This window comes from Salvia splendens, chromosome 21 (assembly GCF_004379255.2).
Source record: "Salvia splendens isolate huo1 chromosome 21, SspV2, whole genome shotgun sequence".
Lineage (NCBI taxonomy): Eukaryota > Viridiplantae > Streptophyta > Magnoliopsida > Lamiales > Lamiaceae > Salvia > Salvia splendens.
The window spans coordinates 12292995-12365083 of record NC_056052.1 but is presented as its reverse complement, the minus strand read 5'-3'; the positions used below and the strand labels follow the sequence as shown (position 1 = coordinate 12365083).

Below are 72089 nucleotides of genomic sequence, written 5' to 3'. Positions count from 1 at the left end.
AACCCCGTTTGATCCGATGGGTCCTCTAGTTACAAGAATTTGATTGGGCGGTGGAAGATTAGAGAGGATTCGAGAAAAAGGTGGCGGACCATTTGAGTAGAATAGTGCAAGATGGAAACAGCGAAGAGGTGCACGACAAGTTTCCAGAGAAGCATTTATGCGAGGTAATTTTTGAGGTCAGGAAAATTGACTGGGAATGAGTGATGAAGCTTACTGGCCAGTATGATACAGGAAAAGGAAAGGAGAAGGTAGGGCAAGAACCATGGTATGCAGACTTAGCCAACTACCTGGTGACTGGAGAACTTCCAGAAATGCCGAGTATTACTAGGGCCCAAAGAATGAAGATCAAGAGTGAGGCAAAATACTACTTTTGGGATGACCCCTATCTGTGGAGAGTGGGATCCGATCGAGTGATAAGAAGGTGCGTTCCTGACTGGGAGCAAAGAGACGTTCTGATCCATTGCCACTCGTTAGCATGTGGAGGACATTTCAGATCCAAGAAGACGGCAAGGAAGATTTTGGATAGCGGCTTCTATTGGCCAACCCTCAACAAGGATGCGTACGAGTTCTGCAGAAGTTGTGAGCGCTGTCAACTGACCGGTGGGATATCTGCGAAAGACGAGATGTCCCAGGTTCCGGTAATTGTATGTGAACTGTTCGACATTAGGGGAATGGACTTCATGGGTCCGTTTCCTTCATCCTATGGCAATTTGTATATCTTAGTCGCGGTGGATTACGTCTCCTAATGGATAGAAACCAAGGCCACGAGCACTTGTGAAGCAAAGGAGGTGGCCAAGTTCTTAAAGAGTCATATCTTCAGCCGGTTCGGAGTTCCAAGGGCGATCATATCTGATCAAGGTACACACTTCTGTAATCGCACGATTGAGGCCATAATGAAAAAATACGGTGTGCACCACAGACTTTCGAGTCCCTACCATCCGCAAGCTAACGGTCAGGCGGAGATTTCTAACAGCGAGATCAAGAAGATTCTGGAGAAGACTGTAAATCCTTCTAGGAAGGATTGAAGTGTGAGGTTAGAAGATGCTCTCTGGGCATACCGAACAGCCTACAAGACCCCCATAGGGATGTCCCCGTATCGGATCGTTTTTGGGAAGATGTGCCATTTACCGGTTGGAATTGAACACCGGGCATACTGGGCAGTACAGGAAGTGAATATGGATGCTACAGCCTGTGAAGAGGAAAGGAAGCTGCAGCTGCAGGAGCTTGAGGAACTTAGACTGGAGTCGTTCGATTCCGCTATGTGGTACAAGGAGCGAACTAAATTGTGGCATGATAGAAATCTGAGAACCAAGGAGCTCCATGTTGGCCAGAAAATACTACTCTTTCAGTCAAGGTTGAAGCTCATGCCTTGGAAACTCAAATCGAAATGGACAAGGCCTTATGTCATCAACTCACTCCGCTCCAATGGAGCAGTAGAAATTTCAGGGAGTTTTCCTAACTCTGAACCTTTTATTGTGAATGGGCATAGGCTCAAGGTATTTAGAGACAACAGTGATGTGGCTGTAGTGGATGAAATTCCACTACAACCACGTACCTTGGCCACATACTGACCAGTAGGATAGGAATTTAGAATTCCACTGGGCCAATTCTTTTGAAAGTCTACACTTACTGGCCAAGTAGAATTCTAAATTGCCTAGAAAAAGATGTAAATATTGTGAATATGTGGTTGTTAATTGATTTAAACCTTTGCATATTAATGTTTAGAAAACCCAAAAATATTTTCGGGCCTTAATTATTATTTTGAAGTATGCATTGACCACGAGATTGCTTATTTGGTGCTATTTCAATTTTTATTTAAGTGTCCATTTGAATTATTTTCCTTATTAGGCAAGTATAGGGGGAATTATGGAGAGGACGAAAATTTGAATTTAGGTTTGTGCAGCTTTTGCAGGGTGGCAGCGACTGGAAGAGGCGCGTGAGCAGAGAGAGGAGACACGCCAGCCAATCAGGAGCCGGCATTCTCAACCGTCTCTCCTTTGAAACGACGCGACCGGATACCTCCCATAGCCGGTTACAACTACCCACAACTGCTCTCTCTCTCTCTCCCTCATTTAATCATACCGTCTTCACCTTTCTCCTTCACAAACCCTCATTTTCATTTTCACTTTTAAAAATTTTCTACCATCTCGCCCAGAAATTAAACTCCAAAACTCCACAAACACCAACCCCCACATTATACCCGAAATCTCACAGATCTAAGACATGGGAAAGAAAGCACGGGCAGCAAAAATCAAACCCACTTCAACCCGCAGGGAAGAACAGCCACCGAGCCCACAACCACCGCCGCGGGAAGAACGGCCACCGAGCCCACAACCACAACCGCAAACTTCAGAGTCGACTCCTCAAGCGCCAACAATGGTCTCCTTGGAAGCAATGGCGGCGTTTCTTCGACAGCAGGACCCTAATAGGGATTGGTCGGCGGCGCTGGCCGGTTTTGGTCAAATCGGGGGACAAGAGAGAGTAATCGGAGAAAATCCTTCGGAACCGATTGTACCAGCTACAGCAACACTTCCCACCTCCATTGCGACTTCCTCCGAAATTCCACCAGAAAGAGATGCTCCATCGACTGCCGCACCACCTGAGTCCTCGAAACCCTCAGAAACTCCACAACACAGTGATTCAATGGAGATTGACCCCATTTCCGCTCATTACGATTCCGACTCAAAAGAACGTGAAGCGAGGAAAGGTCAGGAACAGAGGAACTTACAGGGGGAAGTCGGATTGGAGAAAACCCTGACGGCGGAAGTCATTCCCCAAAAGTGGCGAGAGAGGAGATAGATCTGAACGAATCAACCAAGAAGCAAGGCCTAATGACCGATGAGGAATTTCAGGCTATTTTAGATGATGTCAATCGGATGGGGATGACACTGCCGTGGTGGCTGAGGGGCTAGACCTCGCATCACGAGCAGTAGGAGAGAGCGAAGAAGCCGAAGAAGGAAACCGCTCGGAAAACCAAGCTAGGGAAGAAGAGATTATGCCGGAATCACCCCAGCCAGAAGCAGAGAGGGGTGATACATCTATTGAAGCACATGAAACGAAAGCAAAAGAAACAGAAGCAAGACCAGAAGTACCCAACCCAGTGGCACCTCCGGTGACAAGGCCATCAAGAGGAAGTTGGTGTTGAAGGGCGAACCTAAGGCTAGACAGCCAAAGCCGCAAAGGGTATCTCAACGATGCTTAGGGAAGTGGGCAGCTAGTAAGGCGAAGCCGAACACAGAGGCAGATCCCGTGGAGATCTTGAGTGAAGAAGAGAGGACCACTCCCACAAAACCTGGGGAGGAGTCTTTACCTGTTACTAACCTAGAGGATACTGCAATGGAAACCGAAGCGGTCTCTCCAACACTGAGTGGCCAAGGTGAAGAGGCTGAAGAGAGAAAACGAAAGGGGAAGACCCCTATGAAGAAGAAGCCCAGCAACAAGAAGCCACGTACAGTGAACACTGGCATAGTCATTACTGAGTCAGTTCAGCGAGTCCAGGAACACCAGAGGGAGCAAAGTGATAGCGAATACGCTGCCAGCGAGGAATCAGCCTCCGACAGCGATATCTGTTTCGAGGATGAGGAGTACGCCGAACAACAGCTTCTGGATGATCATCGGGAGTTAGTTCTCCCACCGGTAGAGAGACTGAGGTACCGGCGCTGGACAGTGGACCTTACTGATGATCTGGTGGAGGAGATGAAGCTTTTCGACTCGAAGGAGCTACAAAAAGTTTTCGATAGCAAGGATGAAGGGAGTAAGCAGGTGAAGAGCGGAAAGGTACTTCATATTCCTTCTTTAGATGAGTTGGGTGCCCGCGAGCAGTTTCTCTCTTATTTGCACGCGTTAGGTAATGAGTGGTTGTTGGAGAATGGGGATCCGAGTGTCCCGGTTAGATTAGCGAATGAGTTTTTCACGACCTTTAGGTTTAAGGTCACCACTGATCTAGATGAGGAATATATCAGTTTTAGGCTGTTTGGCGGAGAGATACGGATGAGCTTGATTGAGTGGACCGTGCATCTGGGAATGTGCAGTTTAGAGGAGGCCATAGGGCCTCAGTGGAGAAGTAGGGAGCGGGGAATTCCCAGCAGACATGTGGAATTTGATCCCCAGGAAGCCTGGGAGGAACTTACTCACCCTGATGCAGGGCAATTCCAGTCCACTATTTCCCGCTCCGTTCATTTCAACAACCCAATCCTACGCCTAGTCCAGCTTTACCTGGATTTCAATTTGTTGGGGCAATCGAACTACGCTGTTAGGACATCGATGACGAAGTTATATCTTCTCTGGTGCACCAAGCATGGAAGGAAGTTGCATCTGGGTTTTTGGACCGCCTACCAATGCCATCTAATTACCACCCACCCAGCGAGGAACCTCACTCTCTGCCATATCTTGGGAGTGTTCGTCAGAAACAACATCATCATCATGGAGGCCGAAGACTTTTCCGACCAGATCATGGTGGATCCTCCTGGTCTTTTTGATACACCTTTGTTCGTCCGAACGAACACCGTTTACATGAGGCAGGGCGTACCACATTTCTACACAATGAGAGAAGAAGCTATACCGACTGGGAGATTTGCAGCACATCCGGGAACACAAGATCAGGGGCAGAGACAGGAAAGGCTAGAGAAGGCTGTGGACGAGATAGCGGAGGAAAACAGACAGATGAGATCAGAAATGACACGATTAGCATCAGTAATGGAAGGGATCCTGAGGGAGTCTCCAGGACAGACGAGGCAGAGTCAAAAGCAAAAGGCTTTGGAGACGATTGTTACCAGGCTAGGAGAGGAAAACCACCAGATGATAGCAGAAATGACCAGGATGTCGTCCGTGATGGACGAGATATTGATAGAGTTAACACAACGAGGCCAAGAGGAAGCTGTTGAACCAAGTGGCCATGGTGGCCAGAGTGATGAACCGCAAGTACCTGAGACAGAAGATAGGGAGACCGATGTGCCGGCGCATGCTGAGGAGCCGGCGGAATTTGACGAGAACCAAGCTGGAACTGAAAAGGAACCACCTGCACCGCCTGCGCCGCGAAGGAGCAGGCGTCACCGATAGACCACCCCCCCTGACCAGTTAGTTTTCTTTTTATTTTCAGTTTTTAGTTTTTCGTACTTTAATTGTTTTTTTAGGTAGTATAATTTGTGTTTGTGCGCAAACCCCATTTCTAACACTTAGCCTATTTAATAGTCTAAGTGTGATAAGTAAAGGGTTTGTCTCTTTGGCGCATGTTTTCTGTGTTTACTTGTTTATTGTTTTTCGTAAGCATGTTGGCCCACACTTAGCCCATTACATGGTCTAAGTGTGAGGAGTTGTGTATATAGTTGTTTTGTTTTTGTTGGTTTCTGTTGATTTGTAACTCCTCCCACTTAGCCTATTGTATAGTCTAAGTGTGAGAAGTTTTTAGTATAAGTATGTTCTGTTGTGTTTTGGTATGTCTGTGTGTTGGCCATACTGGCCATTACCTTTTTCCACTTTACAGCCTCATCTGGGGCAGACACGTGTGAAGTGGGAGGGGGATTGCACTGGCCAGTATGACATGTGTATATGTGAAGTTTTTGTTTGTGTTAATGTCTTGTTAGGTCTAGTTTTATTTTTCTTTTGTGTGTTGATTGGGCTTAAAACTCAACTGTCCTGAGCTGACGGTGAGGGGAATTGAGGGAGATACGACATGCTGGAAAACATAAACTACCCCCCTTAGTACCTCTTAGCTAGGATAGATGACGCAAGTATGAGGGAAAAGCCCATCCTTAGAGCCAAACACGAAAGCCTCTTAAAATGTGAGTTATAAGCTTAAAGTGGAACCACTTTCCACATATTTAGAAAAAAAAAGAGAGCGGCTACCACGAACTACCTAAGATGAAGTGACCACGAGTAGCGAACACTGAAGGCAGTAGCAACCCCCCCTCCCCCCTTAAAAAAAAACCACCTTTAGAACCCATTTTCTTAACTCTTTGTACCCAGATATACACCCCTAGCCACTGGGATTGTGTGTGCAAGGCACGAGATGATTGGAGCTTACTGGCCAGAAGGTGTACAAGAAAGCAGAATCCAGCTGGGCAAGAAAGTTTGGAAGAAAATCGACCAGGGAGTTATCCCGGGTCCACAAAAAAAAAAGAAGGTATAAGGGTGGCGAAGCCACAAAGGAAAAAGAAAAAAAGAGAAGAACATGAAGAAAAATGGTCAGAAAACTTGACCACAAAAAAGAAAGAGAAGGAATAAGGGTGGCGAAGCCACAAGAAGCTACTGACCAGTTGGAGATCATAGCCGAAAGCGCCAGCCAAGAGAAGCAACAACCAAGAGCCCAAGTGCACACAGTTCCCCCACCTCAATAAAGCAGAAATTTTGAACCTAGAGCCTTAGGAACATCCACCCCAAAACATTACAAACCAATAGCCCCATTACAAACCTTTAAGCCCTTCAGTAGCTACCCGTGAGATCTAAGTCCGAAGCAATCGTGGTTGAGCACATTGAGAGAAACGCAGTCCTAACATTCCTGGTGAGGTATGAGTGACTAAGTGAACCTAGTGTTTGGCCGAGAGGTGTGGGCGATCCTGACAAGCGGATATACTGACTGGGAGAGAAAAGGGGGGCGGCAAAAGTTCAAGGCTGTCTAAGGCCGGATTGCACCTGATCCCGAGGGGAGGGATGGTTGAAAATATAGCCCAATTACTGTGTTAATGTGTTTTAAGTGTTTTAGTTTTCTTTTATGTGTTTGTCTTTGTTATGTGTTTTTCTTTGCGTCGTAGTTAGAGTCTAGGGTAGGATAGAGTCGGTCAGGGGAGTAACCAGGCTAGAATTCGACTTACTTCTTTTTTTTTGTTCTTCACACTTGAGGACAAGCATGTGGTAAGTGTGAGCAGATTGATAAGTCGTATTCTAGGCCTTGGTTACTGGTCAGTATGATGTGCGTAATTGATTATATCTGCAAAACAGTTGCTCAAAGTGTGCAGGTTGAGTGTTCTAGCCAGTAGGCAAAGCTTCAAATACTTCAGGTGAAAAGGGCGTCAGGACGATTACGTAGTTAGAGTCTAGGGTAGGATAGAGTCTGTCAGGGGAGTAACCAGGCTAGAATTCGACTTACTTCTTTTTGTTTGTTCTTCACACTTGAGGACAAGCATGTGGTAAGTGTGAGCAGTTTGATAAGTCGTATTCTAGGCCTTGGTTACTGGTCAGTATGATGTGCATAATTGATTATATCTACAAAACAGTTGCTCAAAGTGTGCAGGTTGAGTGTTCTAGCCAGTAGGCAAAGCTTCAAATACTTCAGGTGAAAAGGGTGTCAGGACGATTACGTACTGACCAGTGTACATGCAAAAATGGCTCGAGATGGAGAAGAAGGATAGCTGGGACTGATCAACCACAATTAAGGGCAAAGAAGTCATCTCACCACAAGGTTTTACCCTAAAATCAAGGGTAAGCCTCCCTATAAAAGGAAGCCACATGGAGAGAGAAAAACAGATATTCATCATCATCACTCTTAGGTAAAATTCTCTCGGTAGTTCAGTCCTTCAGCCCAGTCCAGAGTCTCGTTCCTCGCCACAGCCATGGTCACTTGAAGATCAAGAAGTTCCCGGAGTTCCAGACGTTCTCATCTAGTCAGCAAGATCGTAGTTAGAAGTTCCATCGCCCGGTGTAGCAAAACACTTTTATTTCGCTTTCGTAGTTAAATTGCTTGTTTTTCCTTACGCTGGATCTTTGTTTGCTTTTGAATTTCACTGCCTAGAAGTACTTTGTTTGAAGATCCGAACATGTTTTATGCTATGAAGTTGTTTTCTGTTCAGTTTATTTCGCCGATTTCCTTTCCTTCTGCCTAGTTAGCTTAGATCTAGAGTTTCTGGTCGTTTTGAGTATCGAATCGTGTGTTTCCAGTTCGTAGTTTATTTCTTCGAGTTAGCATAATCTGTTTACTTTTATTTCATAGAGGTTTGTTTCATGCAAGGTGCAGTCATGTGTTTCATGTTTTCTTCCATGCTGGTCAGTAGGCGGAATTTCAGTTTCGATGTTTGATTTTCGATTTGGAATCTTTGATTGTAGATTTGTGTTCATGAGTTATTAATCTGTGTTTTAATGGTGCTGAATCTGGTTTGTTGTCTGATTTTAGTTTGTGTTTGTTGAAGAAGATGATGTCCATATCCAATGTTGGGGACCACTTTGCTTTTTAGATGCTGTTTACTTTTTGTCCTTCACTTTTAGTTATACCCTGCAGACCTGTCAGCCTAGTCACCACAACTACCACTACCTTATGATATTCTGTTTAGCCCAAAATAGAAACCCAGTACCTTTCGAATATTTTCTGTTTCACCATGTCCACGTACACAGCTGCATATCAGAATCCTCTCACACCTCCTAGCCAGTAGGATACCACCTTCAATTTCTTGCCTAGGTAGAGACTCAACCCAAGCGTGGTAGCTAACCAAACCCTCAAGAATATCACCACAATCACTCCAACCATCACCATCTCTGTGGGATTCGACCCCTACCTTCACTATACTACCCAGTAGAAGAGGGTTGAGGAATTATTGATACCAGGTATTAGGCTTAGCAGGGGATTGTTTCATCCTGATCAGTAGGATACACCCTTTGCCTGAACAACACCTACGCAAACCTGCTCTTTCAGTCTATATCCAGATCAGTGATGGGCTACAGGCGGAAAATGGAGAAAAACTCCCGGGCCAACGAAGTTTGCACCTCCGTGTCACTATGCTTTAAAAGCCAATCAAACCCGATTGCACCGATGTACTGACGAAACTCCTCATTGGAGTCTATCTCCCGTCACTCTTCCCGATCATACCGTTTCCCGGATTTTTCTAGCTTGCCAGAACCACACCGTTCCTTGTACGTTGCCGCTCTCTTAGGATCCTCAAACTTTCCCATAGCTTCCAACAATCCCTTCGTCAACCAGACTTCTGCTGGTTCAAAATTCAACACCTCCTCTGGTTCATCCATCTCTTCCTCTTCGGACTCCCTATCCGACGGAGGGGCAGCTCGTTCCTTGGCGAAGGGAACTTTAGTAGGGGCCGGGAGTGGAGCTTCCTCAGATCTGCCCGCCGCAGTCTTCTTAGCTTTCTTGGTCTTGGAGGTGGCAGCGTTCTTGCCCTTCTTTTTTCGTTCTGCCGCCAGGCGGCGCTCCTCTGCATCATCTTCCTCCCTGCTAGACCTAGGGGTTTCTTCCTCCAACTCTCCCTCTGTTCCCAGGGCTAGGCTTTCCTCTTCCGCGGATAAGGATGGATCCTTGATCTCGTCCCGCAAACTTCATCGGGCCCTACGCCTGGCCTCTCTTTTATCCACCGGTGAGTCTGCGCCCTCCGGATTCATGTCCAGATCTATCACTAAATTCAGCCCACTCTCATTGGACTCCGAAACATCATCAGTAATGGGGGCCTCTCCCCCCTCAAACAAACTAGGGGTCCCCCCCTCAAAGTAAACAGGGGTTTCCCCCTCCGCAACCAACTGATCAATAACAAGGGCTCCACTGCCCACAAACTTTTCAGGGGTCTCCCCTCACCAACTTTCTCAGAAACAGGAGTTTCCCCCTCCGAAACACCTTCAGTAACAGCAGGGGTTTCCCCCTCAATCACACCGTCAATAGAAACAGGGGTTTCCCCCTCACCAGTATGTGCTAACCTTTGGTCACCAACCGCCAATTGCTCCAACCCCGCAGCCAGAACCGCCTCTTGTCCCTGTTCTTCGCCTACTGCGGCGTCTTTCTCTGATGCAGTGGTGGACCGTTCGGCTCCCGTGTTAGGGTTTTGTATACTAAAAATCACCTTTCGAGTTATTGCATACTGTAAAACTCTAATGGTTATTTTCCAATAAATGCAACAGATTATTTTTGTCATAATGTTGTTATGTTTTACATTTAATGGTTGTTTATTGCATATTTAAATGTAAAAGCAAACGTAACAAAGTCTAAGTCTTTGTTTTAGTAGACCGGTTGTGGGCGTCGTCCAATTTAAGGTAACACGGTCAGTTGTAAACAAAGAAAAATAAGAATTTCACAACCTAGATAGGGCTAGACTACCTATCGCGAAAGGTTGCATTGTCAGTCCGATTATTTCTAAGCCTTATCGAAATAAGATGACGTTGGTGTGGTATAGCACTGAATGGATCTAACAGCAAGACGAGTCTTTATACTATCTACTGAAAGACGATGTCTTGATAATTAATTTCTTAATCAATGTACGTTAGCATTGAGCACACGAGATTGAGTATCCACTACTTTGACTTACCAAAGGTGCGGGTTTTTCATAACCCAACGATCCAGGTATATTAGGTAGTGGTGATCATTATCTAGCGGTGCTAGGATTGCTATTATGTTGAAACGTGCGCGAGGAGAGTCTCGTTTGATAACATCCACAAGAGGAGCTCGAAACAAGGTTTTATTATTCAGAACCTAGCTAGTTGGAGTTTGATTACTCTATGAATAATAAATAAGAGTTTCTTGCTAAGTCCACTCTTGGAATTCGAAATATGTAAATTAATTAAGTCTATAGCAGACATTAATTAATTAATGGATGTTTCTATCTTAAGCACGGAAAATAAATCAAATGCAATTAAAGAAAACCCGGAATACTTGTAATTTTGGATTTGGAAGGCAGAGCAATATTACTTCTGTAGTGGCTGCTCGTAATATTCCAATATAAGCTTATATTAAATTGTGGGTTTAATTTAATTAGTAAAAAGCTATTTGGGTGAGGCATGTTCCAAATTCTTCCTTAGATCCCTGACTGGGCCCAATATGTGATTATATAAATAGGAGAATAAAGAAGACAGAAGATACACTTTTTAATATACAAAATTTTCGTCCCCCTCTAGAATGAGAGAGCTCGAAATTTGTGCTCCCTCCGTGAGCAGTTTCTGTCTTCCATTATTTGAGTCCTTGTACGTTGGTGAGATTTGCCCACATAAATATTAGCGTATAGTCCGGGACACCAGTCAGAAGATCCGAGGTCTTGTATTGAAGATCTTCACGTGGAGACGGAGCAAGCCATCATCGATTCTTGATTGAATCTACGAGGTAAATTGGCTAATTCCGTAGTAAGCATGCTTTAGGGATTTTATATGCTAAAGCATGTTTTTAATTCAAGTTATGAGCATGATACATGTGATAATTACACGAATAGAATTTGTCTAAATAATCTGCTAAATAGATCAAGTTTATATGATCGGTAAATAACGCGCGCTTCCGCTGCCAACCCCTTCAATTGGTATCAGAGCCGGTCTTTGGCTCTGATTATATGGATTTAAATTTCGCGAAATTCATGTATGCATGTATTATTTGGTTGCGAAGCACGTTCTTGGTGTTTTGTTCAATAAATTATGCATGATGAACTCAAAAACTATCGAATCAAAGAACTTGAATTACTCGATCATACGAGACGTGCGAACCGTCGGCGCTTGCGCCGAGACAGATTGCACCACACGCGATCGTGAAATAGGGTTGTCGATTGAGTGGGAGCCGAGGGATCGCGATCACGGGGCGATGCGCAGTCGAGCGTGGGCTCGAGCGCGACGCTGGCCGAGACCGCAAAACCCCAGGCGTTCCCAGCACCAAGGCCGATGTGAAGGCTGGCATGGAGTGGTGGTTCGTCCGAGAACCACCGAGACACCAGGCACCGAGAGCTGGAACCCTAGGCGGAAGGAAGGGTGGTCGGAGCTGGCCGAGAGCGGGCATGCCACCGTGCGCGCCGCTGGCCGAGAGCTCGCGCCACCCACGGACTCGAACGTCCGAGACGGGCGCAGAGACGCTGGCCGAGAGGTGCGTGCCGCCGCGTGGGCGCCTGGCCGAGAAGTGTCGGCAACCGACGGTCGCCATTGGCCGAGACAGACGCGCCGAATTGCGCACCGTGTGCCACTGCGATGGGAGCATCGTCGCTCGGATAGGCCAAGACGGGCAACAGCAACTGGCCGAGAGCAGTGCCACCGTCGTGCGCGCCGCTGGCCGAGGACCGCGTCACCCGACGTGCTCAGCTGGTCGAGACGCGTCGGCACCCGACGGTCGAGACGACCGAGACGGGCGCTCGCTAGTGTCCGAGACGCTGCGTGTGTCGTGATTGGATGAAGAAATCGTCGGATCTTCGTCGTTCATCGTTCGTTCGAACCTCGTACGATGAGATAACGATGAAGGATTATTTTAATGATTATTTAATTATTTTATTAAAAGATATCATTAAAATATTATTATTTAATGGAAATAAAATCTTTTTGGAAGATTTGTCTAGATTTTAGGAATATTTTTATTATTATCTATATCTATGGAAATAAATAATATTATTTTATTCCTAGATGATATAGATGAGAATAATTTAATAGTTTCCTAATATTTGTCTAGATTTAAGGAATATTTTTATTATTTTCTATATCTATGGAAATAAATAATATTATTTTGATTCCTAGATGATATGGATAAGAATAATTTAATAGTTTCCTAATATTTATATATCTAAGATCCTAAAAAGGATAGATATGTATGAATATATTAAATAATGAAATATCTCTTCCTAATCTTGAACACGGAATTAATTTGAATTTAATTTTTCATGTCTTATTAAGAATTAAATAATTTATTTATTTTAGACATATCTTATAGTAGACATGGATAAGAATTATATTCTAGAACAATAATTTCCTAAAGGAAGATACCAATTAATAAAAGATTTAATTATCCAGCAAATTAAATACCAACAGAATTTAATGAAAGCCTTTCTCTGCCCTAAGGCTAAGGATAATTAAAGAAAAACCATAACCCAAAATATCTAAGCTATAATTATGAACTCAACGTTTGTATATGGTCTCCATCAATTGGTCTGCAATTTATGAAGTATTTTTCTAATATCATCGCCACCTGCTCTATGGGGATAATAATCCTAAGAAAATAGCAAGTTCATGAGGGCGGACTTCTCAAATATAAATAGTATGAACTAGAATGTAGTTTCCAATATTATCGCCGCCTGCTCTGTGGGGACAATAATCCTAAGAAACTGCGAGATTCAGAAGTTCACACAGGATTTATGAGATAGCTTGATCTTGTTAGCAGCACATGAGCATTTTTATGGGAGTGTGTTGTAGAAATGAGACTCTGTAATGCTAAAGAGATGGTCTTGCTTAGGCAACATTAGGCGGCCATGCCACTCTGTGGTCTCTGGACTATTCGTCGGTGTTGTGACCAGTAAAATTGTAAGATTTTAATGCGTATAGACTTCCTCTGGAGGGTACAAAATTTTATGTAACATCCCAAAATTTCTTGACTTTTATTTAATAAGTTGATTTGGAATTTCAATTATGAAACTTTCGTTTCTATGTGATTAAGTGTTTTGTGTGAAATAAATTTTCGTGGTTAATGTGCAATGATGAGCTTGATGTTTTATATTTTCCAATGTGGGCAAATAATTAATAGGATCATGCATTTATATTTTTTTTCGAGCCAATTCATTGGAATTTTCGGCCCTTCCTAATTATTGAAATAGTATTTCATTTCTTGGATTTAATTAATTGTTTTGGGATACTTATCCAAATTAAATCCAAACCAAATGACCCCTAAATGGTACTACATGGAATTCGAACTCCATTTTTATTTTCCTTGGGAGTTTTTGAAAATCTCCTATAGGAGAAAGAATTATTTTCATTTGATTTAATTGGTGCTTTATTGACTCTCTTCCTTTGAATTTAATCCAATTAAATCATGTTATAATTTATTTCTTCACCTAAAATAAATAGAGAGTTGGGACATTCCTTGGTTAGCAATTTTCGGCCCCTCCACTAAATTTTGGAGGATATTTTATTTGTTTCCTAATTTGTGGAATCCCTTTTTATTCAAATAAATTCCTATGTCTAATTAATTGGGAATGTGAATATTTTTCTCCTACTTTTCTTCCATATCACACCCCCCCTATGCAATATTTTCCTTGTGGAAATTTAATTAATTGTTGCCTATTTTATGGGAGCTTTTTTCCTATAAATAAATTACCTAATTTAAATCCTATTCTTTTAATTGGGGATTTGAATAATTTCCTTGTGCAATTCCTTATGGAAATTTTTGGCCCCCACCATTATTTTCATACTTGGAGATTTAATTTATTTTGTTCCCTTGTTTATGAAATATTCACTTTTATTTCCTAAGTTGTGAATATATTCTCTCCAAGTAAATACCAAATAAATTCCTTGCTATTCCTACATGGAATTTTCGAAAATTTCCTCCCCTTCCCACATGCTTATTTTATTCTTTTAATTGTGGGATTTATTTAATTGTATTTTTCCCCACAATTAATTAATTAATTAATTGATTTTAAACCTAACCCTAATCCTATAAAAACACCTAAACTAAACCCTAGCCCCCATTCTCCCTCAATTTTCATGCCTCCCTCCTCCCTCTCCACATTCTCTCCAAAAAACTTCTTCCACCATTGTTTCTTGCATCCATTGAAGTTTATTTTCAAGAATCTCCGACGAATCACCTCGTTTCTTGGTTCTACCGATTCGTTTTGTCAAAGAAGGTATATTGGCTTCACTTTTCCTCATTCTTTTCATTTGAACTATGTTCTTGAATCCTACATGCATGTAGTGGGTGTAGGAATCGTAGATCGCAAGTTTAATCGGGGGTAAAAGTGAGTTTGCTTGAAAACCTTGATAAATATGCGTTTCAATTGAATTGTGTGAAGTTTGATTGGAATCTTTGGTGAATGATGTAAGTTTATGTGCAAACATGTTTAAGAGAGTCTTGTCAAGCATGATTGTGTGTTATAAGCATGAGAATTGGTGTTTGGATGATTGAGAAGGAAACCCTAAATTAGAAATTGTGTATCTGTTATCTGTGATGTTCGACCAGTAGCTTCTGATGAGTAATTGACCTAACAAACGGCCGACTTTTGATATGAAAATTTTACTGAGTAAACTTCAAGGTGTTTTCCGTGTCTCGTGAAATTTTCAGCCCTTTTTATCAAAAAATGAATTTTTAATAATTTTTTGAATTTGACTGCACAAATCTGCCAGAAACTCATGTTCTCGCCAATAATGTTTCGTTTTCTGTTTGACTGACCAACTGACCTCAGATTGATGTGATTCTTGAACTAGATGAAAATATGAATTGTCTTCTGAGTTGTGTTAAATTTTCAGCCTTTTTGGGCATTGGATGAATATTTGGTGAATTTTTCAAATGAACTGCGCAGTGCTACCCGAAATTTTATGTTCCGACCAGAGAGTTTAATTATTGTTTTGACTGACTAAAAGACGTTATTTCAGTGTGAAAATTTGTCTGGATGAACTTGAATGTGTCTTCTGTGTTGTGACCGAAATTTAGCTTCATATGAGGTCGGGTGAATTTTTAGTGATTTTTAAAACACGGTCGCGCAGTTCTGCCAGTTTTATGCCTTGATAAAATGCCACTTATTTTCAAGTTTAAAAGTATTATATGATGCATGTATGTCCAAGGAACGTGTTTAATGATGTGATCACGTGAGATACGTTGAAATATATTATGGTGTGTTTTTCCATCTTTGTGACGAACATTGGGTTGGGTAAATTGAGAAAAACGATGAGAGAGAAACGATAGGACATGCATGGTAATATGATTCTGTGGAAGGCTGACTTGTGTTGTCGTTGACAAGGGTGATTGTATTCGTGAACTCGAGGAACGAGAGTTGCCATAAGTTGGATTGTGAATTGTTAAGCGGACGAGGTGGGCTTTCTTTTCAAACCTCTTTATTTTTCCGAAAATATGATGTGGTGTTATAAGGGTGGTTTAAAGTGTGATGTCATGCCGTGATTGTTTTGATGTTGAGGTTTTTGCCTGATGCCTAGTTCGTTTGAGCTTGCTCCGTTAGGCTATAGAGCTATGTTGAGATTGTGTTTGATGCCTAGTTTGTGAGTTCGCTCCATTAGGCTATAGGGCTACGATAAACGAATTCGGGTCTGAGTAGGGCCGCAAACCCTATCAGGCTGGGTACACAGAGGGGATCGTGAGCCGTCCTTGCTAGTCGGCCGGTCTCGTGGGCGAATAGTGTGGCCACACTTTCGTCGCACTATGGTAAGAGGATGTGATTGATTGATTGATGAGAAAGTGGGGAGATTGTTTTGACCGGCCGGTCTGTGAAAAGTGTTTTTGTGATACTCGTGATATTTTTTAAATAAATGTAAAAACTCGAGTTCACCGGTATGGATGACATAACTGTTATAAAATGTTTTCGGCATGAGCCCATTGAGTACAACAAGTACTCAGCCCTGCATATTATTTTTCTTATGTGCAGGTTGAGGGTGATGTTGCGGCGGATGTTGAGTGAGCTTTAGGATTTCTCGGATGCGTCGTGTCTTCATACATGGGCGTCTCCCTTTGACTCTCTTGAATACTTGTTTTTCCCGCTGCCGTGTTTCGAATCGTTCTTGTTAAAGTCTTTCGTTTTGCCCCACACTACTTTTTAACATTATTTACCTTGAGATATTAACTCGCTCCTGAATTGTTTAATCGATTAAAACTCTTTTTTTGAAGCTTTGTTTAAGATGTTGTCTTTCATTGCTTTCCCCTTTTTCTTCCCTGCTCCTTCGTCCCTTCCCTAGTCATGATTTCCCCGTCTTTACTATCCTTAGTGAGGGCGGTCGTGACAGAGTGGTATCAGAGCTTTGTTCTTTCGCTCTGGTCCGAGAGTCTTCTTTTACTTTGAGTCTAAGTTAGTGAACCCTTATTGACTAGAAGTGTCATGAAGGCTCAACATGCACAGCATCACGCTCAACCAATGAAAGTGAGGTATGTTTTATTTGTTGAAGGCATGTGAGATGGATGCACGAAATGGATGATGATATGATATGACGTTTGACAAGTTTATGCATGTGAAGCATGATTACGTGGAATATGACTGGCATGATAAGTTAAGACACGTGTTGTATTTACGAATGTGATATTGTTATAGTATGATTATGTGAGACATGAGCAAGATTGGCCTGATGACTTAAGTATGTGCTATGTGGGTGAAAGTGTTATGACATAAGCATGTGATTATGGGAAGATGGTGTGTTTTACATGAAAGATGGAAATTAATGAGTTGTTTTGAGAATGTTGAATTTTTTTTTTGAGAAAAGATGAGTAATCTAAAAATGTTGTTTCAAACATATATGTGAAGTGCATGAGTGTTTTGTTTGGAATTCAAATGTGTTATGAGTTTTGCAATATTAATGACTAGTTGTTCTAGTGGAAAAAATATTTATGTTGTGGAAAGTTGTTGGAACTTTTTGAAAAAAAAAAAACATATTTGAGTTTTGACAAAAAAATTTTTTTTACTTCGTTTGAAAAAAATGAGCTGTGGAAGTGTGATGTTATGTATGAGGTGCGAGGTGTGATGTGTTATTCTATGGAATATTTTATACGAATGATGAAAGTTGGTGCGAAATTACGATTTAGTTTGAGTCAAAACTTTTACTTTAAAAGAGAGATGTGGAAAATTTTTAGGAAAGTGTGAAAGTGTAAAGAAATTTTGTTTCAAAAGTTTTGAATATAATGTGAAGTTCGAAAGTGTTTTGCTATGGGATGTGAAAATGTGGTGTGTTTATGTTGAGGTATGAATGACGTAAATTGAAGTAGATGATGACCTATGAGATGATGAATTGTGTTGTGAACTTAGAGTACATAAAATATAAGCCTAGTTGACCGCGTGAATCGTAGTTCTAAGTTGAAAACTTAACAATTGCTTTTCCGAGCAATGAAACGTACGAGAATATGAAAGTTTAGGCAAACGCTTAAGTCAAGGTGCGAGACAAGAAAAACCGATGCTAAGAGATATTTTCATGCAACGACGAGCGATCATACTCGCGATTTAAATTAGTATAGTTTAATCTTGCGTAAGTGGAAACACGAAGATGTATCGAGATTTGAAGCAAGAGTTTTGGTGGAATGGAATGAAAGTGGACGTAGCGTCATATGTGGAACGATGTCTAGCATGCCAACAAGTGAAGGCCTTACACCAACGGCCATATGGGAAGTTACAACCGCTTGAAATTCCCGAATGGAAGTGGGAGCATCTAGCTATGGATTTCGTGACGGGTTTGCCAAAGTCACAAAAGGGCAACACTGCGATTTGGGTGATCATTGATCGACTTACAAAGAGCGTGCACTTCTTACCGATTAAGATTACTTATGGCGCCGACAAGTTAGCTAGGCTCTACGTGAACGAGATCGTGCGATTGCATGGAGTGCCAAAGACCATTGTATCCGACCGCGATACGAAGTTCACATCAAAGTTTTGGATGAGTTTGCAACGAGAATTGGGCACACAGTTGAACTTTAGTACTGCCTATCACCCGCAATCGGATGGGCAATCAGAGATGACGATTCAAACACTTGAAGATATGTTGCGAGCCGTTGTCTTAGATCGAGGGGAAAGTTGGGAAACTGTTCTACCGTTGGTTGAATTCGCCTACAACAATAGCTACCAAGCGACGATCGATATGGCTCCGTATGAAGCCTTGTATGGAAGGAAGTGTCAATCCCCACTTTTTTGGGATGAAGTTGGCGAGAGGAAGATGTTAGGCCCCGATGCGATAAAGGAGATGACCGAAATTGTGCAAGCTGAAACCGCGTTTCGTAGGACCGTACGAGATTATCGATGAAGTAGGCCCTGTAGCGTATCGTTTGGCGTTACCTCCCAGCTTTGGGAACGTGCACAACGTGTTCCATGTGTCGCAGTTGCGCAAATACGTGTTCGACCCCAAACATGTAATTCATCAAGAGAAAGTGGTCTTAACCCCGACATGAGCTACTAGGAAAGGCCCGAGGCAATTCTAGATCGGAAGGTACAAGAGTTACAAAACAAATCGATAGCATCCGTGAAGGTGCTGTGGAAGCACCATGGTCCCGAGGAAGCCACGTAGGAGTTAGAAGATAAAATGAAATAAATGTTTCCCGAGTTTTTTTTTTTTGTGAGACGATCAAATTTCGGGACAAATTTCTGTTAAGAGGGGAAGGATGTAATATCCCAAAATTTCTTGACTTTTATTTAATAAGTTGATTTGGAATTTCAATTATGAAACTTTTGTTTCTATGTGATTAAGTGTTTTGCGTGAAATAAATTTTCGTGGTTAATGTGGAATGATGAGCTTGATGTTTTATATTTTCCAATGTGGGGAAATAATTAATAGGATCATGCATTTATATTTTTTTTCGAGCCAATTCATTGGAATTTTCGGCCCTTCCTAATTATTGAAATAGTATTTCATTTCTTGGATTTAATTAATTGTTTTGGGATACTTATCCAAATTAAATCCAAACCAAATGACCCCTAAATGGTACTACATGGAATTCGAACTCCATTTTTATTTTCCTTGGGAGTTTTCGAAAATCTCCTATAAGAGAAATAATTATTTTCATTTGATTGAATTGGTGCTTTATTGACTCTCTTCCTTTGAATTTAATCCAATTAAATCATGTTATAATTTATTTCTTCACCTAAAATAAATAGAGAGTTGAGACATTCCTTGGTTAGCAATTTTCGGCCCCTCTACTAAATTTTGGAGGATATTTTATTTGTTTCCTAATTTGTGGAATCCCTTTTTATTCAAATAAATTCCTATGTCTAATTAATTAGGGATGTGAATATTTTTCTCCTACTTTTCTTCCATATCACACACCCCCTATGCAATATTTTCCTTGTGGAAATTTAATTAATTGTTGCCTATTTTATGGGAGCCTTTTTTCCTATAAATAAATTGCCTAATTTAAATCCTATTCTTTTAATTGGGGATTTGAATAATTTCCTTGTACAATTCCTTATGGAAATTTTCGGCCCCCACCATTATTTTCATACTTGGAGATTTAATTTATTTTGTTCCCTTGTTTATGAAATATTCACTTTTATTTCCTAAGTTGTGAATATATTCTCTCCAAGTAAATACCAAATAAATTCCTTGCTATTCCTACATGGAATTTTCGAAAATTTCCTCCCCTTCCCACATGCTTATTTTATTCTTTTAATTATGGGATTTATTTAATTGTATTTTTCCCCACAATTAATTAATTAATTGATTTTAAACCTAACCCTAATCCTATAAAAACACCTAAACTAAACCCTAGCCCCCATTCTCCCTCAATTTTCGTGCCTCCCTCCTCCCTCTCCACATTCTCTCCAAAAAACATCATCCACCATTGTTTCTTGCATCCATTGAAGTTTATTTTCAAGAATCTCCGACGAATCACCTCGTTTGTTGGTTCTACCGATTCGTTTTGTCAAAGAAGGTATATTGGCTTCACTTTTCCTCATTCTTTTCATTTGAACCTTGTTCTTGAATAATTGTTTGAAGTTGACTGCGCAAATCTGCCAGAAACTCATGTTCTCGCCAATAATGTTTCGTTTTCTGTTTGACTAAATCAAATGACCTCAGATTGATGTGATTCTTGAACTAGATGAATATTTGATGTGTCTTCTAAGTCGTGTTAAATTTTCAGCCTTTTTGGGCATTAGATGAATATTTGGTGAATTTTTCAAATGAACTGCGCAGTGCTGCCAGAAATTTTATGTTCCGACCAGAGAGTTTAATTATTGTTTTGACTGAATAAAAGACGTTATTTCAGTGTGAAAATTTGTCTGGATGAACTTGAATGTGTCTTCTGTGTTGTGACCAAAATTTAGCTTCATATGAGGTCGGGTGAATTCTTAGTGATTTTTACAACACGGTCGCGCAGTTCTGCCAGTTTTATGCCTTGATAAAATGACACTTATTTTCAAGTTTAAAAGTATTATATGATGCATGTATGTCCAAGGAACGTGTTTAATGATGTGATCACGTGAGATACGTTGAAATATATTATGGTGTGTTTTTCCATCTTTGTGACGAACATTGGGTTGGGTAAATTGAGAAAAACGATGAGAGAGAAACGATAGGACATGCATGGTAATATGATTCTGTGGAAGGCTGACTTGTGTTGTCGTTGACAAGGGTGATTGTATTCGTGAACTCGAGGAACGAGAGTTGCCATAAGTTGGATTGTGAATTGTTAAGCGGACGAGGTGGGCTTTCTTTTCAAACCTCTTTATTTTTCCGAAAATATGATGTGGTGTTATAAGGGTGGTTTAAAGTGTTATGTCATGCCGTGATTGTTTTGATGTTGAGATTTTTGCCTGATGCCTAGTTCGTTTGAGCTTGCTCCGTTAGGCTATAGGGCTATGTTGAGATTGTGCTTGATGCCTAGTTTGTGAGTTCGCTCCATTAGGCTATAGGGCTATGATAAACGAATTCGGGTCTGAGTAGGGCCGCAAACCCTATCAGGCTGGGTACACAGAGGGGATCGTGGGCCGTCCTTGCTAGTCGGCCGGTCTCCTGAGCGAATAGTGTGGCCACACTTTCGTCGCACTATGGTAAGAGGATGTGATTGATTGATTGATGAGAAAGTGGGGAGATTGTTTTGACCGGCCGGTCTGTGAAAAGTGTTTTTGTGATACTCGTGATATTTTTTAAATAAACGTAAAAACTCGAGTTCACCGGTATGGATGACATAACTGTTATAAAATGTTTTCGGCATGAGCCCATTGAGTACAACAAGTACTCAGCCCTGCATATTATTTTTCTTATGTGCAGGTTGAGGGTGATGTTGCGGCGGATGTTGAGTGAGCTTTAGGATTTCCCGGATGCGTCATGTCATCATACATGGGCGTCTCCCTTTGACTCTCTTGAATACTTGTTTTTCCCGCTGCCGTGTTTCGAATCGTTCTTGTTAAAGTCTTTCGTTTTGCCCCACACTACTTTTTAACATTATTTACCTTGAGATATTAACTCGCTCCTGAATTGTTTAATCGATTAAAACTCTTTTTTTGAAGCTTTGTTTAAGATGTTGTCTTTCATTGCTTTCCCCGTCTTTACTATCCTTAGTGAGGGCGGTCGTGACATTTTAAATTTACAATTGTAAGATTTTGAAAAGTTTTATGGTTAATCTAATCAAACTTCTTACATAAGTTTATGACAATAGTAAAATACTCTGTTTTGCAGTGCAAATCAAATCGTCAATATGTCGTTCAATCCTCTTTCTGCAATTCTCAAAGAAAATAAACTCGAGGGCCAAAATTACATAGAATGGAAACAAAATTTGGACATCGTTCTCACAGCAGATGAGTACATCTTTGTGCTCACCACCCCGCGACCTCCAGTGCCGCCGGCTAACGCTGCGGCAGGAGTCAGAGATGCACACAGACGGTGGCATAAGGGGAATGAGATGGCTAAGTGCTACATGTTGGCATCTATGTCATCAGTACTCAAGCATCAGCATTCTGCTATGGAAACTGCCACCGAGATTATGGAGAATCTCAAGAATCTTTTTGGTACTCAGAATCGAACGGCTAAGTCTCAAGCCTTTCGGAGTATCATGTCGAAGACAATGAAGGAAGGCTCGTCTGTGAGGGACCACGTCCTCGAGATGATGGGCCACCTCAACCAAATTGAGGTCTTGGGAGGGACGATCGATCCCGAGTCCCAGGTGACTATCATCCTTCAAAGTCTTCCCCCTAGCTTCCAACAGTTCAAGCTCAACTTCGAGATGAACAAAAGGAATTACACCTTGGCAAAGCTGTTGACTGAACTTCAGTCGGCAGAGGACCTTATGGTCCAGGCTAAGGCGGCCATGATGATTTCGGCGCCTCGTTCCTCTGGCTTGAAGCCTAGCAAAGGAAAAAGGCAGGCACCGAACTCAGGACCGACCAAGATAGCTAAGGGAAAGAAGAAGAAGAGGGCTAACAAGAAGCCCACGGGGAAGTGTTTCAAGTGTGGAGAGAAGGGGCATTGGAAGCCAGACTGTCCTAAACGGGGCAAGGTTACAGGTATGCACCAGGCTCTAGTTGTCGAGTCTTGTTTGACTTCGACATCAATTTGCACTTGGGTTATTGACACATGAGCCACTGATCATATTTGTTTTGATCCTGACTTAATGCAGGTGACAAGACGGCTACATGATCGTGAGATCGAAGTCCAGCTGGGCGACGCTACCAAAGTGGCAGCCGTTGCAGTGGGAGACATTTATTTGCGTTTTAGTAGTGATAGATTTTTTATTTTGAAGAATGTTTTGTTGATACCTTCTTTTAGAAGAAATTTAATTTCAGTTTCTAAATTGGTTTATGATGGATATTCGATTTCTTTTAATGACAACTGCGTTATTAAGAAAGATGGTTCTTATATCTGTCGTGGTATCATGGAAAACAATCTGTATACAATCACTTCTACACAGTTTAATAATCGCAAATAAGAACTCAATACAACATCGAAAATTTCAAAGAAACGAAAGGAACCTTTAAGTTCAATGACCGAAACGTACTTGTGGCACCTTAGACCTGGTCATGCCAATGAAAGGAGGATCCATTCTCTTGTTCAACAAGATCTTATCAAAGGTCTAGAGGAGGAACCTTTTCATAAGTGTGAGTCATGCTTAGAAGGCAAGATGACCAAGAGGCCTTTTAAGGCTAAGGGCAATAGGGCCAAGGAAGTACTTGAGCTCGTTCATTCCGATGTATGTGGACCAATGTCTACTGAGGCAAGAGGTGGTTTTCGATACTTCATCACTTTTATTGATGACTTCTCGAAAATTGGATATGTCTACTTGATGCGTCACAAGTCAGACTCTTTTGACAAGTTTAAAGACTTTAAGACTCTTGTGGAGAAGTATCATGGGAAGAATATTAAATTCCTACGATCTGATCGTGGAGGCAAATACCTCAGTGCCGAATTTTTGAACTACTTATCGGAAGTGAGAATTGAATCCCAACTGACTGCGCCGGGCACGCCCCAGTAGAATGGCGTGGCTGAAAGAAGGAACAAGACCTTATTAAACATGGTTCGATCGATGATGAGTTATGCACGTCTGCCTATTTCATTTTGGGGACATGCCTTGCTTTCTGCAAGTCACATTTTAGACAATTTACCATCAAAATCCGTACCTAAAACTCCATATGAGTTGTGGACTGGGCGTAAGCCCAATCTAGCACATCTCAAGGTTTGGGGTTGCCCAACTCATGTATTGGAAAAGGATCCAACTAAGCTAGGATCTAGGACGGAGGTATGTTTGTTTATAGGATACCCCAAAGGGACGAAAGGTTATGAATTCTTTAGTCTCCGAGATAAGAAAGTCATTGTGAGCACTCACGCGACACTCTTAGAGGAAGACTATGTAATGAATCATAAACCCAACAGTGAAGTGGCTCTTGATGAGCTAACTTCTGTCTCAAGTTCCATTAACCAAGAACAAGTACCAAGTGTACAAACAATTCCCGAAACTTCAACTTCTACTCAAAATATTGTAGTGTCGCGCCGCAGTGGGAGGGTCTCACATGAGCCAGACAGATACATTGGTTTGGGGGAATCTATGGATCACTCCTCGGACAGCAATGTATTAGATCCCTGGAACTTTGCGGAAGCACTGGCAGATGTCGATCATTGTGAATGGGTGAAAGCAATGGATTCGGAACTACAATCTGTGATAGACAAAGATGTCTACGATTTGTCCGTCCTACCCGAAGGCTGTACTGCCATTGGGAGCAAGTGGATATATAAACATAAACGTGGAACCGATGGACGAGTTAAAGTCTTCAAAGCAAGACTAGTGGCCAAGGGGTATACCCAAAAGGAAGGCATCGATTATGATGAGACCTTCTCCCCAGTGGCCATGCTCAAATCGATCCGGATACTGTTGTCTATTGTAGCTTATATGGATTGGGATATAAGCTACAATAGACAACAGTATCCGGATCGATTTGAGCATGGCCACTGGGGAGAAGGTCTCATCATAATCGATGCCTTCCTTTTGGGTATACCCCTTGGCCACTAGTCTTGCAAAGAACACATGGTTTGGAAGCTTAAGAAGGCCATTTATGGCCTCAAGCAAACATCTAGACCGTGGAACCAATGTTTCGATCAAACTGTTTACAAGTTTTGATTCGAAAAGTGCCCAAGTGAAAGCTGTGTGTATAAGAAAGTTGATAAGGGGAATGTAGTATTCTTAGTTTTATATGTAGATGACATTTTTCTAATTGGAAACAATAAAAAGATGTTGTCATCAGTTCGAACATGGTTGTCGAACCAATTTGAGATGAAGGATATGGGAGAAGCGGGACACATCCTCGGGATCAAGGTTCTTCAGAATCGAGAGAAGAAGATGTTGTGCTTATCTCAAGAATCTTACATCGAAACAATACTTAGTCGTTTTAGCATGCAGGATGCCAAGAAAGGTTTCTTACCTTTTAGACATGACATCCATTTATCTCAAGAGATGTGCCCTAAAACGCAGTCTGAGATATAGGAAATGAGAAGGATTCCATATGTTTCGGCAGTTGGAAGTCTCATGTATGCTATGCTTTGTACTAGACCTGATATTTGCTTTGCTGTTGGCATGGTGGCAAGATATCAGTCGAATCCGAGCCAAGGACATTGGACTGCCGTAAAGAACATACTCAAGTACCTTAAACGGACTAAGGACTATGCTCTAGTTTACAATGCAGCCGAGCTCTGTCCTTTGGGATATACTGACTCAGACTTTCAAGCTGATCAGGACTCGAGAAAATCTACTTCAGGATATGTGTTCACCTTAGGAGGTGGAGCCGTAATTTGGAAGAGTGTGAAGCAGAAATGCATCGCGGACTCGACCATGGAAGCCGAGTATGTGGCCGCTTCGGAGGCTGCAAAAGAGGCGGTATGGTTCAAGAACTTCCTTATGGATTTAGGTGTGGTTTCGAATCTGCCCAAGAGCATCACCATTTATTGTGACAATTCTGGTGCTGTGGCAATCTCGAAAGAACCAAGAGCTCACAAAGCTAGCAAACACATAGAGCGGAAGTATCATATCATTAGAGATATAGTGCAGAGAGGAGACATAAAAGTGGTCAAGATTGCGTCAGAGAACAACCTGGCAGATCCTTTTACCAAGGCTTTGGCGGTGAAACCGTTCGAATGCCACGTTGAAGGGATGAGAGTTCGACTCATTCAAGACCTCAACTCGTTTTCAGTATAAGTGGGAGAAATTTAGACGTGTGCACTACCATTTTGTATACTCGAAAGCTGTTTTGAGTGTAAGTGGGAGAATGTTAGGGTTTTGTATACTAGAAATCACCTTTCGAGTGATTGCATACTGTAAAACTCTAATGGTTATTTTCCAATAAATGCAACAGATTATTTTTGTCATAATGTTGTTATGTTTTACATTTAATGGTTGTTTATTGCATATTTAACAAAGTCTAAGTCTTTGTTTTAGTAGACCGGTTGTGGGCGTCGTCCAATTTAAGGTAACACGGTCAGTTCTAAACAAAGAAAAATAAGAATTTCACAACCTAGATAGGGATAGACTACCTATCGCGAAAGGTTGCAATGTCAGTCCGATTATTTCTAAGCCTTATTGAAATAAGATGACGTTTGTGTGGTATAGCACTGAATGGATCTAACAGCAAGACTAGTCTTTATGCTATCTACTGAAAGACGAGGTCTTGATAATTAACTTCTTAATCAATGTACGTTAGCATTGAGCACATCCACTACTTTGACTTACCAAAGGTGCGGGTTTTTCGTAACCCAACGATCCAGGTATATTGGGTAGTGGTGATCATTATCTAGCGGTGCTAGGATTGCTATTATGTTGAAAAGTGCGCGATGAGAGTCTCATTTGATAACATCCACAAGAGGAGCTCGAAAAGAGGTTTTATTATTCGGAACCTAGCTAGTTGGAGTTTGATTACTCTATGAATAATAAATAAGAGTTTCTTGCTAAGTCCACTCTTGGAATTCGAAATATGTTAATTAATTAAGTCTACAGCAGACATTAATTAATTAATGGATGTTTCTATCTTAAGCGCGGAAAATAAATCAAATGCAATTAAAGGAAACCCGGAATACTTGTAATTTCGGATTTGGAAGGCAGTGCAATATTACTTCTGTAGTGGATGCTCGTAATATTCCAATATAAGCTTATATTAAATTGTGGGTTCAATTTAATTAGTAAAAAGCTAATTGGGTGAGGCCTGTTCCAAATTCTTCCTTAGATCCCTGACTGGGCCTAATATGTGACTTATATAAATAGGAGAATAAAGGAGACAGAAGATAAACTTTTTAATATACAAAATTTTCGTCCCCCTCTAGAAAGAGAGAGCTCGAAATTTGTGCTCCCTCCGTGAGCAGTTTCTGTCTTCCATTATTCGAGTCCTAATACGTTGGTGAGATTTGCCCACACAAATATCAGCGTATAGTCCGGGACACCAGTCAGAAGATCCGAGGTCTTGTATTGAAGATCTTCACGTGGAGACGGAGCAAGCCATCATCGATTCTTGATTGAATCTACGAGGTAAATTGGCTAATTCCGTAGTAAGCATGCTTTAGGGATTTTATGTGCTAAAGCATGTTTTTAATTCAAGTTATGAGCATGATACATGTGATAATTACGCGAATAGAATTTGTCTAAATAATCTGCTAAATAGATCAAGTTTATATGATCGGTAAATAACGCGCGCTTCCGCTGCCAACCCCTTCATCCTGCATGTACAATAGCGGGCTGGACCGTCGAATCTTCCGGAATCGACGGTGGTGGTGCGGTGGTTGTGGTGGATCCTGACGTGGTAGGTTTTGTTTTCTCCATCATCGTCGTCAATAGGGCGAAGGCCTTCATCGCTTCATCTGTACTGCCAAATTTCTGTATCAGATCTGACATGAACGCTGCCGCACCGGAGTCGGCAGATGTGGTGGGTTTCCCTGCTTCCGATTTGTTCTCCATGACCTGAATCTTTTCAAGAACTTGGAAGAAAATCTCCTGATTAGGGTTTGACAACTATGGAAATTGCGAGAGAAAATATTTGGGGTTTTTAGAGTGAAAGAGAATTTGGTTTTTGGAAAATAAAAGAAAAGGAGGGAGATAGTTATTTTAGATAGGGATGAGAACGGTTGCTGGCGTGATGTAAGCAACCGTACGCCTTCCCATAAAGTCAGAATTTGAAATTCGAAACTTAACCACTTCCCTCCCAAGCTAAAATCTCTCTGCCTCATGTAAACGCTACTCTCCACAACACCACACTTAGATAAAAAGCAATAAAAATGAAATGCCAAACTCCCAGGTCAAGGATTCAAACTGTGACAAAACAATTTCCCTAAGGAGCTTGGTGTTTCGAAAATATTTTTGGAAGATTAGAATTATTTTCTTTGTTTGAAATTTTTTTTCATTTATAAAAGCAATTAAACTATTTACACATTCAATTGAGTGCTCTTCGAGATCCCCTGGTTCAGTGTATAGGTTGAAAATGCATTTCCATTTACCTGACCCAGGAATTCGTCAAAAGCACTTACTCACCAGACCGATTAGGCGATAACAGAGAGTGCGCGTAGTGGCACTACCTCCACTACGCACAACTCAGAATTATCCATAAAAACCTCTACCCGATGACCATTAACAAGGAAATGAGGAGATTTTAAGGCACTGCCCTGGATTTCCACAGCTCCGTTTGCTCGAAGGCCAACAATAGTGTATGGCCCGATCCACTTGGACTTCAGTTTCCCAGGCATCAGATTGAGCCTACACTGAAAAAGGAGCACTTTCTGTCCTACTTGGAGTTCCTTGACCCGAAGATTTTTGTCATGCCAGAGCTTCGTCTTCTCTTTGTACCACATTGCGGACTCATATGACTTCAGCCTTAACTCCTCCAGCTCTTGCAGTTGCAATTTCCTCTCTTCCTCACAAGATTGGGGTCTCATATTAATCTCATTGACCGCCCAATATGCTCTGTGCTCCACTCCTACGGGCAGATGACACATCTTACCAAACACCAACCAGTAGGGTGACATTCCAATAGGCGTTTTGTATGCTGTCCGGTACGCCCACAATGCATCACCAAGCCTCTTACTCCAATCCTTCCTTGACGGATTCACCGTCTTTTCCAATATTTCCTTGATCTCCCTGTTCCAATATTTCCAATCCTTCCTTGATGGATTCACCGTCTTTTCCAATATTGCCATTATTTCCTCCCAGCTGATAGGTGTAGGAGATTCTTCCATGTAGTGTAAATGTTCTTCTGGAAACGCTTCTGGTATAGCTTCTTCCGTCTCTCCCTGGAAAATCCGACTCAAATGGTCAGCCACTTTGTTTTCTGTCCCCTTTTTGTCTCTGACTTCGCAATCAAATTCCTGCAAAAGTAACACCCAACGGATTAACCTCGGCTTGGATTCTTTCTTCGCCAGCAAGTACTTGATAGCTGCGTGGTCGGTAAAAACAATCACTCTCGACCCCAGTAAGTATGGTCGAAATTTCTCAAATGAATACACAACGGCTAACATTTTCTTTTCCGTGGTGTCATAGTTTTTCTAGGCCTGGTTGAGTGTCTTCGAGGCATAGAAGATCACGTAACTTTTTCCATCGATTCTTTGACCTAGTACCGCACCCACTGCGAAGTCGCTCGCATCACACATTATTTCAAACGGTTGACTCCAGTTGGGTGCTCTGATGATAGGGGCAGATACTAGTTTATCCTTCAATAGCTGAAAGGCTTTCTTACACTCTTCGTCGAAGATGAAATCAACATCATTATGCAACAGATGGGTGAGCGGCTGAGCAATCTTCGCGAAATCCTTTATGAATCTTCTGTAAAACCCTGCATGCCCTAGGAATCCTCTAACTTCTTTCTGATTCGTAGGGTAAGGCAATTTTGAAATCACATCGACCTTTGCTTGGTCTACATGTATGTCCTTCTCCGAGACAACATGCCCCAAGACGATTCCCTCGGGTACCATGAAGTGACACTTTTCAAAAGTTAAGGACCAAATTCTTTTCCTGGCATCTCTTCAATACTACGTCCAGGCTAGCTAAACAGGACTCGAAAGAGTCCCCATATATGGTGAAATCATCCATGAAAATCTCGATACAATCCTCCAGTAGATCCGAGAAGATACTCATCATGCAGCGTTGAAAAGTGCCTGGCGCATTGCACAACCCAAACGACATCCTTCTATAAGCGTACGTGCCGAAGGGATACGTAAACGTAGTCTTTTCTTGGTCTTCGGGATCTACATAGATCTGGAAGTACCCACTGTATCCGTCTAGGAAACAAAAATATTGTTTTCCTGCCAGCCTCTCTAGCATCTGATCAATGAAGGGTAGGGGAAAATGATCCTTCCTGGTTGCTTCATTCAGTTTCCTGTAATCGATGCACATCCTCCACCCAGTGACAAGTCGAGTGGGCACCAATTCATTCTTGTCATTCTTAACTACCTGAATTCCTGATTTTTTAGGCACCATGTGAACCGGGCTAACCCATTCACTGTCTGGTATGGAGTAAATGATGCATAGAGAAAGCAGCTTCAAAACTTCTTTCAGAACTTCTTCCCTCATGTTCGGATTTAGCTTACGTTGTGGATCTCTACAGGCCTTATCTCCTTCCTCCAACCTGATATGATACATGCAAAGATCCGGACTCATCCCTACTAGGTCTGAGAGAGTCCATCCTATTGCCTTTTTATTCCTTCTGATTACCTCAAGCAGGTCTCTTTCTTGTTCCTCGGTCAAGTTGCTGTTCACGATGACTGGGAAAGTCTCATTTTCTTCTAGATAGGCATACTTAAGGCCTCGTGAGAGAGTTTTCAGTTCCTTCTTGGGGATACTTGTTTCCTGGGGCAAGGGATTCTTTTTTGTAGCATCTGTTGTCATTCCCTTCTCAGACCCGGAGGAACTTTCCATACTAGCCACGTGGGCTGATTCCCTTGACCTGGCTGACTTTGGATCTTTACAGAATTCTGATATAGCTTCGGCTAGCTCTTCATCCGATAATTCCTTCGTGTGCATCGCCTCACACCAACGAGCTACCTCATTGTCAATAGAGTGGCTTAACTCTGAATTATCAATCTGCTCCTGCATCAATTCGGTCTCAAGATATTCCTGGACCAGGGGGGGTTAATAACATCGATAGCATGCAAATTCTCTACATCTAGCGGTTTCTTCATTGCTTCATCTATGCTAAATGTATATTTTTCCCCATTATAGTCCAAGCATATTGTCCCATCAAAAACATCGATGATGGTATTAGCGGTACGCAGAAAATGTCTTCCTAAACGCACGCCGCTAGACTCAGCAGATTCATTATCACTCATTCTAATAACATGGAAATCGGCCGGATACAGAAAATCATGCACTTTGACTATAACATTTTCTAAAACTCCCTCGGGACAAATGCATGACCTATCTGCCAATTGGATCACCACTTTTGTAAAACATTTATCGATGCCCCTAAATCACACATAGCATGCTCAATTCTGACATCACCAATGGAAATGGGTAAGGTGAACATACCTGGGTCAGTGCGTTTCAAAGGCATCCTGCGTTTCTGAATTACTGCTGACACGTTCTCTCCAATCAGGATCTTCCCAGTGGGTCTTGTCTTTCCAGTTATGAATTCCTTGATAAATATGCTGAAGACGGGTAGCTTAAAAGCTTGTAAGAACGGCAGGTTTATCTCCAACTTCCCAAAGATGTCCATGAAATCCACCGGCTCATCCTTCTTCTTCTTAGTCTCTCCTCGGTGTGGAAATGGTTTCAATTGTTTCCCTGGACTTGTAGGTCCTCCAGCTGGAAGCTCGCCTGTTTCCTCATTTGCTAATTCATTCTCTGCTTCCGGCTCTGGGTCTAGGAAAAATGGCTCAGCTTCACTAGGTAGCAGTTTCTCCAGATCACCTTCCCGAAGGTCATCTCTTCTTACGACACTACCCCCTTCGAGTTTCCAAGTTCGGGAGATAAGTTCTTCCCTTTTTCGCCGTCCACGGGCGGTGTCTCTTCATTCTTTCTCATCACTGGACCTTCATAGCCTCGCCTAGATCTTAAATTGATTTGACTGATATTAGCTGTCTGGTGGCCTTACCGAGGCAGGAATCCTTCCTTTGTTCCCTCGCATCTCGCTCAAGGAAGTCACGATCTGGGATAATTGTTTAGCCAACATGTCCATTGCTGCCTTCTGCTCTAACTGAGCGTCTTGAAGCTTATGCACCACATCATTGTTAGATTGCAAGTTGTTCTGCATATGTTGTTGCGAACTAACTAGATCATGCACCATATCATCAATATTCGTTGGTGGCTTAGAATTGGGTTGGCTGGGACTCGTTCCAGAACCCTGGTTCTGGCGAAAGTTCCCCTGACCTCCTGAACTGTTGGTGTACTGATTTCCTGGCCCTTGGTTTCCCTGGTAAGTGGTTTGGGTATTTTGATAATTTCCGGGGTAGTTCCTTTTGGTGTGGCGGTACATAAGAGATCCCCTGGTGGTTTTGATTCCTGTTTCCCCAATTAGAGTGATCTCCCTGGTTCTGGTTGTTCCAATTGTTCTGCCCCTCCTGACTTCTCCCAGACCAGTTAGTCTGCCTTTCTGGTTGATGCGTCAACTGGGCGTTCTGTTGTGGAGGTGGCTGGTTCAGATCGTTGTCAGACCATCTGAAATTGGGATGGTTTCTCCATGGTCCATCCCTCTGTCTCCCTGGATTCCAACTTCCATCTGGGTTCCAACTCCTCACCGCATTAACTTGGGCCTGGTAATCTCCTTGTTGAGGACCATAATATTGCTGGGTGAAATTTCTCCTGGACCTGGAGGCTTTTCTTTTTCTTGTGAGGCTGGTGGATTAGTCTTCTCGATTGCATTCAAGAGTGCTTTCTCAAGCCTATCTATTCTCGCCTCGACCCTCTCGTCATCCTGCTTTCTCAGCGCATTTGCTGACCCCCTCCTCATAACATTCATCAGGCTGTCGTACGCCTTTTTGGCCTCTATCAACTTTCCCAAGATCTCTCTCGCTTCACTTCCCTTTTTCTTAGTGAAATTTCCCCCGCTAGAGGAATTCATCAAATCCTTTGACTCAGGGTTTGCTCCTTCATAGAACAGATAGTAAATCTCTGCCTCGATCATTGTATGATTTGGGCAGGCAACTAACAATCCTTTAAACCGCGACCAATACTGACTAAGAGACTCATCATACTCCTGCTTACACTCCACGATTTCTTTCTTGAGAGCGTTGGTCTTGTTTCAAGGGAAAAAGTAATCTAGAAACACCAACTTGAAATCCCTCCATGTTCGGATGGAATCCGGAGGTAGCCTCAGTAGCCATGTGTTAGCCTCTCCCTTCAGGGTGAACGGGATTGCACGTAGGCGGTAGTCCTCCTCCGTCGCATCATTGGGCCTTTTCTGAATACTGCACAACTTGCTAAACTCATTTAGGAACTCGTATGGACACTCGTTCCTACGTCCAGAGAACGTCAGTAGAATGCCTAACATATTTGTCTTAATATCGATGGCCCTCTGACGCAGATTCATAACTATAGCCTGAGCTGGCTCACCATCTAGATGGGCAGTGAGCGAACCGATCTCCGGATCTGGATCGGCTACGTGTGCCATGTCTCTGATCTCTATCTCCTCTGTATCTGTTTCTGAAGTTGACTTTGGATCCTCCTTTCCAGACGAACTCCAATCGTCGTCACTCTCCGAACCAAACGGAAATAGATCTCCCATAGATAATCCCGATCTGGTGGTGACCGTAGATGCTGTGTCCCTGGCCTTCCAAGTAAACTGATTGTTCCTCCACCTAGATGAGTTACCCCAGTGTCCAAACCGTGAGCCTCTGCTCATAAACTGCAAATAAAGAGAGAGAAAAATAAATCAAAACTATATACGCCAAAATCTCTAAACAGAATCATAAACTATGCCATCCATCCCCAGCAACGCCGCCATTTGAAGTGCTACAGGAACACCGTTTGTGCTTTTATGCTAGGTCGAGCTTCTCAAACCAGAGAATCCGCTAGATCACAAGGTCTAGGAACTCTGAGGATCTCATAAGTCTCAGTCGTTGGAGACACGAATTCCGCATTCAAAACCCTCAACCCGCTATACAATGAATTAGTACAGGGAAGAATGGATCGATCCCACGAAGATGGACGCGTGAGAAAGCATTTAGAAGACTCTGGAAAAGTGAATGGCTGCTGCCACGCACATTTGGGTTGAGGTGAAACTATTACTAGACTTAGGAACAAAATCTAACACTAGACCTAGGAGACTGAAAACATCATGCAGACATCGAACATACTTGTAACTACGAGATATCAAACTAACTTCCTAGACCGAGCAAACTACTACCTAATATAGCCAGACAGAATGCGAGTAAACAGTGGGGACCATTTTCCAGAAACAGCAAGTACAGAAGTAAAGCTGCAAATAACAAACTAAGAATTTAACTAACAACGACATTCATCTCATTACTTAAATCAAACGCGAACATGAAGAAAACAGTGCACATATCCAGATTCAAATAGAATGTAAAAATTTGGACGTCGGAAACTTGCAATTACTGGAAATAAAACAGATCTACATATACTAAACCGAATGAAACGAAAACACGAAAACTAGGCATCAAACTTCAACTACTCTATTTCAGATCCACACGTCGGATGCTCAATCCACTCCGGATCCAAGCAATCCGAACCCAACTACAACCAAAATCAACTCCATAAACTCCAATTCAGCAAATCTATTTCGATCAACAACAATCCTCAATGATTCTACTCCAATTCAACAAGCAAACACGAAAAGCTTCCAATCGAGTAAATAACTACAAACTCAGAAATAAAACATCATCCATACTCAAATTAAACATCGCCATATCAGAAAATAGAAATTGCATTAATCACGATAAACCAACAGAAAAATAGAGCCGAGCTTCGAACAGCGAAGCTCGGTGAAATTCACGACCTCAAAATAAAATGAAAGCAAATAATTGTATCTTCGCCCTCCATGAGGACGGTGTTACCCAACAACAAACAGAAATTGAAAGTGAACCCAGAAATCCCCTATGAGTTCCCGGACATCCCCCCAAGTGTGTAGAAATAAGTGAGCTAAGAGAGCCAAATACCAGCCAACCAAAAAAAGTCCTTCTTGTGAGTTGCATGCTCTCTCCCTTATATAGGTGCGGGTTTGATCTTCTAGAAGCCTTCACAGAAATCTCCATTCTGCCCTCCAGCTCGTGATCTCCTTCGTCTAGTCATTTTCTCCACAATGCTCACTTTTATCGCCATTTCCCTTCTCCATGCAAACGTCCTTCTTTCTTCCTGGACCTGGCAAAACCTTCTACACACCTGACTTAAAACATGTGTTAGACCCCGCAAATGCATGAATTTAACCCCTTAATCAATGCATGAAATTAGCCTTATCAGCCTCGGTAAATAGGAACACCAAGGTAAGTGAAAAGAATACTCCCCTATTGAAATCCACTGACTTCCGAGATCTCTTGAGCCCACGAGTAATGCTTTTTATCAAGGAAGAAATAACTTTTCCCCACATTAACTTTCTGACCCGACACCTCCATATAATGATCTAAGCATTCCATAGGATTTAAAATTGCTGACCTCTGAGCCCGTGAGAAGATGATAATGTCATCCGCGAACGCCAAATAAGATACCCCCATAGTGTACCTTGTCGTACGATACATCATCTCCTTAAGACCTAAAATAAGGCGGTCAAGCAACCTTGATAGATAATCCGCTTCTAGAATGAAGAGAGAGGGAGAGATTGGATCCCCTTGTCTAAGCCCTCGGGACGATTTGAAGAAACCAGTTGGGCATCCATTAATTAACACCGAGAACCAGCAAGGAGAAATACAATTTTCAATCAGTTTCACCCATTTATCAGAAAAGCCCATGTGTCTTAAAACTTCAAGCAGAAACGGCCATTGTACCCGATCGTAGGCTTTTTCCATGTCCAACTTGAGTACAATGTTCTGAGATACCACTCCCTTCCAAATTTCATGAATCAGCTCTTTAGCCAACAAAACATTATCACTTAAAAGCCGCCCTTTAATAAATCCACTCTGATTTGGAACTGTTAGCAACGGCAGGAGAGTGGCTAGTCTTGATGTGATGAGTTTGGATATGATCCTATTCATCACATTACAAAGACTTATTGGTCTGAATTCTGTCCATCTTGTGGGATTTTTCTTCTTCGGGACAATAACAATTAAAGTAGTCGCAATACCCCTTGGAATTTGAGAGCCAACGAAGAAATCCAGCACTGCCTCAACCACATCCTCCCCAATAATCCCTAGCAGACTTGAAAACACAGAGCTGAGTATCCATCTGGTCCCACCGAGCTCTCTGCATTAATTGCAAACATAGCATGTCTTAATTCCTCAACCGATGGGGCTTCAACTAACAGATCCATGTTTACATGTGCTGGAATGGATGAGAGGATATCCAGATTTGGTTCATCCAAAGGCCCCACATCTTCAGAGAGCAAATTCTTAAAGAAAGTTTCAGCCGAGTTTCTAATGTCCAACTCCTCTGTTAAAGTCTGCCCTCCATCTTCAATCATATGGATTCTAGATTTAACTCTTTTTTGTTTCACCCACCCTTGAAAAAACTTCGTGTTCCTCTCCCCCTCGGCCACCCACTTAAGATCAGTCTTTTGACGCCAGAAATCCTCTTCCATTTTCAGTCTCAAGAGGAATTCAATCGTTGTTCTATTCATTTCAGAACGCAAGGCCAGGGTAGGGTTCTGTTCATAATTTTTCAAACCTCCTTAGCCTCAGTTTCAGCTTTCTTCAATCTATCGAAGATGTTCCAAAGACCACACGATTCCAAATTCTCAAACTCCGTTTAAGCTGAACATTAATCATCCCTCTCGTAACTGTTTCCTCCCTCCACCATCTGTCAATCTCTTGCAAGAACAAATGGTGCCTCACCCACATGTTTTGAAATCCGAAAGAAGGCCTGACCCTCGAACCAGGGACCCGACACACTATCAGAAGAGGGCAGTGATCAGATAATATTCTGGGAAGGTTTGTCACTCTAGTAGCTTCAAACATATTTGTCACGCCCGTATTTTCTAAGGATAGAAAACACGGTTGATCGCGACTAGGGGAGGATTAAAGAAGCGGGAAAGAAAGGGGAAAACAACACAAATCGACCATAGCTCGAAACAAATGGGAATAGCTCGAATAAAAAAAAATCAGAGTATCATCTCAACAATTGACAACTTAAAGGGATTATATCCCAACAATACATAAACTCAAAAGAAACAACATTCAGCGGAAGCATTTCGAGAGTAGAATAATGCTATGTATGAAGACACAACATATTCTAGACATTTGATAGACATTCTTCACTTTTATGCTCAACACCCACCGCGCTCGTCACCGCTCAACCTGCACATAGGGAAAATACATGCAGGGCTGAGTACTTGATGTACTCAGTGAACAAATGCCAACACAATTTTATAAAAACATGTATATCATGCCACCATTGAGTGACCTCGGGGTTTTAACTTGAAAAGGCCCGAGACACTAAAAATATTTCAAACACAAACTTTCAACTCATCCTCAAATCCTTTTTCCTCATCATTTCAAACCAACCATTTCTCCTTGATTATTTAAGAAACTGCCATATCTGTTCTTTAGGGTGCCGTGTAAGGGGCCACTTTCCACGAGCACGAAAACCGGCCAACCCATTCAATGACTCACGGTCCTCATCGTGTACACTAGTCCGAGTAGGGACGCACCCTTGCTAAGACCCGAATTCGATTAAACTCATAGTAGGGACTCACTCCCCACTAAATAATCATCAACATCAACATCAATCTCATCAACATCAATCTCATCAACATCAACCTCGTCAACATCAACAACATACTGTGAAACGAGATTTGTGGCCGCAAACTCGATCACTAGACCGGCCGACCCAAAAGATGGCTCACGATCCCCATTGGTGTACACTAGCCTGAGTAGGGACTCACTCCCTAGTCAGACCCGAATTCGATTTCAATAGGTCTAGTAGGGTCAATTCCCTTGCTAAACAAACAGATATGCATTTCTCAAAACAAAAACATGGCATGATATTCCCTTTACAAACTTTATTTTCCTCAAAAACGTATTTGAAACATAAATCATTTTTCTGCATAGGTCGAGCATCATCTCACATCATATCAACAAGTCAAGCAATTCACAACCACTCAAAAAGCTATACAGCGCAAAACATGACAATCACTTTCACTTTAAGCACATATATCACATAATCATGTAATAATCGCAATCACAGACATTTCGTCACATATAATGATGCTCGAATCAAAATATTAAAACTAAAGCTCTTGAAAGTATCTAGTTCGAAAGCCCACCTCGTTCGTTTAAAGCTTTAACTTGTGTTTCATTCTGTCCTCGAAAAGCGTGTGTGAAGTCACCCATTGATTTAAAGTACTCCGGCCCAATCATCCATTATTCCAACTCCTTATCAAAATAGTAGGCCCAAATATTTTAAGTAATGCATTAGGCCCAAAGAATTAAATCAATAAGGCCCAATATTCCATTTTATTAATATGGCCCAAAATTTAGATAAAACAAGGACTAAAACTTCTTCAACTTTTTTTCTCAAACTTACGTGAACAGTGAACTCGAGTTGAAGTCCCCTTATTCTTCTCGATCCCTCCTTCCGTCTCCCATCTCTCTCAAATTGCGTACAACCTCATCTCTCCGTCTCTCTTCTATCTCCATCGCTCCAGCTCGGCTTTCGTCATCTCCGGAGCTGCCTGCCCGGTTTATCCAGCCTCGGCTGTTCACGGAGAGTGCCACTGCTGTCCCTTATTCGCCTCCTCTTTCTCTCTTTCACTGTCGAAGTCCAGTCGCTGCTGCCCCAGATCGAGACAACCGCTGTCCGCCGAGCAACCGTCGTCACGCCGTGAACTCTCCATCTTTTGCCGTTTCAATTGCACAGCGTCGTCATGCTTTCTCCACCGCCGTTGTGGGCTGTGAAGTCCGCTCACCGCTGTTGTTGTTGGTTGTGAGGCTGCTGATCGGAGTAGAAGTCGTCGCCGTCCGAATCCATCCGCGTCTCCGTCTCTGTCGTCTCCTCTCCAGGCGCTGCACCGGGCCATCCAGCCGTTGTCGTCTCCGGCGTGAGACCGCCGCCGTCGTCTCCACTTCATCACTTCGCAGCTCCTCCGTCTGTCCAATCACGCCGCTGCTGCTCCACCCGAAATCATGCCGCCGCGAGACTCCATTGCTGATCCGAAAAGGAACGCAGAGCAACTCCCTTTCTATCGTCTTCTTTCTCTCTCAAATCTCGACTCTTCTTCACAAATTCTGCGCCGACGTCATTGCTCCAGCCGGTTCCTTGCCCACTCCAGCGACCTCCACTGCGGCTGTTGCTGCTGTCTGCTCGTACGACCTGCCGCCGCTGCTGTTCGAGACTCGTCGAGCAGCCGCGCGGTGCTTTCGCCGTCCCATCTCTCTCCTCCTTCGCTGATTTCCGCCGGCAAAATACAACACCACCGCTGCCAATGCCGCAACGCAGCAGGAGCTGCTGCTGCTGTTCGCTGATTCAGATCCTCCTCCATCGCGTCGATGCCGCCGCTGTCGTTGTCCTCCTTCTCTCCCGCACTGCAGTGCCGCCATGAATCGCAGCGACTGTTGCCGATAGCCCGTCGCCACAGCCGCTGAGCTCGCCGCTGAACGGCGTGGTCTCCTATTTCCCCCTCAATGTTGTTTTCTTTTCCTAATTCCTCAATTCTTTGATAAACTCTTCTCTGCACTCTCGACTTCTCTGTTTCTTTGGTATTGAATGAACGAAATGGGGAAAATTGTGGAAACTGATTGAATGGGATGAATTCGCGTAGTTGTGGGTGATATGTATGTGTACATAACTGATTTCATGGGATCATGGGGAGGTAGAAACCGATTTGTTCCGGATTTTGTGGAACAGATTGAACTGAACAAAAACGTGAAATCATGGGGAGATTTGAGCTGAAGCATATCTTGTATGGTCTTAAGTTGGGCTTTTCCAAAATTTGGGCTTCAAAAAGTAGTTTCAAATAAAATGAATTGGGTTTGGAAAATTAAATAAATTGGGGGTAGAAAGGAATGATTGGTATAGGCCCCAAAATGATTATATCCTTCTATCGACTAACGAAACAAAGGCAAAAATTTTAGGTGCATAAACGATGTCACTACGAACAATAAAAAAAAGTAGAAAAAGTCGGGGTATTACAATCTACCCATCTTAACAAAAATTTCGTCCCGAAATTTGCTTACGTCCTTCGAATATAGAATTTCTCTATCATCTTGTCTTGCACCCACTTTCGTGTTTGAAGCTTCATTTCGTCTTCTCTATCCTCATCTTCTTGAAACCTTCCTTGTATTCTTTTTGTTCTTGCCGTTCAGGGAAAACGTAGGAAATAGTAAAATAGTTCACACATCAAGCTTGCTCCAACGTTTCACGCAATTCCAAGAAAGAGTTTCATGGTCGCCTCCATTCGCACTCTCGATCTCCTTGCCTCGTCGTGCCTTGACAAATTAGGGGTTCACCCCAACCTTTCAGATTCTAGCTCGTTTTCGTCACTCGGGAAAGTGATAGATTATTTCAACTTAAAACTACGGTTCGCGCATACCCAGTCTAGCCTACAACATAAGCACTATATGTTCGCAACATACTTCATCATCTCACATCTCAACATCTACCACAATTAACGTCATTCATACCACAAGATAAACACACAACATTTTCACATCTCATAGCTAAACACTTTCGCATCAACTTTCATCCATCGTATAAAACACTCCATAGAATAACACATCATACTTTGCACCTCATAACATAAATATCATCATACTTCCATAGCTCAATTTTCCAAACGAAAAAGTTAAAACTATTTTTCTCGAAACTCAAAAATTTTCCAATAATTTATAAACACAGTATTTCCATTGATCAATTTTTTTTCATAAAAGACAAGTCACCTCATTGCATAACATAACGCGAAACACACACACACATATATTTTTTATAACCATAGCTCATCTATCCCATTGTAAAACATACTTTGTTTTCATAACCATAGCTCTTCTATCCCATTGTAAAACATACTCCTTTTTTTCATAACCATTGCTTCTCATCTCCTTTCCTGAAAATTTTCTCATAAAATTTTTTTTCATAAAAATAAATTACCTCTTTCTTGATTAAGCGTGGCGAAGCGGGATGTTGAGCCTTCAATGCATAATTATTATTATCATTATTATTATTATCACTATTATTTTAGTCTAGCGAAACAAGTCTAGACTAAGACATAAAAAGACTCTCGGGTCCAGAGCGGAAAGAAAAATTGCTCTGATACCACTCTGTCACGCCCGCATTTTCTAAGGATAGAAAACACGGTTGATCGCGACTAGGGGAGGATTAAAGAAGCGGGAAAGAAAGGGGAAAACAACACAAATCGACCATAGCTTGAAACAAATGGGAATAGCTCGAATAAAAAAAAATCAGAGTATCATCTCAACAATACATAAACTCAAAAGAAACAACATTCAGCGGAAGCATTTCGAGAGTAGAATAATGCTATGTATGAAGACACAACATATTCTAGACATTTGATAGACATTCTTCACTTTTATGCTCAACACCCACCGCGCTCGTCACCGCTCAACCTGCACATAGGGAAAATACATGCAGGGCTGAGTACTTGATGTACTCAGTGAACAAATGCCAACACAATTTTATAAAAACATGTATATCATGCCACCATTGAGTGACCTCGGGGTTTTAACTTGAAAAGGCCCGAGACGCTAAAAATATTTCAAACACAAACTTTCAACTCATCCTCAAATCCTTTTTCCTCATCATTTCAAACCAACCATTTCTCCTTGATTATTTAAGAAACTGCCATATCTGTTCTTTAGGGTGCCGTGTAAGGGGCCACTTTCCACGAGCACGAAAACCGGCCAACCCATTCGATGACTCACGGTCCTCATCGTGTACACTAGTCCGAGTAGGGACGCACCCTTGCTAAGACCCGAATTCGATTAAACTCATAGTAGGGACTCACTCCCCACTAAATAATCATCAACATCAACATCAATCTCATCAACATCAATCTCATCAACATCAACCTCGTCAACATCAACAACATACTGTGAAACGAGATTTGTGGCCGCAAACTCGATCACTAGACCGGCCGACCCAAAAGATGGCTCACGATCCCCATTGGTGTACACTAGCCTGAGTAGGGACTCACTCCCTAGTCAGACCCGAATTCGATTTCAATAGGTCTAGTAGGGTCAATTCCCTTGCTAAACAAACAGATATGCATTTCTCAAAACAAAAACATGGCATGATATTCCCTTTACAAACTTTATTTTCCTCAAAAACGTATTTGAAACATAAATCATTTTTCTGCATAGGTCGAGCATCATCTCACATCATATCAACAAGTCAAGCAATTCACAACCACTCAAAAAGCTATACAGCGCAAAACATGACAATCACTTTCACTTTAAGCACATATATCACATAATCATGTAATAATCGCAATCACAGACATTTCGTCACATATAATGATGCTCGAATCAAAATATTAAAACTAAAGCTCTTGAAAGTATCTAGTTCGAAAGCCCACCTCGTTCGTTTAAAGCTTTAACTTGTGTTTCATTCTGTCCTCGAAAAGCGTGTGTGAAGTCACCCATTGATTTAAAGTACTCCGGCCCAATCATCCATTATTCCAACTCCTTATCAAAATAGTAGGCCCAAATATTTTAAGTAATGCATTAGGCCCAAAGAATTAAATCAATAAGGCCCAATATTCCATTTTATTAATATGGCCCAAAATTTAGATAAAACAAGGACTAAAACTTCTTCAACTTTTTTTCTCAAACTTACGTGAACAGTGAACTCGAGTTGAAGTCCCCTTCTTCTTCTCGATCCCTCCTTCCGTCTCCCATCTCTCTCAAATTGCGTACAACCTCATCTCTCCGTCTCTCTTCTATCTCCATCGCTCCAGCTCGGCTTTCGTCATCTCCGGAGCTGCCTGCCCGGTTTATCCAGCCTCGGCTGTTCACGGAGAGTGCCACTGCTGTCCCTTATTCGCCTCCTCTTTCTCTATTTCACTGTCGAAGTCCAGTCGCTGCTGCCCCAGATCGAGACAACCGCTGTCCGCCGAGCAACCGTCGTCACGCCGTGAACTCTCCATCTTTTCCCGTTTCAATTGCACAGCGTCGTCATGCTTTCTCCACCGCCGTCGTGGGCTGTGAAGTCCGCTCGCCGCTGTTGTTGTTGGTTGTGAGGCTGCTGATCGGAGTAGAAGTCGTCGCCGTCCGAATCCATCCGCGTCTCCGTCTCTGTCGTCTCCTCTCCTGGCGCTGCACCGCGCCATCCAGCCGTTGTCGTCTCCGGCGTGAGACCGCCGCCGTCGTCTCCACTTCATCACTTCGCAGCTCCTCCGTCTGTCCAATCACGCCGCTGCTGCTCCACCCGAAATCATGCCGCCGCGAGACTCCATTGCTGATCCGAAAAGGAACGCAGAGCAACTCCATTTCTATCGTCTTCTTTCTCTCTCAAATCTCGACTCTTCTTCACAAATTCTGCGCCGACGTCATTGCTCCAGCCGGTTCCTTGCCCACTCCAGCGACCTCCACTGCGGCTGTTGCTGCTGTCTGCTCGTACGACCTGCCGCCGCTGCTGTTCGAGACTCGTCGAGCAGCCGCGCGGTGCTTTCGCCGTCCCATCTCTCTCCTCCTTCGCTGATTTCCGCCGGCAAAATACAACACCACCGCTGCCAATGCCGCAACGCAGCAGGAGCTGCTGCTGCTGTTCGCTGATTCAGATCCTCCTCCATCGCGTCGATGCCGCCGCTGCCGTTGTCCTCCTTCTCTCCCGCACTGCAGTGCCGCCATGAATCGCAGCGACTGTTGCCGATAGCCCGTCGCCACAGCCGCTGAGCTCGCCGCTGAACGGCGTGGTCTCCTATTTCCCCCTCAATGTTGTTTTCTTTTCCTAATTCCTCAATTCTTTGATAAACTCTTCTCTGCACTCCCGACTTCTCTGTTTCTTTGGTATTGAATGAACGAAATGGGGAAAATTGTGGAAACTGATTGAATGGGATGAATTCGCGTAGTTGTGGGTGATATGTATGTGTACATAACTGATTTCATGGGATCATGGGGAGGTAGAAACCGATTTGTTCCGGATTTTGTGGAACAGATTGAACTGAACAAAAACGTGAAATCATGGGGAGATTTGAGCTGAAGCATATCTTGTATGGTCTTATGTTGGGCTTTTCCAAAATTTGGGCTTCAAAAAGTAGTTTCAAATAAAATGAATTGGGTTTGGAAAATTAAATAAATTGGGGGTAGAAAGGAATGATTGGTATAGGCCCCAAAATGATTATATCCTTCTATCGACTAACGAAACAAAGGCAAAAATTTTAGGTGCATAAACGATGTCACTACGAACAATAAAAAAAAGTAGAAAAAGTCGGGGTATTACAATATTCCCCCAACCTTCTCCAAGAAGAACTATGCCAAACCTTTCAAAGATGTCCCCTCTTATCTATGTAAATTTAGGGCCATCTGCACCCACATCCAAGAGCTGGCAATCACTAATAGCGTCTGTGAACTCCATTATTTCCCTGGTTTTCTTCTTATTGCTTCCCTGTCTCTCCTCCTCAGACACAAAGATGTTGAAATCACCTCCCATAAGCTAAGGCAAACCATCCAACTTCGCTGCAAGATCACGGAGCTTATTCCACATCCCAATACTTCTTTCTCTAAAACATTTCCCATACGCCACCGAGACCAAGAACAGAGCAGGTAACATAGGTGGGATGAAACGAGCATGTAGGATCTGTTCAGAATCATCCCACTCATCTACCTCTATTCCTTCCGCAGCAAACACCCAAATCTGGCCATTGCAATTAAACCCCTTAAACTGCAATCCAAAAACCCTGCTAAAGAAGTCCGGCTTCGGCTTTATTAATGGCTCAGTGATTGCCAGAACCATAATCTTGTTTTCTTTAACTAACCGTTTGATTATGCTCTGAGTATTCACATTAGCCACACACTGAGCATTCCATATCAGAATGTTAAGAGACATATCAAACTGTAGTAGATAGGACCAAGGAATTAAGCTTCACCTTCTTCAGTATGTTCTCCTCTTTCATCACCTTTGACAGAACCAAGGAAGCTCCTCTTTTATCTGCTCCACGGCCATGCTGAAGCATAGCCTCATTCTCAAGATCCTCCTCACAATCCCAGTCCTTCTCGTCTTCATAAACTTCAAAATCTAAATCTCTGCAAGGGAACTCTCATCTAAGTTCATGGGAAGCAAGATCAACAAAGAGAACCTATTAGCGGAGACTCGCAGTGGAGAAGACCCACTCCCTTCCCCCTCTGCCAAGCCACAGCAGCCAGCCTGACCTCCTTCCCTCGGGGACCCCCCTTTAAACCCGCTGCATCCCAAGCTCCTTTCCCCTGTTTTCCACGCCTTTTCCCTTTGGCCTGAAACCCCCCTACATCCTATCCCAGAACAAACCCTTCTACCAAATCCAGATCCTTCCTAGCACATGAATTCAAAGACCCCAACAACCCATCAGAAACAAACTGGCCCTCTTCCAAAAAGCCTACCCCAACCCTAGCACCTTATCTATCCCAGCCTGCCCCTCACCACCACCCTTAACACCCAGCCCCTCACCACCATCCCTTTAGCTCCTAGATCCCCCATCACAACAGAAGAGTTCCTTTCAACCGAAGACTTAAAGTTCCTTCTCATCGGCCTCTCCCTCTGACCATTGGCATAACATACATCACTGGATTGACCAACTGCCAAATCACGCAGTTTACTCCAGAGGGGGTATCTTCCTCTGCGTGTGCACTTGCCATACACAACTGAAAAATAGCATGGTGAGGGCCATTTTCGGGATGACGCCCGGATATGCAGTAGCTGTTCTGAGTTGTCCAGCATTTCAACCTGCACATCTTCTTGGGACAAAATCCAAATTTGACCATTGATGTTTGTAACATCCCAAAATTTTTTGCGACTTTTATGTTAATATGTCGATTGGAAATTTCATTTATGAAATTTAGTTGTTGCTACGTGATTGAGTTGAATATGTGGAATAAATTGTCATGGGTGATTTGGAATGAAGTGTTATTTATATTTTTTTATGAGGGAAATTAAATTAAATAAGATCATGCATGTTGTTCTAGCCAAATAGAGTGGCTATTTTCGCCCCCCCAATTATTGGAAACTATATTCTCTTTCTTGGATTTAATAAAATTGTTTTGAGATATTTATCCAAATTAAATCCAAAACAAACTATTCCAAACTTGTACTACATGAATTTCGAACCCTAGCCTATTCTTGAGGGATTTCAAAAAAATCCCCTAATTTAATTAGAAGGATGGATTATTTCTTTGATTTAATTGGTACCTTGTTGATTCCCTTCATTATTTTAAATCCAATTAAATCTTGTCACATTTTGTTCCTCACCATAATTTGATTAATATTCGAATTATTCCCTTGTGGGAATAATACCCAAACCTTCGGCGCCTTTGATTAAGAAGGAAATAATATTTATTTCCCTGCTTTGTGGATATCCTTCTATTCAAATAAATACCAAATTAATACCTAAGTCAAATTAATTGGGGATGTGAATATTTTCCTTATATTGTGCTCTCCATATCACACGCCCCTTATGCTTCGAATTTCCTTGTGGAAATTTATTTATTTGTTACCTATTTTATGAGAGTCTTTTCCTATAAGGAAATTACCAAATTTAAATCCTATTCTTATTTAATTGAGGATTTAAATAATTTTCCTTTCGGCCCATCCCTCGTTATTTCCTACTTGGAGATTTAATTTACTTTTTTCCCTTATTTATGGAATAGTCATTGTTTTATTTCCTAAATTGTGAATCTATTTCTCCCCTAGTAAATACCAAATAAATTCCTTATTAATTTCCCAGCCAACTTTTCGAAAATTGCCTTTCTTTTAATTGTGGGATTTTATTATTGGCCTCTATTTTATTCCTCCACAATTAATTAATTTTGTGGGTTTAAACCTAGGACTATATAATCACATAAACTAAACCCTAGCCCCCATTCCTGCTCATTTTTGGTCCCTCTTCCTCGTCCGCCCTCTCTTCACACGCCTCCCTCTCCTCCCTCTCTTTGTCCTCTCCAAATTTCCTTCCATCCTTGTTCTTGCACCCATTGGAGTTGGATTTTCAAGAGTTCCCGACGAATCGCATAAATACTTGCTTCTACCGTTTAATTTTTTATTCTATTTGTGTTTTGTATGAGAAGAATTGTAATTATGCAATTTTGAATGAATATGTATGAAGTTTTAATGAATCATTGGTGAATGATGTGTGATAATATGAGAACATGATTGTGAGAGCCTTTTTAAGCATGATTGTGTGTGGGAAGCATGAAAAATTTTGTTTGGATGAATGAGGAAGAAACCCTAATTTCGAAATTGTGAAACCTGAAAACTGTGGTGTTCGGACAGTGGATTACGACATGTGTTTGACTGACCAAACGACCTTATTTTAGTGCGATATTTTTACTGGGTAAACTTCAAGGTGTTTTCTATGTTGTGTGTAAATTTTAGCCCCCTTTTGACGAAAGATGAAATTTTAATAAATTTTGAAGTCGACTGCACAATTCTGCCAGAAACTTGTATTCTCGCCCAGAAAGTTTCGTTTTCCATCTGACCGACCAAATGGCCTCATTTTGATGTGAATTTTGAACTGGATAAACTTTAATGTGTCTACTGTGTTGTGACCAAATTTTAGCTTCAGATGAGGTCGGATTTTTACAAACCAACTGCGCAGTTCTGCCAGATTTGTTGGTACGTTAAAATATCATTTGTTGCCAAGTTGGGTGAATTATATGATGCATGTATGATTAAGGAATGTATCCTATGACGTGATTATGTGTGATACGTTGAGAAATATTATGGAATGTTTTCCTAATGTTGATGAATGTTGGGATCGGTAATTTAATAGAACGATGAAAGGAACGATAGGACATGCATGATAATGTGAATTGATGGAAGGCTGAATTGTGTTGTGATGTTGGCAAGGGTTATTCTATGTACGTGAGCACAAGGAACCAGGGTTGCCTCAAGTTGGATATTGATTTGTTTAATCAAAAGAGGTGGGCTTTCTTTTACAAATCTTTTTATTTTCCGAAAATATGATGTGGTGTTATAAGGGTGGTTTAATTTGTTATGTCATGCCATGTTGTTTTTATTTGTGAGACTGTTTCCTGATGCCTAGTTCGTCTGAGCTTGCTCCGTTAGGCTATATGACTGTGTTGTGAAACGAATTCGGGTCTGAGTAGGGCCGCAAACCCTATCAGGTTGTGTACACTGGTGGGATCGTGAGCCGTCCTTGCTAGTCGGCCGGTCTCGTGGGCGAATAGTGTGGCCACACTTTCGTCGCACCGTGATATGATGATTATGATTGATGGATTTATGAGAAAGTGGGGAGATTGACTGTCTGGCCAGACTTTGAATATTTTTGTGTTCTCGTGATATTTCTTAACTACATGTAAAACACGAGATCACTGGTATGGATGACATAACTGTATAAAATGTTTTTGGCATAAGCTCATTGAATACAACAAGTACTCAACCCTGCATGTGTTTTCCCTATGTGCAGGTTGAGCGGGATGTTGCGGTGGATGTTGAGTCGGCCTAGGAAATGTTGGATGCGTTGTGTCTTCATACATAGGCGTTATCCTTTACTCTCTTTGAAACCTTATCTCCGCTGCTATATTTTTGAACTATGCCGCAAGACCTTATTTTATTTCGTACTGTTTTTTAGCATGTCCATTTGTGTTAGGCTTTAGCCCGATGTTTACCTTGTTACTCTAAAATGGTTTTTCGTAAACTAAACCAAATGCTTTCTTTTGGAAGTTAATTGGATTTTGATATTTATTTTCCCTGCTGCTACTTTTAAAAAAAAAATCATTTGCTAAAAGTCTTCGCTAATTAATAATAAATTTAAAACATTCAGTTTCTTTAAACTAAAAATTCGTTGTTTAACTTTTAATGAACTAAAATATATTTCTTTAAAGCTAATTAAGTTTTACATATTAACTGTTATCCTTAAATGTTGTCTTTATTGCTATCCCTTGGTCACGATCGCCTCGTTTATAGTACCCCTAGTATGGTCGGTTGTGATAAATTCAAAGAAGTGGTGTTTTGATAACAACGATTACCCACAACGATACTAACTTGTGTTTTAGATCAATATGCCACCAAGACGTAGACGCGGTCCACGAGTGGAGAACAATGTGGGGGAACAGACAGAGGGAAGTGTCGGGAATCCACCCCCGCCTCCACAACCACCTCTACCCCAACCAAACGAAAGGGAATACATCAAGGCCTTTCGAAAAGACAACCACCCAAGTTTGATGGGTTGGGAGAGCCCCCGAAGGCGGAGGCATGGGTACGCGACCTTGAGTGTATCTTTGACTTTATGGGATGCACTGATAAGGAACGTCTGGCATGCGTGACTTATCAACTGACAGGGCCTGCTGAGTTTTGGTGGGAAACTAAGAGGAGAACCATGGACCCCGCTCGCCGTGAGGCACTTACTTGGGAAGAGTTTAAGGAGGAAGTGTACAACAAGTATGTTCCCATGAGTTATCGGCGATCGAAAGTAGTAGAGCGCCACACCTTAAAACAAGAAAACATGACGGTCACGGAGTACGACCGCGCCCTATGTGAGATGACCCGTTATGTGCCAGAATTGGTGGACACAGACGAGAAGATGGCGGCGAAGTTTCGTTCTGGCCTTAGACCCGAGATAAGGGTAGCTGTGGCCAGCCGCAGGGGAATTCCTTATTCCGAGATGTTGGGCTGCGCCTTAGATGTGGAGGAAGCACTGCCCAAGAACGAGAGGGCAATAAATCCTACACCACCCGTACTCCCATTGAACTATCGAGACAATAGGAAGTGGGAAGGAAACCGAGCTCCTTTTGACAACAAGCGACGTTTTTCCACTTTTCGGCACCCGCAGAACCATGGCCGCCAAGTTGTGCCACATCAGAGGGGAAACCCACAGAGAACACCCTACTGTAATCAGTGCTCCAAGTATCATGTTGGGGAGTGCAGAGTTGGAGGCATTCGGTGTTATGCCTACGGTGGAAATGGGCACATGTCTCGAGAGTGCCCAAATAACAACAAAGGTGGAGCGAAGAATGGGCAAGGACAGAGGCCACCGCAACAGCCACAACCGATCCGACAAGTGGCCCCACAACAAGCAAGGGCGTATGCACTGAAAGGAAATCAAGTGCAAGAGCAGCAGGCCAACAAGGGCAAGGAGAATTTGGCAGGTATGGGAAAGCTCCAACAACTACCTATTATCGTGTTGTTTGATACGGGTGCTTCGCATTCTTTTATTTCGATGTCATGTGTGAATTCCTTAGAACTCGTTATTGCTAAACTTGACTTGGGTTTGAGGGTGTCGTAACCTGTTGGAGGGTTAATTGATATTGTGCAAACTTGCTCGAACATAGAGTTTACGTTATGAGAATTAGGAGTAGTGGCCCAACTTTTTCACGTTATACCTTTGGAAAACGTAGACATAATTTTGGGAATGGATTGGCTTACCGAGAACCACGCAACGATTCACTGTAAAGAGAGACAGATTTCTTTTAAAGCCCCGGGCAAAGAGCCGACTATCTTATATGGGATCTCCATGAACCGACGAACCTCCATAATCTCCGCATTGCAAGCAACCAAGATGATAAGAAAAGGCTGTCCGGCGTATCTTGTGTACTTGAACGGAGAGGAAAAGAAGGATTTGAAAGTGGAAGACGTGGCAGTAGTACGAGAATTTCCCGAGGTGTTTCCTGAACCTTTGCCTGGACCACCACCCGACAGACAATTAGAGTTCACTATTGATTTGGAACCAGGGTCTGCGCCAGTGTTGCAAGATTCAGTTGCAAGAACGGTTAGACTTGAGTTTTATTCGACCTAATGTGTCACCATGGGCAGCGCCAGTGTTGTTCGTTAAGAAAAAGGATAGAACGATGAGGATGTGCATCGACTATCATGAGCTCAACAAGATGACCTTGAAGAATAAGTACCCACTGCCGAGGATTGATGATTTGTTTGACCAACTTCGAGGAGCGGGCGTATTTTCAAAAATGGACTTGAGGTCGGGATATCATCAACTAAAGGTCTGACGCGAGGATCTGCCTAAGACTGCTTTTAGCACCTGTTATGGCCATTATGAATTCGTCGTGATGCCATTTGGGCTGACCAACGCCCCGACCGTCTTCATGGACTTGATGAACCGAGTTTTACACGAGTATCTTGACAAGTTTGTGTTAGTCTTCATCGATGATGTTTTAGTATACTCGAAGAATGAGGAGGAACATGGAGGGCATCTGCAAACGGTGTTGGAAACGTTACGAAGGGAGAAGCTTTATGCCAAGTTTAGTAAGTGTGAATTTTGGTTGACTCGAGTGAACTTTCTTGGTCATATCGTGACGGCAAATGGGATTCAAGTAGACCCTGCAAAGGTCGAGGCTGTGCAAAATTGGAAATTGCCAAAAACGCCGAGTGTAATCCACAGTTTCTTGGGATTGGCGGGATACTACCGACGCTTCATCGAGGGATTCTCTAAAATCGCAAGACCAATGACTCAATTGTTGAAGAAAGGAATCAAAGTGGTTTGGACGCCGGAATGCGAGGCGAGTTTCCAACTGTTGAAAGAAAAGTTGACCACAACACCTGTTCTAGCGGTGCCGGCAGCCGACAAGGACTTCGTCCTCTATACTGATGCATCAAAAGTAGGACTTGGATGTGTGTTAATGCAAGATGGGAAAGTGATAGCATATGCTTACCGACAGTTGAGACCCAATGAGCTGAATTTTCTGACCCATGATTTGGAACTAGCAGCAGGCAGTAGTGCACGCACTGAAAATTTGGAGACACCATCTCTATGGAGTGAGATGCGAGATATATACGAATCACAAGAGTCTCAAGTATTTCTTCGAGCAGAAGGAGCTAAACATGCGACAGCGACGTTGGTTAGAGATCGTGAAAGATTATGACTGCGGTATTCACTATCATCCGGGCAAGGCGAACGTAGTAGCCGGTGCTTTGAGTAGGAAAAACCAACCGCAATTGGTTTATTTCATAACGCAAGAGGAAGCGTTGATTTGCGAATTCGACAGAATGCGATTGGAAATAGTGAAAGCGCCCGAGACAGTAGGAGGAAGAATCGCGACGCTAGTGATTGAGCCAGATTTGAGAACCAAGCTCATAGAAGCGCAACGACGTGATGAGAAGTTGGAAGAATTACGTGTGAAGGTGAGAGCCGTGAAGCTTGATCATTACCATGAGGAGGCGGATAATGCCTTGACGTACGAAGGACGATTGTGTGTGCCAAGCGATGAGGCGCTAAAAGATGAGATTTGAGTGAAGCGCACGACACGCCTTACATTGCTCACCCCGAAAGCAAGAAGATGTATCGAGATTTGAAGCAACATTTTTGGTGGAACGGAAGGTAAGGGGACGTAGCGTTGTATGTGGAGCGATGTCTAGCATGTCAACAAGTGAAGGCCTTACACGAACGACCATATGGGAAATTGCAACCACTTGAAATTCCTGAGTGGAAGTGGGAACATCTAGCTATGGATTTCGTGACGGGTTTGCCGAGGTCACAAGAGGGCAACACTGCGATATGGGTAATTATCGATCGACTTACTAAAAGTGCGCACTTCTTACCGATTAAGATTACTTATGGAGCTGACAAGTTAGCTAAACTCTACGTGAGTGAGATTGTACATTTACATGGAGTGTGAAGTTCCTTTTTTGAGCCTGCCTCTCGACTCTAATGTCGAATGACTAGACTCAGGAGTAAGCAAGTGTGCACATTTAAGAATTAATGCAAGGCTCGGTCCAGACACAACGCTCCTTAAATCCACTGTATCACTGGGTCCAGGAACTCAAGAGAACTACAGTGTTTTTGTCGTTGGACACACTCGACTCCCCTTCAAAAATAAATCCCTCAACCCGAATACTATGAATTAGTATAGGGAAGTGGGGTCGATCCCATAGAGATGGATTCGCAGGGTAGTGCTAAGAGACTATGGAAACAAACGGCTGCTGCCACGCAAAGGGGTTGAGATTTTAACTACCACTAGATCTAGGCAAGAAATGTAAACGCTAGACCTAGGACACAGAAAACTTACTGGAATCAGACATCAAATCCGAAAGACACAATCACTTCCTTGACTGAGTAAATAACTAACTGATTGAGACTAGGCAGAAAGAATAAAACAGCGGGGAACATGATTCCAAATATAGCAAGTAAAAAGCTGCAGATAACAGATCAGCTCCAGCTAGCTTCGCATGCAAAGTTCCTAACAGATTCAGAAACGCAAATGCAGAACACAGAGCATACTCCCAGATTCGATCAGAATATAGAAATTGAGATGCCGGAAACTTGCTACGAATCGGAAATAAACCAGATCTACGTAAACTAGGCGGAATGAAATGAAAACACGTAAGCTAGGCATGAAATTTAAACACTCCTGCTCAGAATCACGTCGGACGCTTAATCCACTCCGGATCCAAGCAATCCAAACTCAACAATCAACTAAATCAACTCCATAACTCCGATTCTAACAGATCTGCTCCGATCACCGCCAAATTCAATCAATCAAGAACAATCTGCAAACAAATCACAAACTCCAGCAAAACCCAACCTCCGATTCATCCAAAAACAGAACCATTCTTCAGATCCAAACGAAAAATATCAGCAAATAATCAGAAACCAACTGCAAAAAATATAAACAACTCCGACAATCCAACTCGACATCAAGCGAACTCAACCAGCAAACCAGAAATGAACACAATAGACATAAGCGAAAGTAAAAATCCGGAATAAAACCGGAAATATTGGTTAACAAAAGAAAACCGAGCTTCGAACAGCGAAGCTCGGCGGAATCAGTGTAAATAGCAACGGAAATGTAAATTGTTTCTTCGCCCTTGAACTAGGACGGTGTTACAACCCTCGAACCGCTCTTGGAAAGCTAAAACGTGAACCCCAGCCATGTGCTAACTGGAATCTCTCGCGAATTTGGAGTCAAGTGTGTGGAAAGGTGAATCGAGCAAGGGGCTGTTAGTGAGGCCTCCACCCGAGAAGGTCCCTCCAGCCTGCATGCTTCTCCCTTTTATAGATGCGGACATAGCCTTCTAGAGTTTTCGTAGAAATCCCTATTCTACCCTTCAACTCCGAGGCTTCCTCCGTCTAGCAATTTTCTTCCAATTGTTCACCCTTTCGCCAGTTTCCTAGGACCATGCAAGCGTCCTCTTCTTTTCCTGGATCTGGCGAAAAACTTCACATACCTGACTTAATTCAATGCGTTAGACCCAGTAATTTCATGAAATGAACCCCTAGACCGATGCATGAAATTAGCCTTATCAAACTGCTCACACTTAAACCATGCTTGTCCTCAAGTATGAAAGACAAGAAAATAGGAATAAGGCGAATTTCAATGCATGGTTACCAAGTAAAACTTTAAAAAATGAAAACAAAACAAACTCCTAGACCTAAGCAACTACGGACTTAGAAAAGAAAATAACACAAAGAACACAACAAAACAAACAAGCATGAACTAGTTTCGAATTTTTAAGCTACTATCCCCACAAGTTTAAGTTCAATCTGATCGATTACAGTCTTCAAATCTTCCCCCTTCCTTCGTCTGCCTAAACGGTCTGTCAGTTAGTCAAGATAGCCTATTGATTTCCCATCTGTTAGGTTTGCTCGATCACTCATTCCTCACCAGGGATGTTAGGATCAAAAACGCTCCAAAGTTAGAGTTATACCACTGATGCGTCGGGTTATGAGAGTTTTCTCCCTATTCTTCCTCCTTTTCCTATGAATTTCCCTGGGCCAGGCTTACGATTTTTTTTTTTTTTTTTTTTTTCTCTTCCTCATTTTTCTGTATTACAACCCCTTTCCCCTGGACTTCGTCCAGCTTATTCCTCCTATTTTTTTTTTTTCCCCTGGACTTCGTCCAGCTTATTCCTCCTTAACCCATTTTTTTTCTCCTTCATACTCTACTCCCTAAGCATCAAGTGATAGCCCATTGTTTCATGTTAGCTCTAAAAGTGTTTAGGCTTATAACTCTCTTTATAGTAGGGCTGTACAGCTAGGTTATCTAAGGCGTTTTCCATCGTCCTAACTTCATTCAGATCGCATTCGGCTTATTAAGGAAGAAAGTGTCAAAGTTGATCTGCTTTCTCTCTTCAATCACTCTTACTAAGGGGATCTTGCCTTATTATCTAGCTAGCTCATGCGAAGCACACATCCTAAGACACAAAAACGATACTTACTCCCCCCCCTCCCGCTTCACTCAAGCTTGTCCCCAAGCCATCGTAGTGAAGGGGGGAAAAGGGAAGTACTAACAGCAGACTGATAAAGCAAACAACAACAAACACAAATACAGAGCAAAACTTCTCACACTTAGACCGAGCATCGGGCTAAGTGGGAGAAGGCGCAACAAACAAACTAAGGCATGCAAAAAAAAAAAAAACAAAACACCCCCTTCTCATACTTAGACCAAAAGTTGGGCTAAGTGTAAGAAAGGCAACACATATGTACAATTACAGAGCATGCTGGCATATAAGAACACAAACAAAAAGGAAAATAAAATAAAAAAAAAATAAGGGTTACTTGGCTCCGTGGGGGGTTCAATTCGGGGTCTGGCCCCCGCGAGGGCCAGACTTTGGTGGCGCTGTCTGGTGGGTCACCTTAGCTTTCTTTCTGGCTGGCAACTCCGGCTTCTCTTGTCGTTCTTCTGTCGGGCGGGGTACGGCTGTCTTCAATATCACGGGCCGAGAGGGAGATGGAGTAGTCTGGGGCCTCGGGGCATGCGGTGGCTTCTGCGCAGTCAGACTTCCTTGACCTGGCGTTGTAGAATCGCCGCTAGGCTTCGGAAGTTCCTTCGGTGTCTCTGGGAACCTTGCTCTAAGCCACTTTGTCATTGCCATCATCAACTCAACACCTTCCGTCATCTTTTCAGTACATCTGGTCGATGTCGCCACAAGATCAGACATGCGCCCCTTGAGGGTCACCATTTCCTCCCTAACCTTCCGAACTTCTACTCTTATTTCTTCCATCTCCGTTCGTACTCTGGCGACTTCCTTCCTCACTTTCTCAGCCTCACTACTATCCTTCCCTTTACCCCGCAGGGACACAATTTCATTCCGAACCATCTTCATTTCTGACCTCATCCAACCAACCTCCTTTCGCACTTCCTCTACTTCTATCCTGGCTCCTGCTTCCAAACCAGTAGTATTCTTCACTTCCACCACATCGGATTCCTGTTTCACCTGAGTCTCTGACTGCCCAACCTCGTAAAAGCATACTTCCCTTCCGCGTGCGATCAGCAACCCTTTATTGAAAAAATAATCCATGTTAAAAACCTCAGGGGGCGAACACGTCTTTACCTCTCTGCAGATAAGCTCCGAGCAAGTGGCACGTGTATAGGTGCCGGGAAGGATTTGCAGTCACTTGATGGCAGGCTTGGGCTATCCAGTAGCCCAAGTGAACTCTTACCCCCGTAGCCATGCACCATGTGAAGTACAGATCGGCGGTAGTCAGAGCGTTGTTGGCTGTGCCCATTAAATTGTAACTAATAAAAGTCTGGGCAAACCTCAGGACCCTATTTTCGATGTGGTGTGCCTTCGAAAAGCTTGTTTTAAACTGACCCACCCTCGGGTGAGTCAAGAACTCCCATGCGCTTTGCGCTTTGAATCCCGGCGTCATTTTCGGGGGACCAATCATCCTCTCGCTCCACAGGCCTTCATCGTCCTCCGTTCGCGTCTGCAAACCCATCCGCAAGGTCCATTCCCGGATGCTCATCGTATGTTCCTCACTGAAAAGTCTGAAATGAATGGAGTCGGCATCCAAATCGGTAGTGGACTTAAATCGGAAGGTGGAAAAGAATTCTCGGGCCAGGTCAATCGGAACCTCGGTAGTACTGTGCTTGAGCAACCAATCGAAGCCTATTGCATCGATATAAGTCCGGAATTCATCGTTGCAAGCAATCGTTTTGAGCTCCGATGAGCTATACATCTTTCCGGACATAGCGACCTTCCCCTCAGTACTCTTCTCCTTATAAATGGCCGTGCGCTTTGGGTCGTCAAACGTCCTCATTTCATCTAGCAAGCTGTTTGTTATCCACACTTCGGTTGGCTCAAAGTTGAATTCCTCTTCTTGTTCCTCTTCCGAGTTGCTAGACTCAGAAGGGCTCTCGGTTTCTGCGGCATATGGCACCTTAGCTGCCGGCGGAAGTGTGGATTCAGTAGAGTTCCCTCTCGCCTTCTTGGTCGAGGAAGGAGCAATTTGTTTCCCCTTCCTTTTCTTCTCAGCCGCTTGGCGACGTTTCTCCTCATCACTCTCCCCCCTGCCAGGTCTGGGAGAGTTCACCTGTTCAGAAGCTGCGGTCTCTGGACCCAGCAATTCTTCCTCCGTCGGCTCCACAGTTTCATCAATCTCATCAATGAGGCTCCGGCGAGCCCGCCTCCTAGCATCTCTGGGGTTGACCGGTGAGTCGGTCTCCTCTGGGATCTCGGTCAGATCCACAATCAACTTCACCCCGGCGTCAGCGGGTTCCTGGCTAATTTCAGAATCGAGGGCTTCTCCCTCCTTGGACAACAATGGGGTTGCCCCCGAGATGTAAACAGGGGTCTCTACCCCCTCAAATCCTTCTCCGACGTGGGCTTCAGTACCCACTGGTTTCTCAGGGGTATCCCCCTCCACATCTTGTTCAGAATTTAAGGCCTCGTCGTCCCCACCTTCACCAACTATAGGGGCTTCCCCCCCACAGATTCTTCCAAAACAGGGGTTTCCCCCTCAGTTGCAGAGTCTAATCTTGGTTCGCACATAGCCAACAATTCCAACCCTGTGACCAAATCTGAGTCGTCTTCACGATTCCCTGCGGTGGTTGGTTCCGGGCTAGGGGTCGTGGATTCTTGAATGTCCTCCGGTTGTGTGGTGGTCTCCGGAGCAACTGTCTCCTCTGGTACGGCAGTGGGTTCCGGAATGGCGATGGCTTCTTGAACGGTTTCAGGTTCGGCGACGGGTTCTGAGATGGTCTCCGGTTGTGGTACACTAGAAGACGGAGCAGCTTGTACGGATTTACCCATTGCGGTTGCAAACATGGCGAATGCCTCCATCGCCTTCTCCGCACCCCCAAATTTCTGGAATAGCTCAGCCATAAACGCCGCCGCCCCAGAGTCGGCGGACCCTGAGGTGCTTCCGGTTCCTTGTTTGTTTTCCATGGATGTTGTTTTGGGGAATTTTTGTAAAGAATTTGGGGCGGAATTAGCAAATTAGGGTTAGAGAGAGTAAAAGGGGAGAGGAAATTGGGGATTTTTGTGTTTGTGAATATTAGAGAGAGAATAGGTAATGAGAAATAAAAAGGCAAAACGATTATAGTGTAGGCATGAGAGAGGACGTTTTGGCAGGCGGTTGCAGGTGATGACGCTTGCGACCGTACGCCTCCCCATAAAGTGCCTTTTGAAATCCGAACCGGTGCCAACTCCCTCCAAAATTTTTACTCCACAACTCCTTACCCTTGTGAATTCCTTCTGCAAAATCACACTTAGAGAAAAAACATTAAACTAAAAATTGAAACGACAGACTCCCCGGGTCTAGGGTATGACAGTATCAAAAACATTCCTTAAGGAGTCTGGTATTTCGAAAATATTTTTGGAAGATTATTTTTTTCTGATTTGTTTGGGTTTTTCTTGATTTAAAGAAGGTGATTGAATATTTACAATTTATGTTCAAGTGTTCCCAAGATTCCCTAGGTCAGGTCATGCTAAAACTTCTTGGATGCTGGACCTAGGAAATTTCTAAGAACACTCACTTCCCAGATCTATTAGGCGATATCATGGAGTGCGCGTAGTGGCATTTCATCCACTACACACATCTCCGAGCTATCCCTAAATACCTTTACCCTATGACCGTTAACAAGAAAAGGAGTAGAGTTTGAAGAACTTCCCTGGATTTCTACAGCTCCATTTGCACGCAGACTCACAACAGTGTATGGCCCAATCCATTTGGACTTTAACTTACCAGGCATTAGCTTGAGCCGGGATTCGAATAGAAGAACCTTCTGCCCGACTTGCAATTCCTTGACCCGGAGGTTCTTGTCATGCCAGAGTCTCGTTTTCTCTTTGTACCACATCGCCGATTCATATGACTCCAGCCTTAGCTCCTCCAACTCCTGCAGCTGCAATTTCATCTCTTCCTCGCAGGATTCGGGTCTCATGTTTATCTCCTTGACCGCCCAATATGCTCGGTGTTCTACTCCCACGGGCAAGTGACACATTTTGCCGAACACAAGCCTATATGGTGACATCCCAATAGGCGTCTTGTATGCCGTCCGGTAAGCCCATAGTGCGTCTCCAAGCCTCTTACTCCAGTCTTTCCTGGACGGATTAACCGTCTTTTCCAGTATCGCCTCTATTTCTCTGTTGGATATTTCCGCCTGGCCGTTGGATTGAGGATGATAAGGTGTAGACAGTCTGTGGTGGACACCATATTTTCTCATCAGAGCTTCAATAGTCCGGTTGCGGAAGTGCATCCCATTGTCAGATATTATAGCTCTGGGCACTCCGTACCTGTTGAAAATGTTAGCTCTAAGAAACTTTGCTACCTCCTTAGCTTCACACGAGGTGGTTGCTTTTGCCTCTATCCACTTTGACGCATAATGCACTGCCACAAGTATGTAAGTGTTCCCGTATGAAGATGGAAATGGACCCATGAAGTCCATCCCCCAAACATCGAAGATCTCACACACAATCACTGGAACTTGCGGCATCTCATCCCTCCTGGATATTCCCCCGGTCTGTTGACACCTCTCACAATTCTGACAAAACACAAACGCATCCCTATGCAATGTAGGCCAGTAAAAACCACTGTCTAATACCTTCCTTGCGGTCTTCCTAGGTCCAAAGTGACCTCTACAAGCTAGGGCATGGCAATGATTCAACACATCCCTCTGTTCCCACTCCGGGATACACCTCCGGATTACTTGGTCGGCTCCCATTCGCCACAAGTACGGGTCATCCCAGAAATAGTACTTGGCTTCGCTCTTCAATTTCATCTTCTGGGCCCGGGAGATTACTTGCGAACTGGGCACTTCTCCAGTGACTAAGTAATTCGCCAGGTCTGCGAACCATGGCTCAGCGTTTTGATGGCATTTCCCTTTTTCGACATCCCCTGGACCTGTTAACTCCATAACCTCCTCCCAGCTGATAGGTTGAAGAATTTTTTTCACGTAGTACAAATGTTCCTCAGGGAATGCATCCGGTATTGCTTCCTCGGTCTCCCCTTGAAATATCCTGCTCAGATGATCGGCTACTTTATTTTCAGTTCCCTTTTTATCTCTAACTTCCCAATCGAATTCTTGCAAAAGCAACACCCAACGGATTAATCTCGACTTGGATTCTTTCTTCGCCAGCAAGTACTTTATTGCAGCGTGATCAGTGAAGACTATCACCCTCGACCCAAGCAAATATGGTCGGAATTTTTCAAAAGAGTACACGACTGCCAACATTTCCTTCTCCGTGGTGTCATAGTTTTTCTGGGCCAGGTTGAGCGTTTTTGATGCATAGAAAATTACGTAACTTTTTCCGTCAACTCTTTGACCTAGCACCGCCCCTACTGCATAGTCACTCGCGTCGCACATTATTTCAAATGGCAAACTCCAATCGGGTGCTCGGATAATGGGAGCCGATACTAGTCTATCTTTCAGTAGTTTAAAAGCCTTTATGCACTCCTCATTGAAAACAAACTCAACATCATTGTGCAGCAAATGAGTGAGTGGCTGAACAATCTTCGCAAAATCCTTTATGAATCTTCTATAAAATCCTGCGTGCCCTAGGAATCCTCTTACCTCCTTCTGGTTCGTCGGGTAAGGCAGTTTTGATATCACCTCAATCTTTGCCTGGTCTACCTGTATACCTTTTTCCGAGACTACGTGCCCTAGGACAATTCCCTCAGGGACCATAAAGTGGCATTTCTCGAAGTTCAAAACCAAATGTTTTTCCTGGCACCTTCTCAATACTCTATCCAAACTAGCCAAACATGAGTCAAATGAATTCCCGTACACAGTGAAGTCGTCCATAAAAATCTCGATGCAGTCCTCCAAAAGATCCGAGAAGATACTCATCATACACCGCTGAAAAGTGCCTGGCGCATTGCACAGGCCAAACGGCATCCTCCTGTAAGCATACGTGCCGAAAGGACACGTGAAAGTTGTCTTCTCCTGGTCCTCGGGATCCACATAGATTTGAAAATACCCACTATACCCGTCTAGGAAACAGAAATATTGCTTGCCCGCCAGCCTTTCCAGCATTCTTGGTCGCTTCATTTAACTTCCTATAATCGATGCACATCCTCCACCCAGTGACTAGTCTGGTGGGCACCAATTCATTCTTGTCGTTCTTGACCACCTGTATTCCTGACTTCTTGGGTACCATATGGACTGGACTCACCCATTCACTGTCTGGTATGGAATAAATGATTCCTAGGGAGAGTAGTTTCAATACTTCCTTCAGCACTTCCTCCCTCATGTTAGGATTCAATTTGCGTTGAGGATCTCTGCAGGCTTTTGCTCCTTCCTCCAAAGGATGTGATGCATGCACAAATCTGGACTAATTCCTACCAGGTCAGAGAGTGTCCACCCAATAGCCTTCTTGTTTCTTCGGATTACCTTCAGCAGTTCCTCTTCTTGTCCTTCGGTCAAGCTGCTGTTGATAATAACAGGGAAAGTTTCGTTCTCCTCTATATAAGCATACTTTAGGCCTGGTGGAAGTGTTTTCAGCTCTTTCTTGGGAACATCTTTTTCCTGGGGCAAGGGATTTTTCTCTGTTTCTTCCGTAGTCATTCCCTTCCTCGACCCAGCAGAACCTTCCACACTCGCCACATACGGTGTCTTTCTTGACCTAACTAGTTCCGGATTTGCACAGAATTCCAGAATTGCTTCAGCTAACTCCTCATCAGATAACTCACTTGTGTTCATTGCTTGACACCAACTGGCTACCTCTCTATCAATGGCATGACTCATCTCGGAGTTCTCAATCTGTTCCTGCATTAATTTCGTCTCAAGGTATTCCTGGACCAAAGGGTTAATAACATCTATAGCATGCAGGTTTTCAACGTCAAGAGGTTTCTTCATTGCCTCATCTATACTGAATGTATATTTCTCCCCATTATAATCAAGGCAAATGGTTCCATCAAAAACATCAATGATAGTTTTAGCGGTACGTAGGAAAGGTCTCCCTAAAAGTACTCCGCCCGACTCAGCAGACTCATTATCACTCATCTTAATCACATGGAAATCAGCAGGGTACAAGAAGTCATGTACCCTGACTATCACATTCTCAAGCACCCCTTCAGGACAGATGCATGACCTATCCGCCAATTGAATCACAACTTTCGTATCTACCATGCCTACCCCAAGTAACTTCTTGTATATGGAAAGTGGTAACACGTTTATCGACGCACCTAAATCACACATAGCATGCTCGATTTTCACGTCACCAATAGAGATGGGTAAGGTGAACATACCTGGGTCATTGCATTTTGAAGGCATCTTCCTCTTCTGAATTACTGCGGAGACATTCTCGCCTATCAGAATTTTCCCACTGGGCCTAGCCTTCCCAGCTATAAATTCCTTGATGAACTTGCTAAAGACTGGCATCTTCAGGGCCTGTAAAAATGGCAGATTGATTTCCAACTTCCCAAAAATGTCCATGAAGTCTACCGGTTCTTCCTTCTGTTTCTTGGCTTCCCCCCGACTTGGAAAAGGTTTCAGTCGCTTCCCTGCTCCGGTAGAACTTTCAGCTGATAACTCTCCAGTTTCTTTTCCCACTACCTCATCTTCCAACTCCGGCTCTGGGTCGAGGAAGAATGGTTCGGTCGGTCTTGGCAATTGTTTCTCCAAATCTTTTTCCTCAAGATCATCCTTGACCAAGGGACTTCCTCCCTCCAAGTGTCTGGGTCTGGGAGTTGTATCCTCTTTCTTCTTGCCTTCCTTAGGATCTGTCCCCTCCTTTGTTCTCACCACCGGTCCCTCATATCCTTTCCCGGACCTCAAGGTAATCTGACTTATATTAGCTCTATCAGGTGGCCTTACTGAGGCCGGAATTTTTCCTTCGTTTCCCCGCATGTCACTCAAAGAAGTGGCTATTTGGGACAGTTGCTTATCCAACATATCCATGGCTGCTTTCTGTTCTTGCTGAGCGTCTTGAAGCTTGTGCACTACGTCATTGTTCGATTGTAGGTTGTTTTGCATATGTTGCTGAGAACTGACGAGGTCGTGCACCATATCATCGATACTTTTTGGTGGTTTCGGGGGCTGACTGGGCCCTGGCCCTATACTCAGAGTTGGTCCACTCACTTGATTCTGACAAGCGTTTCCTTGACCGCCTGAAGAGTTATTGTATTGATTTCCTTGGCCCTGGTAATTGTTCTGAAAATTCCTTTGGTGTGGTGGTACACAAGAGTTCCCCTGATTGCTCTGATTTCTGTTTCCCCAGTTTGGGTGGTCTCCTTGGTTACGATTGATCCAGTTGCCCTGCCCTTCTTGATTCCTTCCTGACCAGTTACCTTGTCTTTCGGGCGGAGGTGCAAACTGCTGACTTTGTTGTGGTGCCAGCTGATTCTGTTCATTGTCAGTCCATCTGAAATTTGGATGGTTTCTCCAAGGCGCATCTCTCTGTCTCCCTGGATTCCAGCTCCCATCGGGATTCCAACTTCCCATTGCATTGACCTGGGCCTGATAATCTCCTTCCTGGGTCCCGTAATATTGTTGCATTTGATTATCTCCTGGACCAGGAGATTTCTCCTTCCCTTGTGAAGCCAGTGGAATCGTCTTTTCAATCGCGTTCAAAAGAGCCTTCTCGAGCCTATCAATCCTTGCTTCGACTTTGTCATCTTCTTGTTCTCTCACAGCATGCACCGATCCTCTTTTCACTGCATTCCTAGGGTTATCGTACGCCTTCTTAGCGTCAATCAACTTCCCTAGGATCTCTCTTGCCTCACTTCCCCTTTTTCTTGTGAAATTTCCCCCACTCGAGGAGTTCATTAAGTCCTTTGACTCGGGAGTTGCTCCTTCGTAAAACAGAGAGTAGGTCTCTGCCTCTATCATTCGGTGATTCGGGCATGCATCCAACAACCCCTTAAATCTCGACCAATACTGACTCAACGATTCATCGTAATCTTGCTTACACTCTAGTATTTCTTTCTTAAGTGCATTCGTCTTGTTGGATGGGAAGAAATAATCTAAGAATTCTAACTTGAAGTCCCTCCACGTGCGGATAGAATTCGGAGGCACCCTCAATAGCCACGTATTAGCTTCCCCCTTCAAGGTAAACGGAATCGCTCGTAGGCGATAATCCTCCTCTGTTGCATCATTCGGCCTCTTCTGAATACCACATAACTTACTGAATTCATTTAAGAACTCATACGGGCACTCATTTCTACGCCCAGAGAACGTCGGCAAGATGCCGAGTACGTTTGTCTTGATCTCGATAGTCCTCTGGCGTGGATTCATCACTATAGCTTGAGCTGGTTCTCCGTCTAAATGGGCAGTGAGAGAGCCGATTTCTGGATCTGGGTCTACCACCTGCGCCATGACTACTTCCTCTTCTTCCCCTGTTTCTGACTCTGTTTCTGATTCGGGTGGTGTTTCTGGATCTTCGCGTCCTGATGACGTCCAAGATTCGTCGCTAGTAAATTCACTCGGAAACGGGCCTCCCGTGGTGAACCCTGATCTGGTGGTCACAATAGAGACTGTATCCTTAACTTGCCAATCAAACTGACCGTGTTTCCACCCAGATGAGTTGCTCCAGTAGGTAGACCTTGAGCCTCTGCTCATAAACTGCAAACAAAAGAGAAAGAAAACAAATCAAAACTATTTACACCACAGACTCTGAACACTAACACTAAGCACGCCATCCATCCCCGGCAACGGCGCCATTTGAAGTTCCTTTTTTGGGCCTGCCTCTCGACTCTAATGTCGAATGACTAGACTCAGGAGTAAGCAAGTGTGCACATTTGAGAATTAATGCAAGGCTCGGTCCAGACACAACGCTCCTTAAATCCACTGGATCACTGGGTCCAGGAACTCAAGAGAACTACAGTGTTTTTGTCGTTGGACACACTCGACTCCCCTTCAAAAATAAATCCCTCAACCCGAATACTATGAATTAGTATAGGGAAGTGAGGTCGATCCCACAGAGATGGATTCGCAGAGTAGTGCTAAGAGACTATGGAAACAAACGGTTGCTGCCACGCAAAGGGGTTGAGATTTTAACTACCACTAGATCTAGGCAAGAAATGTAAACGCTAGACCTAGGACACAGAAAACTTACTGGAATCAGACATCAAATCCGAAAGACACAATCACTTCCTTGACTGAGTAAATAACTAACTGATTGAGACTAGGCAGAAAGAATAAAACAGCGGGGAACATGATTCCAAATATAGCAAGTACGGTAAAAAGTTGCAGATAACAGATCAGCTCCAGCTAGCTTCGCATGCAAAGTTCCTAACAGATTCAGAAACGCAAATGCAGAAAACAGAGCATACTCCCAGATTCGATCAGAATATAGAAATTGAGATGCCGGAAACTTGCTACGAATCGGAAATAAACCAGATCTACGTAAACTAGGCGGAATGAAATGAAAACACGTAAGCTAGGCATGAAATTTAAACACTCCTGCTCAGAATCACGTCGGACACTTAATCCACTCCGGATCCAAGCAATCCAAACTCAACAATCAACTAAATCAACTCCATAACTCCGATTCTAACAGATCTGCTCCGATCACCGCCAAATTCAATCAATCAAGAACAATCTGCAAACAAATCACAAACTCCAGCAAAACCCAACCTCCGATTCATCCAAAAACAGAACCATTCTTCAGATCCAAACGAAAAATATCAGCAAATAATCAGAAATCAACTGCAAAAAAAATAAACAACTCCGACAATCCAACTCGACATCAAGCGAACTCAACCAGCAAACCAGAAATGAACACAATAGACATAAGCGAAAGTAAAAATCCGGAATAAAACTGGAAATATTGGTTAACAAAAGAAAACCGAGCTTCGAACAGCGAAGCTCGGCGGAATCAGTGTAAATAGCAACGGAAATGTAAATTGTTTCTTCGCCCTTGAACTAGGACGGTGTTACAACCCTCGAACCACTCTTGGAAAGCTAAAACGTGAACCCTAGCCAAGTGCTAACTGGAAACTCTCGCGAATTTGGAGTCAAGTGTGTGGAAAGGTGAATCGAGCAAGGGGCTGTTAGTGAGGCCTCCACCCGAGAAGGTCCCTCCAGCCTGCATGCTTCTCCCTTTTATAGATGCTGACATAGCCTTCTAGAGTTTTTGTAGAAATCCCTATTCTACCCTTCAACTCCGAGGCTTCCTCCGTCTAGCAATTTTCTTCCAATTGTTCACCCTTTCGCCAGTTTCCTAGGACCATGCAAGCGTCCTCTTCTTTTCCTGGATCTGGCGAAAAACTTCACATACCTGACTTAATTCAATGCGTTAGACCCAGTAATTTCATGAAATGAACCCCTAGACCGATGCATGAAATTAGCCTTATCTGAGTGCCAAAGACCATTGTATCCGGCCGCGATACGAAGTTCACATCAAAGTTTTGGATGAGTTTGCAACGAGAATTGGGCACACAATTGAACTTCAGCACTGCTTATCACCCGCAATCGGATGGACAGTCAGAGAGGACGATTCAAAAGGTTGAGGATATGCTGCGAGCCGTTGTCTTAGATCAAAGGGAAAGTTGGGAAACTGTTCTACCGTTGGTTGAATTCGCCTACAACAATTGCTATCAAGCGACGATCGATACGGCTCGGTATGAAGCTTTGTATGGAAGGAAGTGTCAATCCCCACTCTATTGGGATGAAGTTGGCGAGAGGAAGATGTTAGGAACCGACGCTATAAGGGAAATGACCGAAATTGTGCATCAAATCCGCGCAGGGATCAAAGAAGCTCAAGAGAGGCAGAAGTCGTATGCTGACGTGCGTCGAACGGAAATCAAATTTGATGTCGGTGACAAAGTATTCTTGAAAGTATCCCCGACGAAAGGAGTTGTGAGGTTTGGAGTGAAGAGCAAGCTGAAACCACGTTTTGTAGGGTCGTACGAGATTATCGATGAAGTAGGTCCTGTAGTGTACCGTTTGACGTTACCTCCCAGTTTTGGGAATGTGCACAACGTGTTCCATGTGTTGCAGTTGCGCAAGTACGTGTTCGACACCAAGCATGTGATTCATCAAGAGGAAGTGATCCTGACCCCCGACATGAGCTATGAGGAAAGAGCCGAGACAATCCTAGATCGGAAGGTGCAAGAGTTGCGAAACAAGTCGATAGCATCCGTGAAAGTGTTGTGGAAACACCATGGTCCTGAGGAAGCCACGTGGGAGTTAGAAGATAGAATGAAAGAAAAATACCCCGAGTTGTTTATGTGAGACGGTCAAATTTCGGGATGAAATTTCTGTTAAGAGGGGAATGATGTAACATCCCAAAAATTTTTTGCGACTTTTATGTTAATATGTCGATTGGAAATTTCATTTATGAAATTTAATTGTTGCTACGTGATTGAGTTGACTATGTGAAATAAATTGTCATGGGTGATTTGGAATGAAGTGTTATTTATATTTTTTTATGAGGGAAATTAAATTAAATAAGATCATGCATGTTGTACAAGCCAAATAAAGTGGCTATTTTCGCCCCCCCCCCTAATTATTGGAAACTATATTCTCTTTCTCGGATTTAATAAAAAAATTTGGGATATTTATCCAAATTAAATCCAAAACAAACTATTCCAAACTTGTACTACATGCCCCTAGCCTATTCTTGAGGGATTTCGAAACAAATCCCCTAATTTAATTAGGAGGATGGATTATTCCATTGATTTAATTGGTACCTTGTTGATTCCCTTCATTATTTTAAATCCAATTAAATCTTGTCACATTTTGTTTCCTCGCAATAATTTGATTAATATTCGAATTATTCCCATGTGGGAATAATACCCAAACCTTCGGCGCCTTTGATTAAAAAGGAAATAATATTTGTTTCCCTGCTTTGTGGAAATCCTTCTATACAAATAAATACCAAATTAATACCTAAGTCAAATTAATTGGGGATGTGAATATTTTCCTTGTATTGTGCTCTCCATATCACACGCCCCTTATGCTTCGAATTTCCTTGTGAAAATTTATTTAACTGTTACCTATTTTATGGGAGTCTTTTCCTATAAAGAAATTACTAAATTTAAATCCTATTCTTTTTTAAATGAGGATTTAAATAATTTTCCTTGTGCACACCTTTAAAATTTTCGGCCCCTCCCTCATTATTTCCTACTTGGAGATTTAATTTACTTTGTTCCCTTGTTTATGGAATAGTCATTGTTTTATTTCCTAAATTGTGAATCTATTTCTCCCCAAGTAAATACCAAATAAATTCCTTTCGAAAATTGCCTTTATTTAAATTGTGGGATTTTATTATTGGCCTCTATTTTATTCCTACACAATTAATTAATTTTGTGGGATTAAACCTAGGACTATATAATCACATAAACTAAACCTTAGCCCCCATTCCTCCTCATTTTTCGTCCCTCTCCCCCCTCCCCCCTCTCTTCACACGCCTCCCTCTCCTCCCTCACTTCAACCTCTCCAAATTTCCTTCCATCCTCGTTCTTGCACCCATTGGAGTTGGATTTTCAACAGTTTCCGACGAATCGCGTAAATACTTGCTTCTACCGTTTGATTTTTGATTCAAGAAGATATAACTAAAATCTGTTCCTCATCTTCTCCATTGAAACCTTGTTCTTGATTCCCTCATACATATAGTGAGTGTAGGAATCATAGATCGCATAATTAATCAGTGGGAATTTGTGTTTTGTATGAGAAGAATTGTGAATATGCGATTTTGAATGAATATGTGTGAATTTTAATGAATCATTGGTGAATGATGTGTGATCATATGAGAACATGATTGTGAGAGCCTTTTTAAGCATGATTGTATGTGGGAAGCATGAAAAATTGTGTTTGGATGAATGAGGAAGAAACCCTAATTTCGAAATTGTGAAACCTGAAAACTGTGGTGTTCGGACAGTGGATTCCAACGTGTGTTTGACTGACCAAATGACCTTATTTTCATGCGATTATTTTACTGAGTAAACAAAAAGGTATTTTCTGTGTTGTATGTAAATTTCAGCACCTTTTGACGAAAGATGAAGTTTTAATAAATTTTTGAAGTCGACAGCGCAATTCTGCCAGAACCTTGTATTCTCGCCCAGAAAGTTTCGTTTTCCATCTGACCGACCAAATTGGTTCATTTTGATGTGAATTTTGAACTGGGTGAACTTGAATGTGTCTATTGTGTTGTGACCAAATTATAGCTTCATATGAGGTCGGATGGATTTTTGGTGATTTTTACAAACCAACTGCGCAATTCTACCAGATTTGTTGCTACGTTAAAATATCATTTGTTGCCAAGTTGAGTGAATTATATGATGCATGTATGATTAAGGAATGTATCATATGAAGTGATTATGTGTGATACGTTGAGAAATATTATGGCATGTTTTCCTTATGTTGATGAATGTTGGGATGGGTAATTTAAGAGAACGATGAAAGGAACGATAGGACATGCATGATAATGTGAATTGATGGAAGGCTGAATTGTGTTGTGATGTTGGCAAGGGTTATTTTGTGTACGTGAGCACACGGAACGAGGGTTGCCTTAAGTTGGATATTGATTTGTTTAATCAATCGAGGTGGGCTTTTTTTTACAAATCTTTTTATTTTCCAAAAATAGATGTGGTGTTATAAGGGTGGTTTAACTTGTTATGTCATGCCATGTTGTTTTTATTTGTGATATTGTTGCCTGATGCCTAGTTCGTCTGAGCTTGCTCCGTTAGACTATATGGCTGTGTTGTGAAACGAATTCCGGTCTGAGTAGGGCCGCAAACCCTATCAGGCTGTGTACACTGGTGGGATCGTGAGCCGTCCTTGCTAGTCGGCCGGTCTCGTGGGCGAATAGTGTGGCCACACTTTCGTCGCACTGTGATATGATGATTATGATTGATGGATTTATGAGAAAGTGGGGAGATTGACTGTCCGGCCAGACTTTGAATATTTTTGTGTTCTCGTGATATTTCTTAACTACATGTAAAACACGAGATCACTGGTATGGATGACATAACTGTATAAAATGTTTTCGGCATGAGCACGTTGAGTACAACAAGTACTCAGCCCTGCATGTTTTTTCCCTATGTGCAGGTTGAGCGGGATGTTGCGGTGCATGTTGAGTCGGCCTAGGAAATGTTGGATGCGTTGGGTCTTCATACATAGGCGTTATCCTTGACTCTCTTTGAAACCTTATCTCCGCTGCTATATTTTTGAACTATGCCTCAAGACCTTATTTTATTTCGTACTGTTTTTGAGCATGTCCATTTGTGTTAGGCTTTAGCCCGATGTTTACCTTGTTACTCTAAAATGGTTTTTCGTAAACTAAACCAAATACTTTCTTTTGGAAGTTAATTGGATTTTGATATTTATTTTCCCTGCTGCTACTTTTGAAAAAAATATCATTCCCTAAAAGTCTTTGCTAATTAATAATAAATTTATAGCATTTAGTGTCACGACCGCCCTTTAGGGTTAATAAATGCGGGCGATCGTGATTAAAGAACTTAAAGAACAGACATAGAAAACTAGGGTTTCAATAAAGGTTTGACCCGGAATTAATAAAACGACCAATAAAACTAGGGTTTCAAATGACACCAAGTTTCCAAAATTCAAATAAACAGCTTCAAAGTTTAATAAAAGACAAGTAAAGGAAATGTCACAGCGGAAGCATCCAAGAGAAGAGTGAAGTCATGTGTGACGACACAACGACACTCGGTGTTTCAAGACAACCATAGTTTTTATTGATATTTGCTCAACACCACCAATCGCTCGTCGCCGCTCAACCTGCACATAGGGAAAACACATGCAGGGCTGAGTACTATAAAAATAATACTCAGTGGCTCATGCCGAAAACATTTTTAAGTAAAAATATAATTTATCATGTCATACGTAAATAACCATCGGGGTTTAGCTTTAGAAAGGCCCGAGGCACTCAAAATCATATTCCATAGTAAAAGTCGACTGATCAGTCATTATCCCATAGACGTTAGCCATATCTGCCAATACATGACAAGGAATGCGGACGCAAACCAGGTCACTAGACCGGCCAGCCCGTACGCTAGCTCACGATCTGCCATAGGTGTACACTAATCCAAGTAGGGTTTGCGGCCCTACGAGGACCCGAATTCGATTTAAATAATAGTGGCAAAAGCCACATCAGATAGGCACGTTAAAACAAAACACGACATGATAAACATAGTAATTTCCAGCGATAAAGTATTTAGGATATTGTCCTTAGTTAAAAGAAAGCCCACCTCGACCATTTAGACCTTAAGTAATTCATTCCCTTTGTTATCACGCTTCGTGTACGAGTTATCACCTTTAGATAATATGTATTACCAATCAGTCACAAACGTTGACTCATAATTATGCATGTCCCCAACATTTCCCTTTTCCCCAACAACAAAAGGAAACACACCGTAGCATGCATCATCGAATAACACATCACTTCATCTTAGAGTGGGTGCCTTAACACATACATATCATGTATATCATTTTAAACACAACAACATCGTCATTTTTGCAAGGATAGAAATCTGGCAGAAAAGCGCGGTCATTTTGTAAAAATCATTTAAATTTCATCCGGCCTCCTTTGGGGCTGAAATTTTCCCACAATACAGTAAACACATCAAATATCATTAAATTAAAATTTCATATCAAACTAATCTTTTTAGGTCGGTTAGATCGAAACGTAACTCACTGGTCGAGAAAAATAATTTCTGGCAGAAATGCGGAGTCAACTTCAAAAATTCACCAAACTTTCATATTTCGTCAAAATAGGTTGAAATTCACACACGACACAGAAGACACCTTCAGGTTTACTCAAAAATAAAATCGTACAGAGAGGAGTTCGTTTGTTCGGTCATACAGGCGTCGGAACCTACTGTCCGAACACTACAGATTTCATGCTTCAAAATTCGAATTAGGGTTTTATCCTCATTCATCCAAACTCAACCTTTTTATGCTTCCAACACACAACTATGCTTAAAAAGGTTCTCAAATCATGTTCTCATATAATCACACATCTTTGACCCATTATTCATTTAGACTTCACACAAATTCATTCATAACTCATA

The 72089-nt window shown here is 42.7% G+C and overlaps 1 protein-coding gene and 1 long non-coding RNA gene across 2 annotated transcripts; one reads left to right on the top strand and one right to left on the bottom strand.

The window, feature by feature from the left end:
- Positions 1–36902: 36902 nt before the first annotated feature.
- LOC121784500 lies at positions 36903–38388 on the bottom strand. The gene is made up of 2 exons (XR_006046720.1): positions 38106–38388; positions 36903–37137 (listed from the first exon to the last, which is right to left on the bottom strand). It is a non-coding gene; the product is annotated as an uncharacterized LOC121784500 (long non-coding RNA).
- Positions 38389–49232: 10844 nt separating this feature from the next.
- LOC121784244 lies at positions 49233–50228 on the top strand. The gene is made up of 2 exons (XM_042182405.1): positions 49233–50091; positions 50185–50228. The coding sequence occupies exons 1-2, from the start codon at positions 49233–49235 to the stop codon at positions 50226–50228; spliced, it is 903 nt and encodes a 300-aa protein (XP_042038339.1).
- Positions 50229–72089: the final 21861 nt, after the last annotated feature.

What these genes read in the sequence shown, in the direction of transcription:
- LOC121784244 (XM_042182405.1), top strand. Translation starts at nt 49,233, where the DNA reads ATGGGATGCACTGATAAGGAACGTCTGGCATGCGTGACTTATCAACTG. An exon ending in GGGCAAGGAGAATTTGGCAG is followed by an intron (nt 50,092 to 50,184) that starts GTATGGGAAAGC and finishes TGAATTCCTTAG; the next exon opens with AACTCGTTATTGCTAAACTT.